Source organism: Mugil cephalus, chromosome 1, assembly GCF_022458985.1.
Source record: "Mugil cephalus isolate CIBA_MC_2020 chromosome 1, CIBA_Mcephalus_1.1, whole genome shotgun sequence".
NCBI classification, from domain to species: Eukaryota; Metazoa; Chordata; class Actinopteri; order Mugiliformes; family Mugilidae; genus Mugil; species Mugil cephalus.
Genome location: NC_061770.1, coordinates 39986043 through 40047651, shown reverse-complemented (window position 1 = coordinate 40047651; position 61609 = coordinate 39986043). Strand labels below are relative to the sequence as shown.

The 61609-nt window shown below is 44.0% G+C and overlaps 1 protein-coding gene across 1 annotated transcript; it reads left to right on the top strand.

Annotated features, from left to right (window-relative positions):
* Nucleotides 1-3954: 3954 nt before the first annotated feature.
* Nucleotides 3955-58730, top strand: plcb3 (phospholipase C, beta 3 (phosphatidylinositol-specific)). The gene is made up of 33 exons (XM_047585024.1): nucleotides 3955-4680; nucleotides 20026-20112; nucleotides 37199-37267; nucleotides 39121-39255; nucleotides 39500-39579; nucleotides 39681-39734; nucleotides 40033-40105; nucleotides 42199-42299; nucleotides 42391-42557; nucleotides 43343-43489; nucleotides 43576-43733; nucleotides 45131-45213; nucleotides 45354-45438; nucleotides 46318-46468; nucleotides 47163-47261; nucleotides 47346-47419; nucleotides 47505-47601; nucleotides 47800-47884; nucleotides 48515-48639; nucleotides 48796-48950; nucleotides 49041-49202; nucleotides 49305-49404; nucleotides 49540-49644; nucleotides 50308-50544; nucleotides 50860-50901; nucleotides 51072-51181; nucleotides 51361-51470; nucleotides 51730-51889; nucleotides 51998-52074; nucleotides 52202-52291; nucleotides 52382-52439; nucleotides 52546-52632; nucleotides 54070-58730. Exons 1-33 carry the CDS (start codon nucleotides 4582-4584, stop codon nucleotides 54379-54381), a joined length of 3774 nt encoding a protein of 1257 aa, XP_047440980.1. The 5' UTR covers nucleotides 3955-4581; the 3' UTR covers nucleotides 54382-58730.
* Nucleotides 58731-61609: the final 2879 nt, after the last annotated feature.

Below are 61609 nucleotides of genomic sequence, written 5' to 3'. Positions count from 1 at the left end.
GGGACATAGTTGGAGCACTCTGAGGCATTAGGAGGAAATGACTGGTAGCTCATCTGGACAGGCCGAGCAGCTATAAAGAAAGTAAATCATAGTTCGTGGCTGTCTGCATTGTGTGAAAATGCCTTTTTTTTCTGGGGAAAACTGTAATCAGCGCTTTGCCTACACGCCCACACGGCAGCCTTTCTCCAAAACACACTGACAATAGCCCTGCGGCGTTATGGAGACAGATGTCTCCTAGTGAACTGTCTGCAACCGTAGGCCAAGATCTCAGGCCGCGGCCTGAGAGTAATCTGATCGAGGTTTTCGGCTGCCGCTGTCGGGCCGAGTCGGGCCTTTCCCATTAAAAATAGTGCGCGCGCTTGTACACATGCGGGGAGAAGGCAGCGTGCTGGGGTAGGCTGTGAATGTGTCCGTGTGTCTTCGCACAATGTGTCTTTGTGGAGCGCTTGGCGTTGCGTCGGAGAGAAAGATCGGACTGTTACTGGACAGAGGGAGAGAAGGGATGAGTGGTCGGGGGTCTTCCCTTTCTCCCCAACATCTTTTCCATGTGTCACTCGCTTTGTTCCATTTTTAACCTCTGCCGTCCCTCTCTTTGTCTCTTTTCTTAACCCTCCGTCTTTCACGGCCTTCCTCTTTTCCTCGACTTACACTCCCACGTGCCAGTCTGATCCCCCCCCCCCCACACACACACACACTTCTTCGTACGTCACCGACCTCTTTATCTTTCTTTTTCCTTTTTGCAACACTGAGGTTTCACTGAATGCGAGGTAGAGATCCGAAACAGCTCTCGGTTCCTGGCTCTGAATCTGAAGACCCGATCGGATCTTTCTCTCGCTGCAGTTGCAGCCATTCTTTGTTTCTCTGCTACACGGCTCCTTCAAAGTAAAATCAGCGGCAAGCAGCATGTGCCGCGACTTCTAATCCAAAGCAGTAATCTAACAAACAGAAAACGTGTGATCAAAAAGGAGTTTCTGGCGGGACTCAATCACCCCCGACCGGACCTGGGCCATTTCCCATTCGATCGTGTGAAACCATGTCAAGAAGAAGAAGAAGTTTACTATCTGGTGGAGCTCTTAGCGACTTTAAACATCTAGAGATGGCTTTATTTATTAAGTTGTGTTCTTGTACAGCATTATCCACTGCGGTCGGACACAAGTAGTGCATTAAAATGGTGTGCGGTGCTGGGGGAAAATGCATTTTCCACCACTGCCTGAACATGAATCGGAGCAGGACACTTACTGGAAAAAAAGAGATGAGATCCTGAGGAGGAGAAGACAGAGAGACCTAAAGAGAGGATGCATTTATTAGGAGAGAGAAAGGGAGGGAGAGAGAGAGAGAGGGGGCAGGAAGCCTATTGTCGCCACAGGTGCCTGCACTTCAAACGCAGTTTTCATTGTTCGGCAAAAAAAAAAAAAAAGAAGAAGAGCGGAGTGCATATGTATGGGACGTGTGTGCGCATCTTATTATACGCCAGAGAAACACAATATCCCTACTTATGCGCGCGCTGAAAGAATGCATATGCATGCAGCCATCTTGTTTCTGTTTGCTGTCACCCGAGAGGCCCTGCAGAGATTGTATCCGCAACTGTGCCGAGATCAGATTAATCGTTCTACCTGGACTCGGTTACCGTCTGGATTCAGACGGTAACCGAGCTCAAATTCACCAGGAGACACACAAACTCCGAATGCCAGTCCGTCTGTCTAGCTGCTGAATTGTTTAACGACGTGTCTCCCCTGCTGGATGTGTGCACATACTCCGGGGTCATGTAACACTGATGGTAGCGTTTTTTATTTTATATATATTTCACTATAGTTTGGTCGAAGAAACACACGCTGAGAGTCCTTCTCTCTGTCAGTCAGTCAGCAGGCTGCAGCATAGCAGACATTCCTGCAGGGTGTAGTTGGGGAGCAAGGAGAAAGGCAACGGTTGCCAAAAAATCTGTTGCTGCGAAGCGTTTTTTTTTTTTTTTTTTTACAAGTTGTAATGTTGCTTGGCAGCGGGATTTGGACGGGACTGGGCCAAAGCTGCGCGGCCTCCTTTTCGCTCTCACGCTTCTCAAAACACGACACGCAGATGCCGATCTAGAGGAAGCGTTACCTGACGACTCTCTGCGGCTTTCGGTTACCTCGCCTCCAGATCTCCTCGCTTATTTCCTGTTTTTGTCGTGCAGATTTACAGTATCATTTTTCTAAAAAAAAAAAAAAAAAATCTGACCTCGTGATCTCGCTGCCTTTAGCGAGGCTTCAAAACCACCTCCGAGCTGATTGCCGTGTGTTCCCACCACCTGTGCTAAATGCTACCGCGCTTTAATAACGTTAGCGACCGCGCGAGCAGTCTGTCACTGTCAGCGCCGAGGAAAACATTCAACGCAATTAAGGGCAGCGGTAATTTAAAGTAATAAAAGGGTCCTGTGATTACCTTTTGCACCCTGCAGTGAGCTGCATACTTTCGTCGCCCCTTTGAAATAAACAAAGAAGGCTCTTGCACCGTTTCTGTTTGTGCTTTGTCCAAACTCTTTTTAGATCCTAAAAAAGGTCATAATTTTTTTCCCCCTTCTCTCTTTGGCTACAGTTTATTCCAACAGGTTTGTTGTAACTACAAACACTTCCCCTCCGCACACATGCTGACAGGTGACGAGCACATTAAAGGGAGAAGTAATGCAAACAGAATGAACCCATCTGCAAGAGGAACAGCTTCTCAATGAGTCCCGTGTGAGCTAGAATCTGCTCGAGGTTTGTTATAAGTCAGACAACTTCATTCATCACACCAGGGGGCAATTGTTTTGGGAAGGCTTGCACACTATTACACAGTATACATACCATAGGAACAGATAAAAGTAGAATAAAACAGCAGAATGGAGCAAGAAAATGCCAAGGAACACAGTGGAATCAGTGGTCAGTAGACAGAATAAATAGATAAAACTAAACTAACTAAAAACAAGGGCCCAGATTAAAAAATAAATAAATAAATAAATAAATAAATAAATAGAATTTAAGAGACGGATGGCATAAAAGATTTAAAAAAAAAAAAAAAAAAAAAAAAGACGTGGTATCTTTACAGACAGGCACCGAGAAAAATTCACCGGCAAGCACGTGACCAGGAGAAGACACTATGTTAGTCGCCCTCCTAAGAGCGTGTCGGTCCCAAAACCTGGTCCAGTCCCGATCCGATCTCAAATGCGTCCTCGGCCGCGTTCACACCTGCGATCAACACTCGAATCTGAATCTAAATAACCAAGTGTTAAAAGGTCACCGTCGCGTGCTTTGGGAGTTCCCCGAGCCTTGCGCGAGACACCTGCGATTGTTATTGCCGCTGAATGGAAGAAAAAAAAAATTATTGAACTTCAAAGAGATTTTTTTATTTTTTACGAAAGACCTGTTGGATTGTGGGAAGCGCAGGCGACACCGAAGCATGTTTATGTCAGCGGGAGGTTGAGGGGTTTCAACCGTCGCATCTCTCCCGCAGCTGTTTGTGACATTTGCGATATTGTGCTGAATGTCACATGTCGTGTTTATTGTTTTTTTTTTTTTTTATGTGCTTAAATGTTTATATGTTCGTGTATGACCGTGAAGCAGATTTCTCTCCCGAGGTCTTTTTTAACCTCTTCTGCTCCTAATTATGACTGTCGGTGTTTCACATTATAGAAGTTCAACACTAAGAGACTGGAGCGTCCAGTGTGACCGGAACTGTGTGTGAAAGTTTAGCGGCAGTCACCGTAAACTGACAGCAGAGGGACCGCGCGTAAAGAGCATGTGCAGTGTCACGCTCGGTGTTTTTTTTTTAACATATGCATGCTGTGCAGTTGAGAGGAGAAGCAGGAGGACAGGAGAGGAACTAAATTAAAACACACCCATTTTACACAGATTCCCCCCCTCCTCCTCCTTCTTCTTCTTCCATTTCTCATTCACTCCACGCTATCTGACGCCCTCTCTCTCCCTCTCTCTCTCAAAATCTTTTTTTTCTTCCCCTGCTGAAAACATGCAGGGAGGAGAGGAAGAGGAGGAGAAAAGAAGGAGCGAGGCGACAAGAGAGGGAGGACGCAGAGAAAGTTGGTAGAGGAGAGAGTGAGAGGTCGACCAGATGGGAGGAAGGAAGGAAAGGATTTGTCCGTGGGCTCAAGTGCGCGATTAGGGGATTCTGCATAAATAAACAAATATATGAATCAAAGCTCCTAATAAAAAAAAAAAAAAGAAAAGAAAAAAAGGAGGAATTATAGGCGCGCCGCCGCGCAAGCGTGGACGCGGACCAGACAAGACAGCGGCGGTGCGCGCTGAAACAGACAAGTTCTGCCTTTCACTGTCTGGATTTTTTTTTTTTTTTTGTTACCTCTCATGTTCTTCAAACTCTCCGTCGGGCTCACCAACTTTTGAGGACAGTGCCTTGAGCGGCGTTCCGTCCGTTCGCCTCTCTCTCCCCGGAAAAAGAGAAGAGAGAGGAGGAGAAGAAAGAAAGAAGAGAAAAAAAAGAAGTTGCGAGGTGGAAGTGGAGGAAGGAAGAGCGTTTTTTTTGTTTCCTTCCGAGGAGTCCTGCTCGCCGTAGCCGGGGTTTAGGCGTTGGCACCCGGGCAGGGAGTCCCTCGTCATGGCCGGGGCCAAGCCGGGAGTCCACGCACTGCAGCTCAAACCCGTGTCCGTCCACGAAGCTCTGAAAAAGGGAGGCAAGTTTATCAAATGGGACGAGGTGAGAGCGCAGTGTTTTGAAAGTTTCTTTCTTCCTTTCTTTCTTTCAGGAGCACTTTGTGTATATGTGTGTGTGTGTGAGGGGGGAAGAAAAAACAAACAAACAAAACGCGAGTCGTTTCTTGATCAAGAGGCGCCACTGATGTGATCAACTGTGTCAGCCTGTTTTTGACGGAGGGCCCACTGTTGTGAAGTGTATGTGTGTGTTTGTGTGTGTGTCTGATCGAGACAATGCGTGTGGGATGTCGCGTGCAGGTGTGCGCACGGACACGCAATCCCGCACTGAACACAGGAGCCCACTATTATTTGAGTGTTAATCAGATACTCCACACAAAAAAAAAAAAAAAAAAAAACCTCCTCCAGTCGCCAGCAGGCTAGCGGTGCTTCAATGTGTGTGTTGTGCTCGATTCCTGTCAAGCCGGTTTTTCCTCGGGCTCGGACGCCCTCTTACACCCTCTTTTTCTCCCTCTCCTTCTCTACTCCCCCCCTCTCCTCTCCCTTTCCCCGGCGGATTAGAGCAGAAAGCACCTGTCCCTGCTGGAGTCCCCAGGAACTTGGGAAGTGCACGCTTGCAAACCTTCCCTCAGCCCAGGTGTTTAGATGTGAATCTGCATCGTGTGAACGCGGATTCTCTCAATTAGCTTTCGCTGTCGCCTTTTTCTTTCCCGCTTCCGCGTGTTTCCGTAGAAGCGGGCTAGAAGCAGGTCTGGCAACCCAAACATGCTGCTGCCAGTGTCATTGACCTTTAATGATTTGTGTGTGTGTTGGGGTTTTCTGAGAGCACAGTGCAGGGAGTGAGTGTGTGTCTGTGAGCGCCCGTCAATGATTAACCCGTTGGCTGACTGACTGACTGACCGACCGACCGAAGGGCTCCAAACCATAGGCCTCCGTCTTGGATTTGCAGTTGCACGGTGTGTGGATCATCTCGCAAGGACCCTGCAGATCCAATAAAACCCTTATCGCACGAGCTGAAACTTTTCCCAACTCGGAAACAGCAGAGCTCAGCGTATTGTAACGCGGCGTGTGTCCTCCAAAGAAGAGTCTTGTCACGCGAACATTGAATGCCATGTCCTTTTGATTTCCTCTTCTCCCTCTCACACACAAACACACACACACACACTTTTCTCTCTATGTTTCTTTCTCTTTCTCTCAAAGGGATTTCCCAGGAAATGGTTATGCTGGTGATTAAGTGTGCGAACACTCAGAAACATGCACATGCTTTCCCTTCTTGTCTATCTTTCAGCTGCTCTTCCCGTCTATTTGCTATTTCCCCCCAGAGTCAACAAATGAATTATGGTGAATATGTGCAAAGGGGGCGTTCAGGAAGCGTTTCAAGGAACGGGGGCCGGTGAGCAGAAGTCGAAGAATCTCCACCGTTAAAAAAAAAAAAAAATCTGTGTCGTAAAAAGTTAGACGGCCTTGTTTTCTTTCCAGCGTCCAGCTCCCAAATCCGAAACCTTGAAGTAGTGTCCGAAAGGAAAACAGGATCCAGTGAATCGACTGAGCCGGCGGATCTCAGCCGTCCACGCAACGTCACGCTTCTGCCCGCTCGGCCGGAAGAATTTGCGTACACAATTCCATCCCCAGTGTGTTTTAAAAAGCGACTCAACCTCTTACAGAGCGCCGTTTGATTCAGCGAATAAGCGGGGAATGTGTGATCTAGGCTAAAAGCAATGCTGAAATGGTCGGTTATTTCTTAAATGTTGACCAGATGTTATTGTCGGTTGATCGTTTTTACCGTAGAAGACGTTCAGATACGGTCCAGCGTGATCGTGGATCTGTTACTAAAACAAGAGAAGAAGAAGAGATTTCCAGTTTTAATGCGATGTGAAGCCACAAACACATGTTTTGTAATATGCGACAGTCAGAAGGTATTTCAAAGAGTGGGCTGGTGAGTCAAAGAATCTCTATTATCACAAACCTCAGATGTGAGGAGTTCAACAAGCAGCGTGTTTTCTTGGTTCGTCCAGAAAGTCCCTTGAGGTGCGCTCGCTTCGTCAACCTTTTAACACGGATCCAACGTTCACTTTGAAAGGAAAGAGCTGCACGGGCCAATTAAGGATTTTAAACTGAGCATAACTCCCTCGGGCTGAAAACGAGAGTTAACAGCAACAGGAGCGACCGCTTTTGTTCTCATGCTGACATCTATTGACATTTTTTCTTTTTCACTTGAGATGATGTGATAAAGGCCACTGTCATAAAAACTCCTAGTGTGTTCCTTTAAGGAGTTGGCAAAGTGAGATAAGAATTAGGGCACTCGCACACAGATGCAGAAAGTGCCCGAGGGCGGTGCAGTTTGTTTACATGGCAGCCCCTCTTTTGACCCCATCCCTCTCTTTTCCCCATCATTATGTTGTCCCCCCCCGCTCGCCACCACCTCTTTAGCCGTCAACAATTCAGCCTCTTGTCTTCATTCATTCACCTCACATGTCACTCAGATCCACTCCTGCTGCTTTTGACAATCCTCAGCTCCGACAATAGTCACGTCTCGTTTCTCGGCGGCCCTCAGGAAGTGTGTAACAGTCTCATCTGATCTCACGCACACACACGCAGACACACACCCACAAACCCACACCAACAACTGACTCATGCACGGCGGAGGAGGAATGCATTCCGAGCTGACCCTCTTTCTTCTGGCCTGTGTACACATGTGTGCTCATATGAGCGCGCGCTTGTTTTGTTCTGGGTGTGCGATTCAAGCTGAATGACTTCCTGTTCGAGCCAGTTGTGAGACCTCCGCAGCCAAACCATTTTCCTCCGTTGTCCCACTGCCGCCGCTGCCGCCGCCGTCGCCGCTGCTCCTGTGCTGCTCCTCCGCCCTCTGCAGCCCCGGCCGCAATTCAATTTAGATAAATTCCAACTGGAATTTGGTTAAAATTCCTCCTAAACAACCAATTAAGCAAACAGAGACAGACAGTTTGTCTACAGAGCTGCTTGGCTTCCCGTCGTCCCTGCTCTGGAGTCTCTTGATGTGCATATAAAGTCGAATGTATCTTATATGTATCTTAACACCTAACAGTTGCATCTTCTGCAAAGTGTTTGCAGGTTTTGCTCAGATGGATTATATTTGTGCTTGGCAATGAGCTACAGTGAAATACACTCTATGTGACAGCCTCAAGGAGACTTTATATTGGGGTACAAACACTCCAACGTTGGTCACAACCAGATGGGAAAGGAGCACTTTTTTTTCTTTTTTTTTCTCCCTCCAAATGTGTGGGTTGGATTTGTTTATATTCCTGTTGCACAATTACAAGCAGACCCGGGCTTGTAAACAAAGTCACATGGAATCACAAGTTGCTCATTAATTGGACAGTTCTGAGAACTTGACATCCCACTAAGATTAGAGGTTTTGGCTCTGTGCGTTGAGAGAAGCATGATGGACCGCGAAACGTTGAATTTGGTTGGGATTATTTGGTCAGACCTTGCAGACCGCACTGCAGTTCACTCAGAGGAGAGCAGAACTACAGTCTTGGCAGCAGCTGAGGACAGTGAAGACACCTAATTCTGCCGCTGTCCTCCGTGATTAACAGTGCCGTGTTTTCAAACCAAACAGCCTGCCAGCATTTGCTCCCTTGACGCGGATATTCTGGCTCGGTATCATTGGAGCCATTGTTGTCATTACCTCCCTCCAGTTTGAAACGTAAATGTATTTTTTTGTGTGTGTTGGCTGTCTGTGTCAATGCATGAAAGTTTACATCATGTGTGGTTTGAAATGAACGTTCAAATTTGTGGTTTGGAGGATATTACGTTCTGTTTTAGGTCAGTTTAGATGTAAGATGCTGTGTGGGGTATTCAGCTGTGGTGCTGTTTCTAATGCAGGCAGTTAAAGCAACTGTTTGGAGAAATACTGAGATACTGACGATCTGTTCCGACTGACAACTTGCATCTGTTCATTGTCATATTCAGATGGTATACAGATGGATTGTAGAAGTTCTGGACTGCAAAAAAATGGGATCCAACACCTCAGATGGTTGTTTTGAAATGAGATTGTCTCGCTTCTGATGCTCCGTCTGTGACTCCCAAGACAAATGTCAACATAAGTGTTTGGATTCGATGTTGCCCTAGCCCTACCTCTAGCTCTAGCTCTAGTCGTAGTGGAGTGGTATGAACGACAACATGGAGAACAACAGTTCTTGTTCATGTTCTGTACACGTAGATTTGTTCTCATCCCTTGCAAATAACCGTGTGGACAGTCTGATTTTTAGAAGCTTTACGCGCTCTCCTGCATATGGCTAGTCAGTGCCTCTTCCATGTCTGGAAATCAGTAGCTTCTGCTATACCCCTTTCACATCTAAAATCCCGGGTCGACACCAAAAGGCTACAGATATTCGTACAAATCACTTTGTCCTGCACACAGCCCGATATCTGCCGCCAAATCTCCTCTTCTCCTAGGGTGCAGAGCAGCTCACGGATCTCAACGTCTTGCCAGTGCGCTGCCATGATTGATCGATTAAAATAAAACAAAAGAGTGGGATATCGGGGATATAAAGGGTGGGATATCAATATAAGCATACATACATAACCATACAAGCTTTATATAAGCTTTATATAAACACAGTCGCACATGCATTCCCCGATTCGTGCAATTTCCTGAACATGGCGTATAGGGCTAACTATGTGCATCTATGTGCTTCCATTAATGATCGCATCACAACACATTTAATTTGTTTGTTTGAAATTTATAGGAGCTGGAGCTTCTACAATGATACAGTCTGACAGGCCGAAAAGGGTCAAAATCAGAATGTGTCAGGCAGATACATCGAGTGAAAAACCCGGGTCGATGTAGCTCACTTTTGAGTTTTTGACTTTTAGTAGTGCTATATACAGTATATATACAGGTGGCTCCCTGTTTGGTCACCATACGTACGATTCAGTACACACCAATGCACTGATGCACAGGTGGTTGCGGTAACGTGCTGAGATGTGTTGTAATACATCAGCATAGGCAAGGAAGACAGATGTTAGCCAGAAAACATGGATGTAAACAGTGTATGTGTGGATGTTAAATACTTAAAACGGACTCCACAAAGGTTTGACAAGGATCTAAATTTATTTGGCACATCTGCTAGACCTCCATGATTTATGCAGTGCGCTTTAGTGGGGAATGTGTTACACTGTGTATGTGTCAGAAAAGCATAAGTTTAGTTTGTTTATAAGAAAACTGATCTGGGCCCATTTAAAACAGGGCCTGTGTCTATGTGATTTACCAAGTTCTTCAGGAAAATTTGGAATTGTTTTCTCTGTCGCCAAAGGTGCAACAGGAAGAAGCTAGTTCCAGTAACTGGCAAACTCGACTGAGCATGAAGAATTTGAGCACAGATGTGGTACTCTCTGGAAAAAAAATAGCTAAAATGTGTGTCCCTGAAATCATTTTAACCTCCGTACCAGTTTAATGCATCTGGAGGCCAGTTCAACACTGACCTATTTTAAACATAAAAGTGTCTAAATACCATTTGATCTTTTTTTTTCTTTCTCAGCTGCTCATTACTCATAATCTTTGAACGAAATCAGCCGCAACAGATAAAAGATAAAAAAAAAAAAAAAAACAGTAGTGGCCTCAAATACAATTTTAAAAGATGGTCCGATTTTCTCAGGACATGCATAAGTAGTTTTAACATGAACCCCATGCTGTATACGTGTCACCGTTGGCACGATGTGACGTGGGGGGAGAAAAATCGGCGCCGTTTTCTAAAGGTGTGAATACATTTCACGCATGAAGTGCGCGACAGCCCCTGTTTGAGACGAATCCGTTTTCTGTCCTTAGAAAGGGGCTCGCTTTTTGTGAGGCCGAGGTGCTGTGTCATCCTCTCCTTCATAATAAGGGAGCAAAACACAACAGGCTTTTCTGTTGCCAATTGTTTCGCTATTTTCACAGAGTGCATGTTCGCATTAGATTGATGCGCGGAAGCAGCAAGCCACAAATTCCCATTATCAGAGATAGTTTGAAAGATTAGAGCGAAGGGACAGAAAGAGGAGGAGGGGGGAGGGGAGGAAGGAGAAGAAACACAACGGGACGGTGTGAAGGTCTGACGCCATGTCGAGAAGCGCTGCTGACATCCTGGCGGAGTGGTGAGAAGCAAGGGCCGTATGGAGGGAAGGAGGGAGGTGGAAGGTCAACTACAGCCACATGTGAAGTGTGGGACATGGCATCTGGGCTGCTCCATCTCCACATAATGTCACCCCCATCCACCCATCCATCCATCCATTCATTCATTAGACGCGTAGACTGGCCGTCTCTCTCTCCCTCTACCCCATTACCTCCCTGTCATCTCTCCATCTCTCTTCCTCATTCTTATTCTGCTCGTCCGTCTGCCCCTTGTCTCTTTTGTGTTTCCTCCTTTTTGTTCTGTTTCCTCCTGACTGTCTCCTTCTCAGTTGGGATTTCTTCGAAACCCTGCAGTTAACGGAAGTATTTTTGTCGCACTATCAGCTTTCTGATCCAAGAATCGTCTCGTTTTACTTGCGTTTTCCCCTCCGTTCTCTGGCGACGCTAGATTAAGAGATGTCACCGCCATAGCACCGCACAACAGGGCTTCTTTGCCGTCTGCACTGAGCAACAGGTTGAATGTAGAGCGCTTTGTTTTTCCGCCGTTGAAGTTTCCAGATAGTTCAAGCCTGTGAAGTCTGACCAATTAAGTGCTTGGCAGGATTCGGACGAAGTGTTTTCCATGTTATCTGACAGCAGTCGGGCAATAAAAATGCTCCGTGTAAACACAGCGATCGAATTAAATAGCCGCGAGCGGCCGAAAGTGCAATCAGTTGTGAAGTGTTGGTTTTAGAGAAACCAATCAAAGTTTTAATTTGAACCATGGTAATGATTTATCCCGGATACGTTTCTGGCTGCGTGCCGTTTATTTATTTATTTGTTTTTGCTTTTCTGCGCGCACTCTCCATCTTTTAGTGCGGGGAGACGTACGCAAACAAAGTGAACTGTCCCGCTGAGTTTGTTTTTATCACACGCACTCAGGACTAATGGATGATTAGATATACAAATAACAAGAACATGGGCCGGAGAGATAGCCACTGCAGCCGCAGAGGAAGACTAATGTGACTTAAATGACCAACTGTATAAAGCGGCAAAGCTGATCTTTTTAGATATATTAAAAAAAAAAATATCATGAGAACCTCGCTAATATTGCGTAGGCCTCCCTTGAGCCTCCAAAACAGACTCATCAGAGAATGGACATGGGTCTTGTGAGGGAGTCCTGGTGTCTGGCAATTTGATGTTGTCACAGCGTTTCTGCAGAGTCTTAAAAAGTCTAAAAATTGATAATCCCAATTTAGGGCCTTGAAAATTCTTAAAAACGAGCAAGTCCTTACATCCATTTATCGCCACTGCATTTGCAGTGTGACGATTGGTGGTTTTAATGTTGAGGCTGATCGGTGAATCGTCAATCCAGAGACATCAATAACTTAAATGTGCACAGGCAGTCATGGCTATCACCGGTTCATATGTATAAATGCGTGCATGTAACCACTGCTGTGGCCGGATTTTTACTTTTCCCTGCATTCGACTGCAGCAAACCTCGTCTGCTAGTCTTATACGGACGTGAGGCAGGTAAAAAAGAGAGAACTACAGTGATTTGCTGGTCCACAGCGCGATTAGCCGTGACACGAGCCGGTGCAGGGGAACTTGACCTTTCTGGTAAGCGGAAAAAAAAAAAAAATCAGAAAAATGGATCTCGCTGCTGTATTTATCTTAATGAAACCCGTATTCACGGGGGTGTTGTTGAGCGTGTAGAACGCGGCCGGGTTGGTGGTTCATTTGCTGCGTACACAGCCTGATCAGATGAAAGTTAAATGAACCTGGTGGAAAAATGAAATGGTGCAGCACCTGCCAACAGGATAAGAAGAGGACACTTAGAAAGTACTTAAGGGCTAATACGAGCCCGTCGCACTAACCAAGACATTAATAAGGCTCCAGAGAAGCCTCATGGGCCGGTGGTGGACGTAAAGTGCGTTATGCTGTTTGGATAAATACCAACATATCAGAGTCCATTTGTAACTAAACCGTATGATCCTCACAGGCCTGTCGATTTGTTGCTTTCTCTTCCATAGCATATGGCTTATTTTCTCTTATCCGGCCCCTGCTCCCGTCTTCCCTCTCGTCGCGGCGGAGTCCAAAGGTTACCCACTGTCATCAACTTTTGCCATGTTGCCAAAGCAGCAGCTGAAACACACTCGCGCTGACTGCTGCACACTGGCCCTCTTTGCCACACCACTCCCATAAGCTGTAACTGAAAACACACAAACAATACGCTTGACCAAAGGTGCACTCGGAACAGCCACTTTTATCAGCTCCACCGCTAATGGCTCTCTCCCAACTGGCATCACACACACATTGGTTTATGACATACAAGGAGGGAAGGACAATAACCACTTGTTTGCTGCTTTACATGTGTTCCCTTATCGCTGCTCCGCGGAAGACTTCGGCTTCCCTCTGCATCTGGAGAAAAATCCTTCAATTGATTAAAGAAGAAGGAAAATTAAGTATTGAAAAGAGCAACCTGAAGCAGTGATTGATAGGATGACTGAAAAAGGCAGACATCAAAGAATGACAAGAAAGGAAACGGAGCACGAGGAGACTTCAGAAGGTTTCCGCATATGGCGGTTAATTAGTGACGGGGTGAAGTCCAATTATAGACCTGCCACGCACGCTCACACAGAAACACACCATAGGGTGCGTGTTTACAGTAAACAGGGTGTGTGTGTGTGTGTGAGGAGGGGGGGCATGCATTAATGATTTCCTGGTTGGGTTTCTTACCACTACCCTTTATTTCAGCCGGAAACTGAACAAAAGTGACCTTTATGTATTGTGAAACGCCCTCTTAGAGAGTTACGACCTTCCCAAGAAACAGCAGACAAAGGAGATTTATAGATCCAAGTGAGTTCCAAAGTAACTCAAATATATACTGCAGAACAGTGAGGTTCAAAATTCTTGTTTCGTTTTGTTAACTTAGAGGGAATTTCAGATATATCTTTTTATAACTCCATAAATCACAAAATACTGTCAACAGTCCAAGACAATCCAATTTTCGCCATGTTTTTAGGAGCAAAATGTTATTTCAATCAGGCTCTGAATGATATATGAAAAATCCCCTCTGTAAATACCCGCAGAATGTAGTTAGGAATAAATCTGGAAAGTTTAGTATGTGTGAGTGCTACTGAAGAGGAGATTTCTGGCTCAGAGCATGCAGAAAAACTCGTTTTGAGAAATCGGCCTTTAAAGTTTCATCAATAAGTTCGATTCAAGCTTGGAACATAAACGATGAGCCATTGTGGTGCACCCTAGCTGTGTGTCAGAATGCACATGAATAGAAAGGAGATATTGTGGTGGTGAGAAACCGCACCAGAAAGCAACTGACAGGTATGTAAAACTCTGCAGGCAAAACATGCAAATGTGGCCCTCGAGCGAGTGCGCGCTACGCAGACGACACTGTTATGTTATGTGACACACGGGCCTGTAGCTCACGCTCGCGCTGCATGAATGGGAGCGTGTGTCGGCCGTCTCTTCTCGTCTACAGCGAACTGTGTTTTGATATGCTGTGCATCCAGTCAATTGAGGCTCAAAAGAGCCAGAAGTGAAACGCGGACCAGCTGTCGACGCTCGTTCGACTTATCTTTTTCTCATGCGTTACATCACTTTAGCAATCTGTGTGTTGGCATTTTGGTCAAAGTCTCCAGCAGAGTTTGCATGTGCAACATATGGGAACAATGTGCAAGGGCTGCAAAACTGTTGATTCTAAATAATGACGGCAGTTACATCTGCATGATTGCCACTGCTATTTGACTATTAAATGAAGGCTTCTATCTTCTGCGGCTGTTAACGATGGCTCATCAAGCTCAAGCTGACTGTCAGGGAGTATTTGCCCATGGTGTGGTAGGACTGAGACAAACTTTAGGTGCTTTCCAACAGTTCTGGAGACATAGTGGTGATGACGACCCAAGAGCTGCATGTCGTGCATGGTAGTTTCCTCTGTCCGTTCAGAGCTGGTGTTTGAACGGGTAACCGTTTATCAGCTCAAATCCTGACCCTCTTGCGCTGGGAAAGTGCCGACCATGAAATTGGAGCTAAAATGAGTTCTAGGAACTATGATCATCATCAGTTCCTGCAGTACTGTCCCCTAAGAATCAGATTAGATTAATCAGTAATAGTTGCAGTATATTAACGATTAAAAGAAAAAATAAACGCTCCACTTACTCTAAACCCTGCTCCTCTATTTCTAATGTTTCCTCTGAATTATTTTGCATTTAATTTACATCGAGTCATGGTTAAATGGATTCTACTTTCTAACACGTCAGAAGTCTTTGCTGTGAAATGGTGCCACCGTATTGACTTCAAGTCTGTTAATTCAGGGCTCTTCAACGTTTTTTAGAGATTAAGTAGGGACCCCCTACCTACTATATCTGCATTAAACAAGTGTTATTTATAAATATACATTATTATTGTCATTTTGCATTCAATATTAAGCTATTCAAATAATGCACTGGTTCAAATATTCATTTTTTTTTGTTTAATTTCAAATGTGCAACAATAGGGTGACAGGTAAAGTAAATGACAGACAGATTCAAGTTATAACTTTAAACATAGCTACATATAGTAGCTGTTTTGGCCTCAGTAGTTGGTTCACTGTTAGCTTCTCTCTGCTAATGTTGCATTTGGGATTTCACCTGGGGACTGAATAGTCTCTCTGCCAATTGGGGGGAACCTGACAGAGTCGGCGTGTAATATGTGGACTGTGATGGCTCAGAAAGTTAACGTCTTCTGCCTTTTTTTTTAAATATAGAATATATAGAAAAATGTCTAATCAACCAAAGATTTTGCGACCCCCCTGCAGTACCTCCACAGACTAGACGGACCCCCTGTTGTAGACCCATTAGCAAAAACGCTAATATTGGTTTGCATGTGCAGTGGAGCCAATGTAAGTCAGCAAAGTTGATCAGAAACGGGTCATGTTATTGGAGTGTGCACAACATGGATATTTTTTAGTTGATGGAGATGGTAGCTGGTTATGTGTTCAGCTCTGTTGGAAAATCTTGACTTTTCAGACTAACGTTTTGCTTTGTACAGCATTAAAAAAACACAGAACAAAAAAAACAACACAAGCTATATGACTTCCGCTTTGCCAGCGCATGCCTCACTGTGAGTTATTTGCGACCTCCGAAAACCAGCTGATTGAGCGCCTGTCATCGGGCCATAGCCTTGAGATGGTAATCACAGTCGGCAGTTGTGATTGTAAACTTTTCCTGTCGTACCACTGAGCAAACACGGGTCAAAAGTTCAGTAAAATAAATTCAGTCGGCTTCGCATTTGAAGTCAGACTCGAACATCTTGTGTGAAAAGACCATGGGTTGTGTCACTGGGTGTTTGCGTTTGAAGCACAACAGTGGCTCTTTGTGTCTTCACTGATGGTCGGTTGTTACGGCTGAAATGTGTTGCTGTATCAAAGCTGGCGCCAACTCCAAGCTAAGCATTCGTTCTTCAAAAAGACCACATTTACTGTTGCCTCTGAAAGCCTTGTGATGATTCCGAAATCGGCCCCGTTCACTCCGACGTATGTGATGGACCCAGTAGTTTGGGTAAAGGTGAACACTGAAGCTTTAATTGGACAATGACACTAAATGATGGACCATAAATAGGGCCTCACACTGATAAGTTTCTTCTTCTGATGTTTTCTACTTCCTGCCTCGGACCCTTTGGTATTCAACCTTTCTCTTTCTCTTTTTCTACTTCCATCCTTCACCCAAACATTTTCTGCTAACCTTTTCTCCGTTAGCCGACTTTGGAGCCTAAACTCAAGGTAAGTCCGTGTTCAAATGCAGCAGCAGTGCTGGTTTCACACGGTGTTAGGGAAATATGCTCATTTCCTTTTTTTGGTTAGCGGTAGCACGATTTGGAGTGGGAACAATATATCACGCTTTGCCGTTGGACAGCTTTTTAGGAGTCCTACTACGTTTGCTTGTACTTGCTTCAGTATCTGTTTGTTGTGCAGAATGTCGGTCGTGGATGACTGAGTCCTCAACCTTGAGCTTCTGCCTCATCGACGCCATGTTTGTGTTCAACATGAAACGCCGGCAATTAAAGTTCCATCTTTGTTAAAATCACACGTGAGCCGTTGGGTTTGTTCTGCCTCCCATTGCGAAATGCCTTCTGCATGTGGTCAGTGGGCTGCGTGTTTGTGTGCGTTCTTGTAAACTCCTCTCCTCTGATTGTATAGTTTATGTGGGATATTTTCCATCATGGGGATGATGTGGCCCGTGACGCCTGGTGTCCATGAATCATCTATCACTTTAATAACAATCTGGATCGTCGTCATTGTTTCCCAGGATGTCTGGACACTTTGTTTGTATGCTGTTGGAGTGTGACTGTAATTAGAGAGCCAGAAGCTGCGTGCGTGCCCGTGTTTGTGTGTGTATGTGTGTGTTTGTGTATGCGGTCATCGCATTTTGAATATGACCCCGTAATGATGATGCTAATGACACGGCTGGATTCAGGCCCATGTGCCGTCATCGTGCTGCACATGAATGAGATCCTCGCGCTGGCTGAAGTGTGTGGTTTTGCAGCGTAACGGCAGCTGTTGCGCAACATGTCTTACAAATGCGCGGTTTCCCTGTTTGTCTTTATGTCCGTCTACAATACCATAATAAAAATAAGGCATGAGGCGGCAGACGCTTTCATCGCTGCTATAAATGGCATGCTTGGCATTTCATGGTCTGCCTTTATGTATATATAGATATATATATATATGACACTAAGGTAACGTCATGTCAGGTCATGTGTTACACAAAAGTCCAATATAAATAAATCTAAATATATTTATATCTAGACTCTTAATTACATTGAGTTCTCTTCTAAACTGTTCAATTATGGTGCCTGCCTCGTTGAGTGACAGGTTATTTTTCACAGGGTTGTGTTGAACTTAGTACACAACAGTATTTATTTATTATTCAGAACAAAACCAGGTATACAACGGGGAAGGTGGGCATTTGTCACCTCCTTGTAGACTGCTCTGCTGTTCTCTAATTGTATGTGACTCAGGTGTAGCAGACCGGAAAAGCTGTAATTTTAGGTCGTATTGTACCCGCTGTTGTGTCACACACTAAGGCAGGTGTTGAGTGTAGTAGGCGCGTAGACCAAGATCAATGGTTGCATTGGACATGTTGCCATTTCTAATCAAGATTGTCGAGTTTTTTTTTTTGTTTACTTCCACAATAGCGTGGAGATGATTCAGTCCTCAAAAGTTATGGCCTCCTCAAAGCTCATCAGAAGACAGTGGGCTTTTAGGGTGGAGTCTTACACAGACGGGAGCTACTACTGTTGCTCGTTTTTGGGTAAATGTTGAGCAGTGTGAGGTAAAGGACTATGTTTTCCCCCCAGAATTAAAATAAAGGGGTTGTGAAGACCCGTTATTCAGTTTCAGAAAACGTTTAAGTAGCATAAGAAAGAAAACTTAATTGCTATTCATTTTTAATTTCTCCATTTTTCTTTCTCCTTCTCCTTATTTGCGATTGGCAGGATCTAAACACTATAAAAATGAAGCATCATCTTTGAACAGGAAGTAGTTTTTGGAAAAAATTATGTCCTCATGTGTGGACATGGAGATTATTCACTCAATATTATAATAAAGTAACAAAATATGTTAATTTTCTTGTCTGAACATGGCCTTGCAGAAGCAGAATAGAAAATAATCCCAATAAGTCCCAATATCCTCATTTAAGTTCTTACTAATTAGCAAAGTCAGAACTCGTTACCATTGATAGAATTTGCCTGTAATAATTAAACTAGAAGAAGTTAAAAAGGGTAAATAACGAAGTTTAAATTGTAAGTGTTTGCATTTTTGTTAGGTGATCTGCTGTAGAATGTATCCACTGAATCATCCGCTATCATGTTTATACACCAACTAGTATCTAGTTAAGAGGATGTTTAAATTTAAATGACGCAGAATACGGTGCCACAAACCCAAAACTTAATGTCCCTATATATGAGGACGCAGGGTCTCAGGAGGTTAAAGAAACAAAAAAATGAACAAAACACCATATATAGAAAAACTATAAATATATGAAACATTTCAAACTTAATAAGAGGATGTAAACATGTGTCCTAAGAGGCCTGATCGCAAGTGGCCTCCTGTACGAACCATTGTTGTACACATTTGCGATGGGGTTACCCAGACCACATCTGGAGGTGGTCTGGGCCACTTGTGACCACATTCCTTTGTTAGTGTGAACTCGCATTCGTCCCGGACACATGATGGACCGCCTACTCGACTGACATTCTCTTGCATAAACAGCAGTTTTGCCTCAGTCACTCAGACCAAAACACACAACTACTTGTATGTTTCTGTTGCTATAGATCAGGAGCCTTCAACGTTTTCCAGGCGAAGGACCCCCAAGCTGATAGACAGATAAAGTAGGGACCCCCTACCAAATATATGTGTCCTATATTAAACTAGTGCTATTTATAAATATACATTATTATTGTCATTTTGCATTCAGTATTAAGCTATCCCTTGTCCCTTTACTAAAATATGTTGGATTCATGTTAATGTGTATTGAAAGAAAGTTAAATTTGTGCGGGAAAATTAAAAAATAATATATATAAAAAATGTCTAATCAACCAAAGATTTTCTGACACCCCCCCTTGCAGTGCCTCTGTGGACCCTCTAGGGGTCACGGACCCCCTGTTGAAGACCTATGCTATAGATACCTAGCTTCCTAGGCGCGAGTGAGTCTTTACATCTTGTTCCAAAATTTGTATCATGTCCTCACAACAACAAACCGCACTCTTGGCGGTTCTGAAAACATTAGCAGCGATTTAATGAGAGACTACAACTATAAAAAAATAAAATAAAATAAAATATTCTCCTGTTCCCCAAATGCAGATTTAATGCCAGATGTGAACACATGTACTCCAAGCTCAGGACGCATGTTAATGCCCGATCTGATAATGAGAAACAAAAGGTCCCATTTAGATGGTCGCAATATGGAAACAGTGAGACGTTCCAACAAGGTTAGCCAAACCTAATTTAGAAATTAGAAATAATTTAGACATTTTTATCCCGAATGATCGTTCCTCACAGTTCTGACTGGTTCCCAGTTAGGTTTTGAGCCAATGTGCATTGCAGTGGTGTGTGCAACTGGGGGATTACAGTGACAATTGCCTCTATATAACTCTAAATTAATTTGCACCAAAGTGCATTTGCACCAAAATATCAGCAGTGACAAACTGGACGCCCAGTAGTATCATGAGTGCCTAGTGGTTATGGAGTCTGAACTGTGGATGAGTGTGATGGATGTTACTGTAAGTGTTGGTCTCTCTAACTTCTCCGTTTCTGTTGTTGGTTAGGACCCCAATGGCGGCCCCCCCACGCTGGTAACGCTGAAAGTTGACCCAGATGGATTCTTCCTCTACTGGACTGGCGGCTCCAATCTGGTAAGAAACACACAATAACACACACACACACACACACTGGTTTGTCTCAAAGACGTCCCAAATGGACTTGCCGCCCATCAAACAAAGTACTCCCAAAAACACACATGATCAAATACAAATGGCTAAAGCAAATGAAGATGGGTTTTTAATGTACCGGCATACATTAAGTGCTAACAGAAACTGTTATTTGTTTGCCTCTACTAGAAAGCCACGCTCCCTCTTTTTCCCAGGGTATTTCAGCCGTCTTCCTAAAGTGCTGTTTCTTCCTCCTCTCTCTTTGCGGTTTCATCCAGTCCATTAGTCCGGCCAAAATGTTTTTCATCAATTTGCCCCGCTCTTGTTTTTCCCCTCCCCTCCCCGTCCTCTGTTGTGGTCCTCGTCCGCCCCGTCCGTCTCTCTCGCTCCGTCCGTCTATCTGCGTCTGTCTTCGCTCGGCTGTGCTTAAGCCATTAGTTTGGTAATATTGGATTTTGCATTGTAGCCATTTAGCCGACGTAATTAGCCAGATGCAATAAGCAGCGCTTCAACAGGATGTGGGGCTTTTGAGATTGTGATTGCGGCCGTGTAGCGCAGTCGTATTAAAGATGCTTGATATTAATATTTGTTTTAATATCTGTTTAGCCATTCTATTATTGTAATTTTCGTCCTCCGTCTTCACATTCTTCATCTCCTCCTTCGCATTTACCTGTAGCTCTTCATTCATCCGTCCATATGAATATACTGTATAACTCGTCATGAAATATCAGTGTGATGCTGACCTGGTTCAAACATTTTCTGAGGCCTCTTGGAGGGAATCACATTTCAGGGCAGCTAAATTAACAACCCCCCCCCCCCCCTTTTCACAACAACAACACACACATCTCCCCCTTCCTACTCATTCCATGTTTTCCCCCTCACGCCTCCTACATGCACCTTCTCTCTATATATTTCTGGATGCCTGTTCATCCTAAAGGCATGCGTGGAATGACCTGTTAATAGCTGTTATTATCACTGCTTTGTCTCTGCATGTGTGTTCATATCTGGGCCGGAGCACACGTCACCCCCCCGTCTGCACGTGCGTCAACATGTGTCCAATCGTTCACGCAGCCGTCAGAAGGTTTAAGTGCTCACTTTATCCTGACGTCCCGCTTCCGCATGTGCCTCGTACGCGCACGTGTGTGCCTGCCTGCACGCACGTACGCACGCATGCATGTGTGCTATTGAGATAATAGGCCATTTGTCGCCTGAGGTGCGAGTGTGACACTGTTTAGCGGAGTCACTCATCGAATGTCTTTGACAAGACGGGGGAATCTGCTCTCCTCCTCGGCCGCGGATAGTTTTACGGAGAAGGGCTTGAAACTGAGAGGCGGCGCGTCGTTCGGTGACAATAGAGAGATGTTTGTGAAGAAAAACAAAACGATCGGAGTCAATGCGGCCGAGCTCGAGATGCTATTTAAATGTCACACCTACCTTTTTCTTCCGTGTCTCCACCCGATTTACCACAATGCAGCATGAATACAAGTAGGGATGGGTAACGAACACCACATTAATTCAATAATATAAATACTACTAATAATAAATAATAAATAAATAACCAATATAAAATGACAAATTCATGATTATCTTTATTTTTTAAATGCTATACTAGATGTTTAATAAAATTCAAGGTAGTTACCTACCTTGCACAATATCGTTTTTGAGCACTTTTTGAAAGTTGCCGAGTTTGCGTCTTTTGAGGTGAAGTTTGGTTTTACCCTGGATTTCCACCAGACGTGTATGACGTGACGTCAATAGAGCTAAGGGGCCGGTAATTAAAAATTCAGTTTCACCGAAATCTGCATTGCTTTTCAGTCTGGCTACGACCGTTGTGCGTCAGCACCGGTACCTTTGTGGTACAGAGTATCGGTACTCATCCCTAACCATGGAAAGTCCCTAAAAATACTTTGAGACATTTACTGAAACTTAATCACTCGCTGTTTTCCCTAGAGTTGGATAACTGAGAAAAAAACGATTTCAAATCAGTCCAGGCATTGTCCTAATCAGGCAGCACAGCTGTTAGCTTTAACTTAGCATAGGCGTTGCAATGTAGTGTTGCCAATTAGCCAGTCATTCGCAAAAGTGATAAACTCAAGAATCTTGGTAATTACTTCTTGTGAGCTGTAAATTCACATCGAGTCACGCAGCACCTGAAAACCTCCAGCTTCAGTCAACACACCGGTGTGACTGGTTTTCAGGTGCCGCGCGACGTCTTTGTGCCTGGAAGAGGTTCTTTGGCGGCAAATAGTCCCAAGTCTGTATCTGCCCTTGGCAATCCCTTTGTGTTAATTGCACTGACATTTGTACTTGTTGTGAACATACAGGTCGCAAGCAGTAATTAGGAAAATTCTTGAGTTTTTTTTGACTGACTAACTGGCAACACCACATTACAGCAGCGCCTATGCTAAGCTAAAGCTGTCGGATTGGGACAATGCCTGGACTCTGGGGAATACGATGAGTGACTAAATTTCACATAACCTGGTTCCTTGGTAATCCTCTTGTAGATTTCAAAGTGGAACAAGCAGAAGATAAAAATACTTACTAGTTTATGGACATAGCTGGCTCTTCTTCTATGTTCGTCGAAGAAAATAGAGAAGAAAACAACATCGCTGGTCGGTCTAGGTTCACCCAACGCCGAAGCCCATCGATCCAAAATCACAATCGCTGCAACTCTGCGGTTGCTAAGTATGTCAGTCAACCATGTCAGTCGCTTTCACTGAGTGTTGCCTTAAGTTAAGATTAAGTTAAGATTCAACTCGGCAGCCGAGGCCAGAATCATTGATCTATCATCTATCATCGCAACAACACGTGGAAGTCACGCCATCCCCTCTGGACCTACAAAAAAAGATCCCTAGAGATAATTTATCATGTAAAATGAACGTTCTTCCCTTTGAGCTGCCATTCATTGGTTTATATATGCGCACATTGATAGTGGGGAAAAAAAAAAAACTGCTCAATTTCGCAAAAGAATATTTTATACCAACAGATGGTTTCTGCCTTTCAATGCACTTTATGGGAGATGGAAACATATTTTCTCAGTAAGCTCAGATGGAGCAAACAGCTGTGTTATCTTCCAGCCTCACACTTAATGCCAGCCCCCCTTCACATTATTTCACATGAAACATGACCAGCACTCGCTGACAAAAATCCCGAAGCTCTTTTGTGCACATTTTGAATAATTACAGGGGCTGTTTTTGTTGTTTTTTTTGTTGTTGTTGTTCCCCTTCAAGGATTTGCCTCATTTACTCTAGTTATTACAGCCACACACACACACACACAAAAACACATCCGATGCTTCAACTTTGCTTAAAAGTTGTCTGTGAACATGCAGTATTAGTGATCAGTATTATATTAATGTAATTTGAACAGGAGGACGGGAGGAGACGTAAAACATTGCGAGCGTATGTGACATATATCGAGTGATCAGGATTTATTTTGACACCTCGTTTCTAAGGCCGTTTCTAAGATTTTTATCTTCAAACTGCAAAAACTTTCAAGCCGGCATCCGGCAAACATCCCCCCCCCCCGCGCCCCCCCCCCTTGGAAACGCCGGCAAGAAGCGGCTCTGGTCACATTTCATTTGCCTTACCCACCGCAATGTTTGCATTTTCTTTCGTTACTGCTTTTTATCTGTGTTGATGTTGGCGTGACTCAGCTGGATCGTGGCCACTATTCTTATTCCAGTAGCGGGAATGCAGCTCGCTGACGGTAACGGCCACAAAAAGTAAAAAATGGCTCAAAACATCCAGTCCTCCGAGGCTAATTACAGGGACATGTAGGTCTTTAGGCTGGCAGTGACTAATAACGGCAGTTATTTTTTGTTTTAAAAGCTGCTTCGTTTTCCTGAGTTGTTGTTTTTAGTAATTTTCTGTGGTGAATTTTCCACGGATCCCCTTGTCAGCGAGCGTGTGGCCACCGCTGTGCCGTCCCGAACTTTTCTTTGGATTAAGTTTCTGCCGTGATGCAGGCTTAGAAAGTCTGCGCAAAACCTCCTTTTAGTTTTTACGATGCTCCTCTAAGTTGAAAATAGGCACCTTTTTTCAAAAGTAACTCTGCAGTCATTTCTGTCCGGCCCCAGAATGAAGCTTCAATTCAGCGTTGTGGCTCCCCAGGAGATTTCCAAGGCGAGCTGAAAAGAAAGAGGACACGGCAACACAGATATCCAGCCATTATTAATGAGAACAGTTCATATGCTTTTTTACGCAGATGACAAGGGTATTCTGAGTTGGAACTCATTTCTCTGAATAGAGGCACCCAAAATATTGCGTCTCCAGTGCGGTTGTGTGCTGCTCCTCTTATAACTTTGGTGATAGTGGAGGTTGAAGCTGCTCGGGGGATTCTTTCCAGTTGGACGTGATCGAGGTTGTGTTGTGTCTGGTTTGTGTAATTCCTGGAGCACCGGGTCGTACAGGATCGCACTATACAAAGTCATTTTTAGAATCTTGGCAAAGACGCGCAAGGACGTCCAATGGTCCTGCAGCCCCGAAATGTCAAAGACGCTTTTCTAACACTGCTCAAGTTGAGAAAAACGAGGCTGTCTTATACCTTAAAGGTGACACTGCGTTTTATTTAGAACAGCCATACGTAGATAAAGCTTCTTTTTGACTTTAGGCAGACTCTGCTCCCCTCCAACACCCGCACGGCTCTGCAACAATGTCAGAAATTGTACTGCCACAAAATAAGATTCTTGTTCACTTGTGTATTGCTGCTGCAAACTTAGGAAGCGACAATGAAAACTTTTCTTTGAGCTGCCACAAATGACTATTGACCTTTTTGATCAACTTGCTTTCAAAAGCGTCTTTTAATTTATGAGTAATGAAGCCACTTCACCCTTTAACTTTCCTGCAATGATGCCGTTCGTCACAGAAGTTGTGATGTATTTAATGTAGTAAAGGTGTCGTCTGCCACTGAGGGTGTGACGTCTAGGTCTATATTCACGGGTGGGGCGGACAATAGCTTACAACGTACCGGAAAGCATTGCTGACATGTTAGCTATTAGCATTATTCAATAGGATTAGCTAGAGAGTCTGAAAAACCAAAGATACCAAAGATAAAAGGACACGCTGAGTAAAAATCAGGCTGATATCAGCCATCCGATACCGATACTTACACCTTGCTTCAAATACTAAAAAAGAAATAAGTAAAGTGATTGTTTAACTATTAATAACTACTATAAAATGAAAACTTGTACCTTAATTCTTACTCTGTTTTCTCCTCTTCTGTCCTCATCATTATAAATGCCTCATATTCTGTGTTGTGGTTTAACCTCAGGCGTTTCACAAGGTTTGTTGTGTTTGTGTTGTGTTGCCACAACACAATAGTTTAGTTAATCTCCACTGTGTTCCTGCATTACCTTGAATGACTGAAGCATCGAAAGTATCGATATTTAGATTTTAGAATCGATTTGGTATCGATTTGGTATCGGAAGTATCGATCCATAGATCACTGTCCGATGCACTGAGCACCAACCAAGAAACTCACGCTGACAGTCCAGACGCTGACGCTCTGTTCAGGTGTTGAGGTAGAAGCCGGCGGGTCTTCTCTGTTCAGGTGCCCTCATGTCAGCGGTTGTGTTGTGCCGCTGCGGTTCTTGTTGCATCTTGTCGAGTCTCTGCTTAAAGAATTCAACAGTTTTTGAAGATCCTGTTTGTGCCGCGTTTGTGCTGTCAGCGATTTATTTATTTTTTTTGGAACGCCCGGCAGCTTTTGGAGATGAACGGGACACATTGCGACACGTTGCTGAACCAATACTTTGTTCAGTTTTTTTTTGTTTTGTTTAAATTTTGTTGGTACTTCTGAACTGAAGCAGAAACCTTTTGGGAATTTACCACTTACTGAGCTGCATTTACTGTTCTCCAGACACTCATGAAAATATCTCTGCATGTCACGGTCACAGAGGAGCCCAAATGTCAACTCATCAGCTGATTGGTCAATCCACCACTTGTTGAAATGCAGTGTGACAATCAATAAGAAAACACGTGCGAACGCCTTCCTAAAAATCTCTTAAACGTTGGCCCACGGAGGCATGTTCCAGCCTTTCCTCCTTCTCCGTCCATCCATCATCCATCTATTGGGCTCTTTTCATCCTTTTTTTTTTTCTCGACATTATTTGGATCGCTCGCTTCCGTCTTCTCACCATTACTCTTAAGTCGTAACCTTTCCTCTCGCGGCCTGGCTTGTCTCAACCTCTTTTTCCACCCTCATGTATATTCATCATAATATATGAGCTTTCAAATTTCCCCCCAGGTATTCCTCCTCATCCCGTCCCGTCTCCATCTGCTTCATGTCACCCCTCATCCCGAGCCCGGCTCTGTTTATCATTCGCTTTTAAACGCCTCTACGCTTTTCCCCGTTTTTTTTTTTTTTTTTTCCAGCGTTTTTCATTCGTCTCCGTCTCGGCGCTGACACCTCCTTTTGAGCCTCCTTCCTGCTGATATTTACTTCCTCCGTGCTTCTGCAGTCATCTTTCACGTCCTCCCGTCCTTTCGTCCCCCCCCCCGTCCTGTCCTGTCAGTTTGTCTCCCACTCTTCATCTTTGTGTAATGTTTGGAGGCTCAGCTTACAGGACCTCTCGACGGGTGCGCGTGCACGTGAACGCGCTCGAAGCCCAGGGTTTTCCCACAACGCTCCAGCCTGTGGCGATAACGGCTGACTGCCGCTGACAGACGCATGCATGTTTTCGTGCAGTGGCTGTGGGGGGAGACACGCCCCACAATTGCGTTGTTTTTCTTTCTTTTCGTCTTGACGCTTTAAATCTGTCCAATCTTTGAGATCACTTTTACTTGAAAGAGCTCGCCTGATCTCACCGAGGAACGACTGCACCCCTGGGATTCGCGTTAGTTATTTTTCCTGGGTGTTCCTCAGGCATAAATCGAGCAGAGTGCAAAAGGGGGAGAGTTAAAAAATATATATATATATATATATATGTATATTTGAAAGCTGCGACAGCGGGAGTCGGTAACATAACATGCAGGCCACACTGAGTGTTAGTGTAACGCGGTTGATACTGCGTGATGAAGCACCTTGGCAGACACTGTTAATTTATGCCGTCCGAGGAGAGGCATGTTCCAAGCGGCAGCTTTAATTAAACAGTTCATATTTCACGAGGCAGCCCGCGTCCAGGAGGAGCCCGCTGCAGTTTTTTCCATGACAGAAGCGAGGCGTTTGCAGCAGGATTCCCCCCCTGCGTAAGAAATTAGTTCGCATTCAAATGTAAAACTAAATATTTGGGCCTTTCTGTTAACTGCTGCCTCCGGTTCGGTAAGCAGTGCGTTCTCCGGCGAGTCAAGCTGAGGGTAAATACTGAACGCAAAGCGCATGCCAGTGGCTGCATGCGGGCTTACACAAGGTCCACATGCGCATTCCAGATCCGCACATCTGTTGCAACATATGCTTGTAGCTTCCTGCTAATCCCGCTGCGCGTCCTTTACGCTGTCCTGTGGCCGAGGCTTGAAAAGGTCGTTAACTGTGTTCGGGTTCTACGATGAGGTGACCGTCCTCTGGAGGAGTCAGTGATAAATATTCGTCTCTGGAGGCAGGTGGTGACAGAATAGAGGTAAATCCTATTTCCTTTCTGTTTCTACCCGAATATGATGCTCAGCATCCGGGAATGATGATGCTAACTGCACCTCAACAGGGGGCGCGAGGGTTCTCCATAATTGGCTTAGATTCTATTCAGTCTCCAGGTAATATCGCAGACCGACGCTTTATGTTTTTATCAGGTAGGTTTATGGCAGTTGCACGCTGCCACTTTACTGTTGCACAAATATGTGCAAATGAATATTTGCATTATTTGAATAGCTTAATATTGAATGCAAAATGTTGCTAATAATGTTTATTTATAAGTAGCACTAGGTTCAGTTTAATATAGGACACATATAGCAGGTAGGGGGTCCCTACTTAATCACTTCCACTTTATTTTGTAGCGGCTAATATAGTGCTAATGTTTGCCCATCCTTTCACCGGATCAGGGTTTTCTCATTGCTTCTTGCCATTTAAACTTTGTCCAAACATTTGCTGGCCTACACAGGACAGATAACAGGAAGCGAGCATTTGCCGGGATCTGATGATTCACGCGGCCCCCAAAGACCGGCGTCGGGCAGAGCCCGGCCTCCGGGACACCACTCGCCTCGACGCCTCGACGTCTTGTCGTCTCAGACCATTTCTGCCGTTACTCTCCGCACTTTCCCATTTGTCTCGTTAAAATGCTGTTTTCCAACAACGGAGCCGGGGGGGTTTTTGATACGGCGCCGTGGAGCTGATCCTGCCACAGCGGGATGAGCCAGGATTCGCCCGGCACAGCTGCTAATCCTCTGTTTTACTCTGGCTTCACACTCTCACTGTTGGCCGTTTCTCCACTGCTAATCCACCTCCAATCTGTCTTTCCCTCCCCTGGTTCTCGTCCCTGTATCTCTCTCTCTCCCCCTGTCTCGGGGGCAGATGGTAGCCATCAGAGAAATGAGGCAAAAAGTTGTCTAATATAAACTGAAGAATGACATTTCCTCCCGCTCTAGTGTCCCATTTTTTTTTCTCCCTTTTACTTTTTTCACCCTCACCGTTTTTTTTTTTTCTCCTCTTCTGTCCCCATCGTCTTCATTTCCATCGATGCATCAGTTTTTTCTCACGTGGCCCCTCCGCTGCACAGTTATTGCTCCCTGATTTCTTCCAATAACACGTCTAATCTCTCCCATTCTCTCCTCTGGGCGTGGGAAAGCGGGCAGGAAGTTGCTCAGACGGGGACACGGGGGTTCTGGGGAATTTCGTTGCCCCCTCTTTTCCTCCTCCTCCTCCTCCTACTCTAAAATCCTCCTTAAACTCCCCAAATCCCCCCCCTTTCCTTCGATCCTCACATGGATTCTTCCGTTCCTCCCCCCACCCCCCCATCTCCCTTAGGGCACACGGGTCACACCAGTAGCACCTGTGTTTAGATATCCGGCCCCGAGGGGATGCAACCGAGTCGCCACAGAGCTCCAGGTTTAGCCTCTAATGGCGTGGAATAGATTTCACGTACCTTAACCTGAATGAGCACACACACACACACACACACACACACAAAACCGCAGAGGGAAACCCACTCTGGTGTGTCAGGTGTGAGGCGTGACGTGATCCTAACAAACACAAACACTCCGGAGGATGAGAGGGGGTTTAAAAAGTGTAATGTGCCGAGTTAAGGTTTTAAATAAATCATTTAATTCTCAACTTTAATTCTTGTGCTGATCTGGTGGAATCAGCCAAAACATTAAAACCAGAAGAGGTGAATAACATTAATCGTTTTGTTTGTTTTGTTTTGTCTTCGCTTCACAATACTCACTTATGCCGGTCTGAGATCCAAAATCTGAAATCCGACCTGAGTTTGTAGCGCAGTAGCAGTAGCAGCCTCTCACAGCGGTTACGTTGCCCTCAGCAAATGCATGTGTGCGTTTGTGTGTGAATCAGGCTGCTGAATTATTAGCAGAATGAGTGTTGGCAGGTCTAAGTGGAGATCTAATAGAGATTATCTCCCCGCTCAAGTCAAACATCCACTAAGAATTAACTCGGAACAAGGTTTTTTTTTTTTTTTACGTAACACGCTCTCGGTCAGAGGAAGTTGAAAGTTGAGTGTGTCAGTTGATAACGTGACAGCTTCCTCCCTCCTTCTCATCTCATTTGTTTTGTTTTTTTTACCCAGCCACATGTTTTTGTTTTTTTTTTTCTTTATTTTCTGTTGACATTATCTCTCGGCGCACATGGCAGGGCAGGCTTCGTTTTGACGCCCACGCGGACGGGCGGCCATGACGCGCGGACACACCTACGCAAACAAGAAATTTAGTTTTAGCAAAAGAGAAAACATTTCTTCATTTTGCGCAATTTAATAATGAATAAACAGAAAGCAAAGATAGCGATGCCATCCGCGGTGCAGGGAGAGGTTTGACTGTATTGCAGAGGACACGAGATGAACAAAAACAATAACACAACACCGAGTAGAGCAACGTGAGCGTCTTGACACGAGGGCCGACTCTTGAGGAAACTTAATAAAGTGCGTCGCTGTGAATGAGCCAAATTAAAAGTGAATTAAAGTGAGCTGCTGAATGATTTTCTTTAAGTGTCTGCATGAAGAGCTGAGACGTTGCATGATATCGAATCCGCTGTCTAACAGATGCTTCCTGCACAATGTGTGTTTTTGTGAGTCTGTGTGCGTGCACGCTACGTAGCTTCACTCCGTCGTTTACGACTTTAAATGTAATTTTAAGCCTTTATTCAGTTCATTTACAGGTCTGACCTTTTTTTTAAAATAATTTTTAGCAAGTAAAAATGCTGAATTGGCAAAATGTAACAGCTAAGATCTGGAAACTCTATTGTGGAGGCAAAAAAAGGGAAGTGTGAGGTGTTATAGGATTGTAAACAAGCCCGTCTTTCGCTCTGCAGTTGTTCATGCAAAGCTGAAGAATTACGGAAGATTTATTTTTGGCTGGTTTACTTACATTGCATAAACACACTACTTTATTTTCATGGTAATTTAGCTAAACTAGCCGTTAGCTTGTTTACAGTCTGTTAGAGCATCTTCCTCTGTCTGGCATAGCAATGCTAGCATGTTGCTAACATTACTGAGTACAGTCCTAACTGAAGTAAACTTTAATTAGGACTAAAGTTGTACTAAACAGGAAATGTTGTAGAATTTATTTTGTCTTCTTTGGCGACACCCGTGGCAATAAGCAGCAATTGTAGTTGTGTTTTTGGATCACACACTCCCATGAGGTCCAAACTGCTTCACCCGTTTACCATCATCTGTCAAGCGAACATAAGCTCTGCCAGTGGGAATTATAAACGCGCTGTGAAGCGCCGTGTGTCACTGTCTGCGCACGGCCTGTGATTTTGCCCGTTGCCTGTGGTTTGTTTGAGATCATTTAATTGACTAAATTTCAACATTTAGGAGAATCGGCTTGTTTGCCTCCTTTTCTGAGCGAGGCGTCTGATACCGCAGTGTATCGGTGTATCAGATACCATATCAGTGTGTATGAAATTAGCTTAGCTTAGCATAGAGAGATTTTTGCCTAGCGTCCTAGCACCAGTCAGTAAAAGTCTGTACATACAGAGCCTGAAGTGGATGGAAGCTAGCTACTGTGTGGTGGTGTTTTTGTGTGTGTGTGTGTGTGTGTGTGTGTGTGTGTGTGTGTGTGTGTTTTGGCATACCATTGTGTGTTTGAATTGCAGCCCAGTAGAACTTTTTTTTTTATGAGTTCATTTTCACGTGATGTTTGTTTAATGGCCGATGTGTAAAGGTTCTACCTATTGCAATATAGCTTCATAGCTTTTAGCATGTTTGGCTGTATCTCCTCATCCATCTCTGGACGAGGAAGTGAAGAGACTCAAACAAACACAAAAACAACTGTCACAAAACTATTATGTCCTCCTCACTCGTCTCTCCGCCCCATGTTGTGATTGTGTGTGTGCGCGCGCGCGCATGCATGCGCGTGTTGGGGGGTTGTGGGCGGCTGCACATGCGGGTTAGTGTCGTAAGATCTGCTCCCACTGACCCATGTGTGTTTGTGTTTCATGAAAGATTTATGGTCACTGCGACTATTTTTGTTTTATGTGAGTTTTTTTTTTTTATTTCACGCGCACACGTGTGCGTTGAAGCCTGTATTTATTTGCGCTTTGGGACAGTTGGTATGACCGTGTTTATGTTTACACGTGTGTTGACTTTATTGATGTTCCTCTTGTTTGTGCTTTCCTTCTCCGTAAAGGATGATGTTTTTCCGTCCTCATGCATTCAGACGGACTTCATTTCTCTTTCATGTCCTACCGTCCTCCTCCCTCTGACTTTCTTCAATCCGTTCGCCGTCTCTCCACCTTCTCCGTAGATGCCGCGCGCGTTTTAAACCGCTCCGGATACGGCTGAGTGGTTAAAATGTGAACGTACTCTCTCTAATGTTCGCCCTCTCTTTGTTTTCGCCATCTCCGGACCACAGAAATATGAAGCAGCTCAGAAAGATAACGCAGTGCGAGGGATACAGATAAAGGAGGAGGGCACAGACAGAGAGGCTGCGATCCACTTGATATACACAAAGGAAGCATAATGAGCGACAGAGTTATAGCGCTGGCCCGTGCTTCACAGGGGTATTAAGTGTCCCCCTCCTTCTCTTTCTCTAAACACCTTGCCAGCTCTCCCATCGCGGCCATAAAACAGCCCCTTCGCTCTGCTTTTCTTTGCTGTCTCCGTGTCCCCTTTTTAAAGTCCTCTTTCCCTCCGGCGGTCACTTACAAGCGGGCCCGAGGGTGGAGGCTCGCCGCGCTGTCCTGGCACCGTCCCCCCCGTTTCGTTACTGTGCACATGCACGAGTGGCCCGGGAGGATCGGTTTCCCATATGCCGTCACCGCGCGCCATTTGATAGGCGCCGTGATTGGTCATTTGAGACGCATTTAGCAGCGGTGATCTTTCAAAAAGCCCGCACACACACACACACACACAGGAAAGGAGTGGCGCTCTCTTGATTGTTTCGCTGCCCTTTCATATTTTTCTAATCTCCTGAAAATGAATTGAGGATGGTGCCAAGGGGGGAGGCGGGGGAGGTGGGGGTGGAGGAAGGAAAGCAGTAAGTGAACAAGGCCCTAATCACGGCACGTTATTATTATTAACGTTTATTGTACTTGTTTTAGGGCCTAAATATAGGGCGGCCTTTTAAGTACCGCTGGGTCGAGATCACCAAGTGGATCGGTGAAGGTTTGGGCCGTAGCTAGCTTGTCTTTGTGCAACGTTAATACGTTTTCTTGTGTAGAACTGATGTGTTTATTTGGAAGTTGTGTGTAGGGCTGTTTCTCTTCTTGAAGGAAGGAAACGTCAACATGTCATTTTAGGTTTTTGTGCTCATTAAACAAACAGGACGCTGTTATTTAGTTAGCTCTAGGTTAGCGGATGGCATATTTTCTTACTGTTAAACAGAGCTAGGCTGTTAGCCCTTCTTCTTGTGTTTGTTAGCACTGAGCTAATCAGCTGATGGGACCAGCTTCACCTAGCAGGTAAATTTGATAATCTCAATTTAAGGCCTTAAAACGTGTTAAATACAAGCATATTGTGCATTGTAGGTCTGAAATTAGATACTAGTTAAGTCTTAAATCCTTAGGTCCATTTGCTGTGTCACTCATACACAAGTTCTGTGTAGTTCTTTATGAGATATAACCATTAACGACACGTAGAAATAAAACTACAAATGAGACAAGGAAGTGGATACATAACGAGGTTTGGACTGGACGAGCTAATAAAAGAAACCTCATCTCATGTTTAATGAATCAAACATTCAAGAAGAAACAACTGGATCTTGAAGGGGAGTGGTGGAGGCGTACAGGTGAACGACAAGATGATTTTCCTGATTCCTAATTTAACCCATAATGGTCTTTTTTTCGTTCAAACGTAGAAAACGTGTACACATGTTAGACTAGTACACGTCCTTTAAGACGAACTGAAGCCAGCGAGGAGACAGCTATTATTCTCCTCCTTCTTTTTCTTCTTCTCCTTCTCCTTCTTTGTCCTCATTGCCAAGTTTCCTCTGCGTTGCTGCTATATGATCGATCATCGGCATTAAGGCAGCTCAGGAATGTCTCCAGAATCTTGATGTGGGTGATCAAACGTGGAGTCGTCCTCCTCGCCTGGCGTCTTCTGCCAGTTCACCTGTAGCGCTCCAGAAGACGTGGAAAGAGAGCTGGAGTCTTGGTGAAACTCAACGACCCGTCTGTTGGACTAGCCCTCATTCCTTCAGAGGATCTGCTCTCCTTCAGATTGTTCCCCTTCGGCGTTTCCACTAATGCCAGAGAGGAGACAACTCTTAGCCTAGCTCTCCTGAATGCTAGGACGCTAATAAACAAGACTTTTACCTTGAATGACTTTTCCACCTCACGTGAAAAGGATTTTATGTTTTAGAGACGTGGATCCAAGCCTTTAACGTCTGTTTTTAAATTTCAGTGTCGCCCGTCTCCGTCGCTCTCCTTCTCGAGTTTTGAACTGCAGACATTTATACTTAATGTGATTCATCGTCCGCCTCAATTCAATAAGGATTTTATTAAAGATTTCACAGACTTTGTAGCAGGACTGGCAGTGATGGGGACTTTAATAATCACATTTACTGTGAATCCTGCCCCTTGACCTCTTCTTCTCCTCCTCCTTCTTCTTTTTCTCCTTCTTTCTCTCCTTCACATCCTTTGACACAAGCAAACAGCCATTAAAGCAGAAGGCGAAGAAGACTTCTCAACACTACAGGGACACGGTGTCGGCTTAAGGCCTGTAATTAAATAACTACTAAAGATCAGGCGTGGCTAAAGCTTCATACCGGTCCGATCGTTTGAAAAACAAAGACATGAATCGGCCCCGATCAACCCATCCCTGCACTGAATCTTCTTTATTGAAGAGTTGCACAACAACAAAAGTCATATTTTGAGTTTTTAGATTCTGATATCACATGTTACATGACCTCCCGTGCTTTGACGTACCACTCTTTGGAAGGTCTATCTGCTCGTGTCATCCGCAGCTCAGCGCAACAAGTTCTCGTCAAGTTCTCCGGAGCTCGCGGGGGAGTGAATCCTGGGAAACGTAGGGAAAAATCGCGCAACCGGGACAGAACGGCACAAAGTGAGCCGGCTAGGGAGGGATGGGAAGGCGATAACCTTGTCTTGTCTGGCTAAAACTGCAAATTAAAGTGAATCACGGCGCTTTATCACAACACGACTCCTGCAAAAAAAACTCTCGCCCGGACTCATTTGGCGGCGGTAATGAGCCCGCAGCCCGAGTCTGAAGTGACGGAATAGAGCGAGCTGTGTTCGGGCTCAGCGCAGGGAGATGAATGGAGCGCTGCAGCTGCCATTACTAGCTAAATATTACACACCGAACCACACACACACACACAGACACACACACACGCTAACTGAGCAGAAGGCCGGGATATGTCAGGAATGTGCTCTTGGAGTTGACCGACCTTCACACGGACATACGCACCACGTCATGCGCTCGGACACACAGCTATGTGGCGACTCACGCGCGCGCGCTTTTCTCACGCTGCCACATGCTGCTGAACTCATCTCGAGTGGAGATTTCTGAAGAATCGCTTCTGTGTCTCACACACACACGCGGCGTAATGCGCTCTGACTTGTAAATAGTTTACAGTGCTCGCATGTGTGCACCTACACACACACACACACACACACACACACACCCCGTCTTGCTCAATAAGCCAGGATGTTTCACAAGTTGGGACCTGCACATCGAGGATATGTCTGTGAGCGTATCGCTACTATCTCGAGTGTGTGCTTGTCTCTTAACATCCCGTCCCAGTAAAAAAAAAAAAAAAAAAATGGCACCCACTCACGCTGCAGACGACGTTGTAGTCTCATTACTGTGGTCTCCAAGGAGTCGCCATGGCAATGGCAGAATGAAACCATGGCCTGTGGGAGTGGAGGTGTGCGCATGAGTGTGCGAGTGTGTCCTACAGACCCAGAAGTGGTTTATTCCCCCAGGAAGTGAGTTATTCTCCACAGGCCAATCAGAGGACAAAGTTTGAGACAGAGTTTAATTCGATTGGTGCAACATTTCTGACCTTTTTTACCCGGGGCCGATCCCACGGGTGCAGTCGGATTTCAGGGCAGTGACATCGCACTTACAGTAAAATAATTTCGGAGGAATGGGGAAGGCGCTAGTTCCAGTACTGGAGATAATGATCGTGGCTTCACCTTTGTTGTGGATGCCTCGAAAAACAAAGTTTAAAAAAACTGTTTCAGGCTCAGAGAAGTAGTAACAGGAATTAATGTGTTAAGGGGAGAAAAAAGTGGAAATTGTGCATGAAATAGATAAACCTCTCAGCAAAGCCAGAGAAAACGCGTCTTCCTTCATCTATGGATGACTCATAGACGTAAGGCAACGAGTGTGGGACTAAAAGAAATATTTACAGAAGAGGATGCATGCATCTGAGAGGGCGTCCTCAGTGTTTATGGCTGGTTTATGACCTCACTCTTCCCCCTCTCCACAACCTAGACCGGTGTCTTTACTTAGAGCTTCCTCCTGCTAACATGTGCATGTTTGTGCACATTTTTTTGGTGCAGCACGAAGGATGTAAACATGCTCCAACGTTATGTTCCTGCAACTCTTCTCCTGCGTCTATCGAAACAGCAGACGGACGTTTCTTCCGCCGCTTCTCACGCCCGCATCAGAGGGCAAAGTAAACAGTGTTTAGAAAACCGGACCGGATCGTTTCCTAATCGACCTGAGATCGCCTCAAATATGTGCATTCGGATCCAGCGACATGCTGGTGGCGGTTTCACCCACGTTTCACCTGCCTCTCTCGCCGCCGTCTCGTGAAGCGCGGACACATTTCTCTGTCGTCGGTCCATCTGTCTGCGCAGACGGTGTTAACAGCCCGTGTTGTCCCCTCGCAGCTAGAACATAACTACCGTGTGAATTTGTGACCGCAGTGGAAATTATGTTTTAAAAAGTTCCAACAGCTCCAAAATCATTCACAAATAGGACATATAGGAGGTCTAAGATTTACCTTGGGTAATGTAGTTCTTATAGAGACTGTTTTCATTTTCTTTTGGTGTGTTTTATAGCTTTTGTACATGTGGGAATTAAAAAAACAGTTCAATAGAACTGTTCCAAATGATCATAAATCTCCTATTTCTTTAAACGCCGCCAGCAGTAAAAGCAACAGGCTCCAACCTGTTACCTGCCACTTACAGCCGCATGTCAGCGTTGAACTCGCTACAGTTACTTTTCCAGCGCTCCGGTGACGCGTTGATGCAGCCACCAGCCGTATGTGGTTCTTTCATCAGTTCATTTTAGAGGGGATGACAACATCCCGTAACGCCGACAAGAATCTCGCCTTCGCTGTAGCCATTTTGTAACGTTAGTGGTATGAGAGAGACGGTGGCCGGCTGACCAGTCAGAAAAAGGGGCTTTAACTGAACACAATAAGGCCTCTTTAGCAGCTGAGGCTCCAGTTCATACCAAAGCAGGCAGAACGAGGTGTCCTAGGAAGGAAGAGAGCGCTTTCCGTACATCTATATATTGTAAATTAATGTGCACACCTAACATTAATATGTCTCTGTCTTTCAGGAGGTTGAGATCCTGGATATCAGCAACATCAGGGACACCAGAACGGGAAAGTACGCCAAGCATCCCAAGGTTGGTGAAACGTGTGCATGTGTTTCGCGTGAGTGGGCGAAAGGAGCGGAGGAGAGGGAGAAACTGACACCTTTGTCCTCCGAGCGCATGATATGATGCTCAAGTGTCACCAGAAAGATGCGTGTCCGTCTCCTCTCCCAGCTGATGGCGCAGAGATGATGAGTGTTAATGAGCGTGCCGACAGATGGGCTGTCAGACAGGAAGTGATATAACCGGTGACTGTTGGCCAGGAAGTCATTGTGTAAGAGTGTACGAGATCTGGCCAAAGACGGTAATATTAAACCGCCAGTTTGTGGTGAAGAATTCAAACACAGTCACAGGTGTGTAAATCAGTTTTAAAAAAAAAATTAATAGTTTCCGTCATAACTCTGGATCCCACGTAAAGTGGCCGGAGCAGCTAAGGACACTGGCGCCATGTTTTCTTGACATTCAGGTTTGAATAGACAAAGGTCACATGCGCGCTCCATTGTAGAATCAAAAAAAATAAATAAATCTCGTTTTTGATGCTAATGCAATATTACACCATCACTTCTTCTATTGTGAGTTTCTCTTATTGCAGTTTCAAGGGTTGATGCACTTTCCTGCCAGCGTTCCTGCTATAATCAGTGAGCTTATGTCGAGAACAGATCAAATTATTACGTCTAATATGGAGGAAAACGGTCACTCCTGAACCCTGATTGAGTTATCAAGAGACTGCGGTCGCCCTCAGCCCCACGGGGCATTTTAGTAGGACTGGGCAGTATGATCAAAAATATATAATCACAGTGTTATTTTTCAGAATTGTGACACTATCACAGTATATAACGGTATTTGATTGTAATCACGTGTTTACAACATTTTCTACTGGTTGATAGAGGAATTAATGCAGCAGATTGACTAAGGATGGACTATTTCACTGTGATGATGAGTAAATATTATAAAATAATCCTACACTAGTAGTAAAACGGGTTTGCATGGCCCCGTGTTAGCGCTGCATTCGCATGAGAAAAAAACGAAAGAATTAAATGTTATCGAGATGAAATGGAGAAATTTATTTAAGAAACTCATTTTTTCATTCATATTTAAACTATGTCTGTAACGTCAATAGCAGCGCGACCGGCTACCGTAATGATTGTAGTCTGCGTACACCTTTTTTTTTTTCTCATTCATAAAAAGCTTAAATCAGGGCCATTTTCGGGGACAGCTTTAGCCGGGGGACAGGTCATCCAAAACGGGGACTGTCCCAAGAAATCAGAGACGTCCTCTCGCGTTCTGCTTCTTCTTCATTTTTCGGACCTTTCCGTCTTCACCACACCTCACAGTGAACCAGTCGCACCATGTGTGTTTAGAAGCACTAGGTTAAAAAAAAATTCACATCATAACAAAAAAATACCGTACAGTATTGGATATGAACCAGTAAACCACCCAACTAGACTAGAGCCAAAACAAGAGCGAATATTAAATATTTACGTTCAGCTGAATCCATTTCTTCTGGATTTCCTCCGAGCTCTCGCTGCTTAATGGCACCGTGCAAGACCGTGCGCTGTTTCGGCCTCATATTTCTGTGTAATCAGTCACTCCGGCTAATTTAATTGAAATGAAAGCGAGGTATGACGGAGTAGGAGTGATGTACAACTGAGAAGAAGGCACGGCGAGAGGGGGGGGACTAAAAAGGAGGAAAGAGTCGATTGGTTAATTAGATCAGAGCGCTGCACCACATGCATCACATTTACTGTTCTCGGGGAAAACGGAGACAACGTGCGAGAGATTGCGCGCTGGACCCGGGTCCGCTCTGTTGTTTCTGTGTGTGTGTGTGTCGGTGTGTGTCAAAGACACGCTAATAAAATGTGTGTGAATGTGTGTGTGTGCGCCAGGACGCGAAGGTGCGGGAAGTGCTGGGATTCGGAAAGGAAAACGTAGAAGGGAAGCTGATAACCGTCGTCTATGGCAACGACCTGGTCAACATCTCCTTCGTCAACTTCCAGGCCATGCAGGAAGATACGGCGAAGGTAACCGCGGCAACCGAGATCCTATGATTCAGCTACACATACATTCGTATGATGCGTCTTCTTGTGTGTCTTTCCTCAGCCTCCTTCCTTTTGGGTTAATCTAGTTTTTTCCTCGGGCCATATGCTGCTCGCTCCCTTTACGATGTTGACAGGGACAGAGATGTGTGTATGTTTAGGAGCCGTAAAGAGTCGTTGTGTGTTTTACGCTGCGTAACCTCATTCTTGCCCGTGTGTGCGTTTCCAGATTTGGACGGACGAGCTGTTCACTTTGGCCACGAACATACTTTCCCAGAATGCATCGCGGAACACCTTCCTCCTCAAAGCGTAAGAGTGTGTGTGTGTGTGTGTGCACGTGTGTGCATGTGTCGTCTTGACGTTAGACAGATTTTTTAGACGGTCTCTTTTAAACACGCTCTCTCTTTCAGGTACACTAAACTAAAGCTTCAAGTGAATCAGGACGGGAGGATTCCAGTGAAGAAGTGAGTAACACCAACACTCAACCACTTTTTAAACTCTATACAGAATTTAAAACTGCCTAGTTCTTCTTTCTTTTCCTCTTGTCTCTCCCTCTTCCACTTTCTCGACTCCTCCACCCGTAGACGCTTGACTCTTTTTTTTTTTTTTTTTTGTTCTCGTCACTCACGTAAATCTCAGCCTTTCTGGTCTGGCCTGAATTTCACGTGGACACGTGGCTTGATGAATGGTTTCGATTGATAAAAAAAAAAAAGGTCTTTGAACACCGTGTGTGATCTGTCCAAACCGTTTTTTCTGTTTCAGTATCCTCAAGATGTTTTCTGATAAGAAGAGAGTGGAGACGGCTCTGGAGCAGTGCGGCCTCGTCAATAACAGGGTAAACGTCAAACGCAGTCTCCCACCAAAGTGGCCGCTCAAGATGCATGTGACTGTAGTGTACTCTTTTTATGCCGAGCAACAGGTTGAAATAGTCTGGACATGGTTTCTCACCCCAGGGAGCTGCACACTGTTGCATTCTTGGCATGCCTCTGCAATGTAAAGGAGGCAGCTAAATGTTGGACAGAGTAGCCTTAAAATATGATGAAATACTGCCTTTTATTGAACTTTTACAGGCTTTAGGTTTTGGTATTTGACTGGATTAAAGGCAAACGATAAATTACATCAGCTAGATTGTTTTTCAAGATATTATGGGTAAATCTTGAGAGATGCTATCAGTTTCCCGTCTTAATGCTAAACTATGCTAACTGGCTGCTGGTAGTTTATTTATTTACTACACAAGCATCAGAGGAATGTTTAGATTATGGTGCCATGGTCTCATAACTTTTAGCAACACAATGAATAAGTGCATTTATGAAAAAAAAAACAATTTCTTTAGCTCGTGTTTAGCCTGCTAACTAGTTAGCGTGCTAGCAGAGACATTAAAATAGTTTATTACACTTTATGTAATGGCTTCAAATAGTTATCCAAATATAATGGATAAAATGTTTTTATTAGAAGTTTGGAGATGTAATGCATTGGTTTCAACAGGGGGTCTGTGACCCCAAGGGGGTCCACGGAGGTACAGCAGGGGGGTCGCAAAATCTTTGGTTGAATACACATTTTATATATAATCTCTCCATCAGTTTGTGGGTCTTTGGCCTGAAAAAGGTTGAAGACCCCTGATGTAATGGAAAAGACTAGAACCATTAGCTCGGCTGTATGGGCGAACATGTGCTATACTTAGCAATGTAGCTATCTTAAACAATGGCTAAACATTTAATCTGGCTAAAAGCAACGTATAAACCAGAAACGGGGCTAAATGCAGTGAATAAACTGTTGACATTAAGGGGTAACGTAGCTAAATATAATGCATAAACGGTGGAAATAGTTAGCTTAACGTAATGGACAAACTGTAAACAAAGCTAAATGCAATGGATAAACAGCTGACATCAGATAATTTAAATAACGCAGTTGAAAACAAAACATATGGCGAGACGGCAGACGCGGTTATCTGAAATGAATGCATAAACCGTAAACATGGCTAAATAAAATGAATACACAGTGGGACGGCAGCGTGACGGCATCAGATACACAGATAAGATCATTGCGCAGCAACTCAATGTTGAATTAATGCTGAATTATTAATTGAGGTTGTGTTCCCTGAAATAGTGTTTAAAAAAAAAAGCAAAACAAGAAAGACGTCGATTCAACTTAAATTCAGTCGCTGGCTCGACACTGAAGCATCGTTAATTCCCACGCAGCAGTTTAATAACACCTTAACAGACTTTTTAAAAATGTAAGCTCTTATGGGGAATGTAAATATATTTATCTCTCAATCTAAATCTCTTTCCTGTTGAAGAGGTTTTTTTTTCTCTCTCTCTCTGCAATGTTGTAACAATCAGCGCCTGTATCTGCTTCGTAAAAGTACCTCAGGCTTGAGGTGTTTAGGTAAAACAAGGTTTCTTGTCTGTGCAATCTCTCCTGAAAATCAGTTTGCAGTCACAAGACGTTTCTTTTTGAAAGAGAAACCAAAAATTTGCAAACTGTGCAGTCAGCATTCCTCTCTGAGCCTCTGTCCTCTGGCTCCTCCTGCTGGTCACACAGGGGAAGACACGTTGCTATGGGAAAGATTTGAAATGTTAGTTGGAGCTGCGTTATTGATGATTTATGATAGTTAAGTAACTTTGGTCTACAACTGGCGCCACGCAGCAGTGTGGCGTGAGCATTTATTTGTTTATTTTAGTTGATTTAAAAGGCATAATTGGCATTGTTGTCGGAGATCGGCGCGTCGTTGCTGGAGGCTCAAACTGTCTTTGCAACAATCAGGCTGTAGTGTCACGATGTCTTGACGTCTCCGCGCCCAAGCAGAGCAACTAAATCTGTAAAGCTTTCAACCATTTATTCCACTTTATTAAAAAAAAAAAGTAGAATAAGCAGGAGTTGAATGTCTTGATTAGTAGCTGAGAGGAGAATTCTCTTATCTTTGTGCAGCCGGAGGGAATAAAGCCGGACGATTTCACGTGGGAGGCGTTCCAGAAGTTTCTCGACAGCTTGTGTCTCCGGCCCGAGATCCAAAGCATCTTTGAGGAGAGGTATTTTGCGCACAAACTACTGAACATATTAACCATTTCTCCTAAGTCTTTCCGCACACACCTGCTTACTACACCTTCTTCTTCGCTCCAGCGGCTCCAAGAGGAAGCCATTCATCTCCCTGGACCAGCTAATGGACTTCATCAACCGCAGGCAGCGAGACTCCAGGCTCAACGAGGTGCTGTACCCCCCACTGAAGCGGGAGCAGGTCCGACAGATCATGGAGAAATATGAGACCAACGCCAGCCAGCTGGAGAGAGGTCAGTAACTCCGTTTGGATGTCGGGCATCCTTCATGTTTACATCCAGAGCTCTTTAATGCTGAGACCTGTCACCGGTGAACCATTACGGCAGAAACGAATGAGCGCTGCTCGTCGTCATTTTCCAGAAAGTGACCGGGGGAGACGCAGACTTGAGGGACTCAAAACTTAATAATAAAAGGATCAAATTTTTACTAGATAATAAGAATCAAATGCACATGCTGCGACTGTATCTGTTTGTCCTGGAGCAAGTTTATTAGCAGCAGCGGTACTGTGGGATAATTATAGGTTTATAGGCGTAATAGATTTCCTTGACTTTTATTACCAGTAAACTGGAGCACAAGTCGTCCTCTCCTAAGATTCTTGGCCGCGGTTTCAGAAGGACAGAGGAGGAATGAATGTGGCCTCCTCTTCTCGTGTAAAACGGGGGAATCGTTCGCAGATCTGATTTAACGTCCCTCTGCATATTTTGCAACGGTTCATCCGCGGATAAAATGTGCAAAATTTAAGAATAAGTGGGACCCCGAACGGCTCTGCCAGGAATCTGTTAAGCTGCTAAACCGTAAGATGATCCGCCCACTGTGTTCAGATCTGACCTCCGTCTGAAAGACAGGAGCCACTTGTCCTTTTGGGGCAGTTTTTCTGATGGAGCAGATGACGGAAATTAGATTTATTAACCTCCACTCATCGGCCTTCAAGCCAATTATTTTGATTGCTATAGACAGATGCAGAGTAAATCAGCTCAGGAATAAACGTCTCCTGTCCTGCTCTCGGCTTCTCCCGCAGACCAGATCAGCTTGCAGGCTTTCAGCCGGTACCTGGGAGGGGAGGAAAACAGCGTCGTCCCTCCGGAGAGGCTGGACATCATCGACGACATGAACCAACCGCTGTCTCACTACTTCATCAACTCCTCGCACAACACGTACCTCACAGGTACGAAAGCACGAGAGGCGCCATTTTTGAGCGTTTCGCACGCGGCCCCTTCAGATCTGAAGCTTTCTCCCTGCTTCCGTCTTTAGTGGGTCAGCTGACCGGTCTGTCTTCGGTGGAGATGTACAGGCAGGTGCTGCTGACCGGCTGCCGCTGCGTGGAGCTGGACTGCTGGAAGGGCCGACCGCAAGACGAGGAGCCCTACATCACCCACGGGTTCACCATGACCACTGAAATCCCTTTTAAGGTCACACAGCTCTCTTGTGTTATGTCTTTATTATTACGTAATGACAGTTTGATTAGGTTAAGCTAATGGAAGTTATTGCCCTCGTATATCGTCTCTTGCTGCACGGCGGCTTCGCAAATATCCGTAAATCAAAAAACGGTTTTACAGCTGCAAACAACACGTGTGCTCACATTATAAATTTACCCAGACCACGTTAATCCCTCCATGGTCTCGTCCTTCTCAGCCCTTACACCACCACCAGACCTCAGATCCTCAGACTGGGTGTACCACGTTCAGGGGAAAAAATAAAAAATAAAAAATGGTGGGGGACCGGGCCTTTTCTGTTGCATCCCCTCGGCTCTGAAACATCCTGCCAGAAGATATGAGGAGCTCTGACTCTGCACCCTAAGATCTTTATTCCTTGGCTTCCAATAGCGTTTGATCTGTTTTTATTTTTTCATCAGTTCACTCTGGGTTGTTAAAGCTTTTCATTTGTTGATACATTGATGTTGCACGTAAAACATGTTAGAAAGATCTGACAAGCTGAGAGTCTGGGTCTCCATTAGCGGGTGATAACGTTCACTAGGACCCAGAAAATTGACTGAATTTGAACATTTGATGGTTAAATGTTCTGGGCACAGCGCCTCCACAAAACTAAATAAAATAAACTTAACTCACCGTGTAATGTCATGTGATTGGCCGGGTCTTGAAAAGTATTAAAAGTTGATCATTCAGGTTTGGGGAAATTAAGACCCTTAAAAGATATTTAAGTCTCATCACAACTCTATTAGGTCTTAAAATTTGAGTCCGAAAGCATTGAAAAAAGGCGGGAATTTATTTGTTTATTAAAAAACAAAGATGAACCGGTAATATCAAAACTGAACTACTGTGTGTGCTTTCGTAAATTGTCTCTGAGAGCGCTAGAAGTCACGAAAATTCAGATGCACAAATGACGTTTCGAAAGACCACAGAGTGCATGTTACATACGCACAAACCTTATGTCGTGGCTCGAGCGACAATGCCACTGTAAGCCAGCACGAGCGGCAACTCTCCATAGCTAGCTTCTGTGCCAGTAGCCGCACATGAAGCTAGCTAGCTAAGACCTCGGCTACTAGAACAGCCACCTGCCCAGCCTGTTTGAATTCTGTTGTATGATAGTCTTTACCATAAACTAAAAGTGTTAAGTTAAAGGTGTCACTGATGTGCGGCGATGAGGTCGAAAACGTTTTAAAAAGGTATTGAAATTAACTTAACAAAATTCCTGTATTTACCCTGAATATGCTCCCTCTAATTAGAATTCTTCTAGTATTTAATCTTGTCAATGCAGTTTTATGCAAGAGGCGTAAAAGTCATTAGTCATTTTATTCTGTTTTTTTGTTTGTTTTTTTTCAAATTTCTTATCACTTCCCCGACTGCAGGAGGTGATCGAGGCGATAGCAGAAAGCGCCTTCAAGACGTCGCCATACCCCGTCATCCTGTCCTTCGAAAACCACGTAGACTCGTAAGTTGTGGTGACACGTTCTCAAATCGAAGCCCGTCGCTGGCTGGCTTAGGTGTTTAAATCTGCTGTACTTATTCAGCTATTCATCACAAGAGAAGAGTGTTTGGAGTAAGGCAGGCTTGTTTCCCGTGTCCTTTCAGAGCCAAGCAGCAGGCCAAGATGGCAGAGTACTGCAGGACCATCTTCGGAGACGCCCTGCTCATCGATCCACTGGAAAAATATCCGGTAACATTCATATCTCACCACATCTGACACGCACCTCCCTCATGTGTTCTCTTCAAAGTTGAGTGAAACTCTTTGGTGAAGTTTAAAAATAAAATCCCTTGAGTGACGTCTCTGTTCCTCCAGGCAAAATATCTTTTGACTCCACGGTCATGGTGTTAATCAACTTGAAAACCATCATACGTACGATCAAACACGCTGCGACTCATGATCGTGGTGATTTGGTGCCCGGAGATAACTCATGCATTCACAAGACAGAACGTGATTCAAAGCAAAGCTCAGCCCGGGCTCGCTGATCCAGTCCAGGGGTCATGGCGCTGTTAGGAAACCTGACACCGATGCTGTGCATCTACAGTGAGACAATTTATGACAAGTCAAAGAGGAACACGACAGATTTAAGTGGTTTGATGTGACGTTTGAGAGCTGCGTTCATGTTTTCTTCTTTCACGTGTTGTGCGGCGTCCACGCGAACCAAGACCGCGCGATGCGACTGATATAATGAACAGACCCTTAATCAATTCGAGAGCGCGGCCACGTTTGAACTGAACAGTTGTCCCTTGTTTGGGAAACGGCAAAAATGTTCTTGATTTAGGCTGATTTCAGGGACGCTGAACTCCGGTTACAAAACAAACGATATATGAATCCTGTGACACTGTAGCATTAAATCTGGATTAAATCTGGACGGTGTGTTGTGGCTGCGGGACCACACGGCAGTTGTGAACTCGCTCACAGTGCCTCATGATTGCTCTGGTCCAGACTAGTCGTTAATTGCAGATTTTCTTTTAAGGGGAGTGAGGTTTTTCTTGTAACATGAGATTATGACTTGTGTTGTATGTGCCGCATTATTTAAAATCCACCTTTGTGTCATTCATGTGGCTTTAGCTGATCCCAGGTCAGCTGCTCCCCTCCCCTCAGGAGATGCTGGGGAAGATCCTCATTAAGAACAAGAAGAAGCATCACCACCACCGACCCTCCGAGAGCGGCGGCAGCATACGGCGCAAAGAGCCGGGGGGGCCGTCGTCGCCCAGCAGCGGTGAGTTTTACAGGGACTGGACTTTATTTGAACGGCCAGGCTAATATAGACCACAGGTCTTCAACAGGGGGTCTGCGACTCCTAGAGGGTCCGCGGAGGTGCTGCAAGTTGGTCACAAAATCTTTGGTTGATTAGCCATTTTTTTTAGAGTGTCCCCCACAAATATAAATTTCTTTAAATGCATATTTACAAGAATTCAACATATTTTAGTAAAAGGATAAATGGAGGCAGAAGACGTCACCTTTCAGTCAACACTTCACTCATTCAGTGATACAGGAGCTGTCGCACTAGACCCGTCACCCTGAGCTTACACAGTAGGCCACGCCCCCTGTCACTGCTCAGCCAATCACGAGGCCGCATATTACTACCCCTGTCAGGTTCCCCACGATTGGCCGAGATCCTATTCAGCCCCCATGTGAAATATAGAAGTACGCTGCAATATTAGCAGAAGAGAAGCTAACAGTACAGCTAGCTTCCATCAGACAGCTAAAATGAATCACTTTGTTTTATTTATTTATTTTTTTTAATATCCACCTCTCTCTCTCTCTATGTCGAGTAAACACATATAGTAGGTAGGGGGTCCCTACTTAATCTCTCCATCAGTTCCTTGGTCTGAAAAACGCCGAAGACTGACCCCTGATATAAACTTCTAAAAGAAGAAAAGTAAAGCTAATGATTTGCTTTGTCTTCGTAGACTGCCCTCTGACAGACAACGAGGGCCAGCTCATGACCAACGGCGAGGAAAAGATGGCCGAGAGACTGGTCAAAGACTGTGAACCTCGCAAGTCCATCGGTGAGTTGAGCAGAAAAGAATAGAAAGGCCGTTGTCTGTACATTTTATGTTTATCTTACGTTTTCGCTTACCACACCCAACCAGGAGGTGAAGGGGAAAGCGAGGAGGACGAAGAGGACGAGTCTGTGGCAGACCCGAAAAAGCCCAACTCTGATGAGGTAAGAGCCGTCAGGACGGACCGCTGGACGGTTTTGAGTGTCTTGACAGGCTGACTGATGCATCTGCGTTATCTGCCTCCCTAAGGGCACCGCCAGCAGTGAGGTGAACGCCACCGAGGAGATGTCGACTCTCGTCAACTACATCGAGCCTGTCAAATTCAAGAGCTTCGAGGTGGCAAGTAGTAAGTGTGTGCGTCGCGCTTGACGAAGAGGGAGGCGGAGGCGGGAAATATGCGAGACGAGAATAGAGCAGACGAGCCTCGTTAGCTCTAAGCACCTTTACTGTACACCTCATTAGGCCGCGGTCGTGTACTCACTTACGGGTAATGATCGCTCCTGTCGCACGTCTTCATACAGTTGTCTCTGTCTTTCTGCATCAGAGAGGAGGAAGTTTTTTGAGATGTCGTCATTCGTGGAAACCAAAGGCATGGACACCTTGAAGAGCTCCCCCACGGAGTTTGTTGAGTATCCTTTGAAGCTTTGCCGCAATGATGTCACAGCGGCCTGGGGCCATGCCCCCCTGAGTGGCAAAAACATGGTGAAATGCATCTGTAAATACTGAAAAAAACGGGAAAAATGTGGATTATAGGATCAAATTACAGACAATCGGACTCGACAATGATCCATACAAACTAGTATGGAGTTTGGAAAAGTGGATTAGCCTCAGTCTCAGTTAGTTTAAGTTAGTTTTAGGTAGTTTCAGTTATGATAAATGCAGCTAAATAAAAGATGCTAACGCTAACTAAAAAGCAATGTTAGCCATACAATACTGTAGAGTTAAAAGGATGTCAAGGAGCGATTGCAAATATTTCGTTTGTTTTATTTATTGCAGACTTCCGCTAGCTGTGACGTCACGTTCACACCCTCGATATTCCACCACGAAAAAAATTATTTTCTGTTTTATAGGAAGCTGCCATACAACTTCTCTTGAACTGCGGGCTGCTGACAACCCTACATGAAAACTTGACAGCAAATCACTGGTGTTGCCTTTGTTTCTAGTCTTTATGCTAAGCTAAGCTAAGCTAACTAGCCATCTGTAGCTTTGTTCAATCTGCTTCTTGTACGTGACGTTAATCCTCAGCGGCACACCTCCAGGTACAATAAGAACCAGCTGAGTCGAATCTATCCTAAAGGCACGAGGGTGGACAGCTCCAACTACATGCCGCAGCTTTTCTGGAACGTCGGTTGTCAGATGGTGGCGCTAAACTTCCAGACACTTGGTGAGTTTAATTATTTAGTTCCCCCCCAGGCACCAAGGGATGAGACCGGCTTAGATGTCAGGTGCATCTATGATACGGTATTTATATTAACATTATATTAACCCTCAGTCTTAATCCTTCTAAATCCTGCTTCTCTTCTTTGTTCTGCTCTCTCAGACCTCCCTATGCAGCTGAACATGGGGGTATTCGAGTACAACGGGCACAGCGGCTATTTACTGAAGCCCGAGTTCATGAGAAGGACAGATAAACACTTTGACCCCTTTACAGAAGACATAGTGGACGGGATAGTCGCCAACACGGTCAAAGTCAGGGTGAGCACAACCTGAATCCCTGCGTCCGTGTAACTGTGCGCTGTCGTAAAGAGTCGTTAATATAAATATCTGTCATTTACCCCACATCAGGTCATCTCAGGCCAGTTCCTAACAGATAAGAAGGTCGGCGTCTACGTGGAAGTGGACATTTTCGGGCTGCCCGCCGACACGAAGAGAAAGTACCGAACCAAAACGTCAAACGGGAACTCGCTCGACCCCGTGTGGGAAGATGAAACGTTCGTCTTCAACAAGGTAACTCGCACATCAGGATTTCTGTCAGGTCTTTCTCTCGACTCTCTCCTCCTGTCTGTACGTGCCGTCTAAACTTTACTCCGTGGCGTCGACGCTCCCCAGGTGGTCCTGCCCACGCTGGCCTCTCTGAGGATAGCCGTGTTTGAGGAGAACGGAAAGTTCATCGGTCACCGGATTCTCCCCGTGTCGGCCATCAGACCCGGCAAGTACTCACACACATAAACACACACTGTGACTTGAAGGAAAACCAAACTTCCACCAGTCTTCTAATCTTTTTTTTTTGTGTCAACACCATGGGTTTTGATTTATTTATTTACTTTTTCTTCCTTCCTTCTAGGATACCACTACATCAACCTTAAGAATGAGCTCAACCAACCACTCCTGCTGTCGTCTCTACTGGTTTACACAGAAGCTCAGGACTACATCCCTAATGAACACCAGGGTACGAACGCCAACGCAACAGCTTCCAAGTGACACGCATTTCTGGGAACTCTCTGAAAAACATTTGATTTTGCATTTTAGAAGTAAAGAATCCCAAAGTTTAGAATATATTTTGGGTTATACGTTGCTTCCATGATTTTTTATTTTTATTTTTTTAAATTCAGTTGTTTGTTTGCTCTGTGCTTTTGTTTCAGAGTAAAATGAGACAAAGACACTGAATTCATTTCAATAAAAAAAAAAAGAAAGAAAAAGAAATATCCGAGTGACCTAAAACTTATGACCGGTACTGTATATATTTGTGTTTTTATCATCATCTAGTCTATTCAGCAATTTAGTTTCACGGAGATATGATGCTGAGCATCGAAAGCAAAGTGCTTTCATGAGTATCTTAAGATATTCAGTCTTAACTTTGATCCAGAATACTGGAAAATATTTATTATGTCAAGCATATATTTCAACCAATGATCAAGCTTCAGGAGTCGACCTCCTTCCCACACTGATCTAGAGGATCCACGGCTGCTGGATCCATTCTTTTTGGGTCATCTAGAGTTGGAAAGTTACAGTCGAATTGTTTATTATACAGAGGTTTTTGACAAGTCGCATCATCTCCCATAACGGTTCTACAGCCGTTCTACAAGGCACTTTTTGTTCTGTGTGTCCTCAGAGTATGCGGAGGCTTTGACCAACCCCATAAAGCACCTTAGCCAGCTAGATAAGAGAGAGACGCAGCTGGCCGTCCTGCTGGAAGAAAACGGCCAGCACGTCCCCACGCAGCCCAAAGAGAAAAAGGTCAAGTGTGACGAGAGCGAAGTCATTCCAAAAGCCCGACTCTCCCTTGACCCCATCCCCAACATAGATGACGTCACTGACCTCAACAAGATACAGCCCCCAGACATCAAAGGTACAGACACCGACATTATTATAATTATGTCCAGAATACATCTCATAGAACAGGCTGTTTTACACAAATTAAATTAAACTTGGTAACAAAGTGTCCATGTGTAATCTACTCCCACTCTATGACTCTATTTCATTCAGTAAAACATTGTATTATTTTACTTTAATTTCACGCTTTTATGACCAATATGATCAGTTTCAGATTGGCGTGTTACATTAACGTCTTTGTGTCAACATGTTTTTGTGCCTTTGTGTTTTTGTGTTTCTTTGTGTGCTGTGGTCATCCATTTGTGCGTGTGTTTATGTGTGTCTTCTGTAGCGCCACCTCAGAAGGAGGACCTCATAACCTCTGTTCTGGCAAGTAAGGTCATCCCGGCACGTTCATTCACTTCCACATTCACACATGACTAAAATCATTTTTTTTAAAACCCCATAGAAAATTTGTCTTGTGTCATTTTTTTGTTTGTGTGTCATCTGGATGAGCTGACATGTTTTCAGCCGGACTCACAAAGCTCTGTGTCTGTGTCTCAGACGTCCCGATTCTTTCTGTGGAGGAGCTGAAGCAGCAGAAGAGTTACGTGAAGCTGCTCAAGAAGCAGAGCAAAGAACTCAAGGAGCTGCGTAAGAAACATCTTAAGAAGGTACACACAGGATGGAAACACACAAATCCACGCTGATATGTTCTCAAATCTTTCTCCTTGTGTTGGAAATTTTCAAATTTCTGATTTGATTATTGAATGTTCCAACATAAAGCAGATGCATTAAAGTTTGTTCTGTTTTTTTGTTTTGTTTTTGTTGTTTTTTTTTCTGGTGTGCGTAGCTGTTGAATAAGAGCAAGGAGCTGAAGAGCCGGAGTAGCCAGCTGCAGTCTGACCACCAGAGGAAACGCAGTATAATAGAGAAAAACCTCAAGCGTAGCATCAAGAAGAAGTAAGAATGGAGAAATGGATGGAAATTATAAATTGTATCAAATTATACCAAAACTCTGCATGGATGTTTATTATACTCTGGGATTCACAAATGTGTAAAATGATGATCCCTGCAAAGGTTAGCATCAGTTAGCCAAATTATTTCCTATACACACCTGTGCTGATCTGGTGTAAAAGAAAAAAAAAGGTTAATGGTGCACACTATTTAGGGGACTTTGAAAGCCAGCACTCACTGAACCTAGTTTCATTGTGTTCTCCAGTGAGTCGCAGGAACCGGCGCAGCACGAGCTGACCAAACTGGAGCAGGAGCTGGAGAAGGAGGCGGCTCAGCAGCAGGACGGGCAGATGAAAGAACTGCTGAAGCTTCGGCAAGCGCTTCACTCGCTGGAAAAAGAGAAGCAGCACGAGCACCTGCAAGAGGTAACAGCTAACCGACGGATAAAAGTCATCAGAGCGCATCCAGCGAGTCTTTTACATGATGAATAAACACTCACGCTTCTGCACACGGTCTGCTTTGGTGTGTTTTAGGCCTTCGAGAAGTTAAAGGAGACGACTGCTGAATGCCAAGCGACTGAGCTGAAGAAGCTCAGGGAGACGTCTGAGAAGTAAGTGCAGCCTCGACTTTCTTCCATAACTTATTGTTAAAATAGATTTTAGCCTCAGTTGTCTCTCCAGAGGTTGCTATTTGTGGCCTTTTGCATGTAATGCAATGGTGCGTGCCTGTCTGTGCAGGGAGAAGAAAGAACTCCAGAAGATCCTGGACAGGAAGCGGCAGAACAACATCATCGAAGCTAAGACACGAGATAAAGACAAGGCAGAAACGTAATAATAACCTGTGCCTCTGAGCAGAGTTTGTTTGATTTTTTTTCCCACCTCCTCACTCTCTCTTCATTCATGTGTTTTATCCTGTAGGGAACTGAATGAAATCAACAGGAAACATATAAATGACTCTGTCACCTTAATCCGCGGGGTAAGTACGCGCAGAGTGTCTATTTGTCTAGTTTATAGCACACTTTTATGCTACTGTCTCCAGCTTTACTCCAATAATTTCACACATTATCTTCTTCTTTCCGTAGCTGGAGGAGGCGCAGAGCAGGAGGCAGGAAAAGATGATGATGAAGCAGCGGGAGGTGCTGCAGTACATAAACGAGGAGTTTCCACTGGTGAGTAGAAACTCATGATGACCGCTTAACAGACACAAGTCTCAGTGTTGGCTACAGCTAAAATGAAATTTGCTTAACGACAAGTTAAATACAATGTCTATAGTGCAACACTGTTACATAGATAGAGCACATAACTCCTCTGTAAAACCGCCCCTTCATGGCCTACGTGACTGTGACGTCATGACGTTAGCTGGAGGCAAAAACAGAGGGAAGCTTGAGACAAACACGGTCACTTTCAACCATGAAAATGTCGTCTTGCTATATTTTTTGGTGCCAAAACCGAAAAATCAAAAACACTAAGCTGAAGTTTTGTCACATACCAGCCGCTGCCAGTCATAGACAACTTTGGTTTGACTTTGGCTTTTAAAAGACAGGATTGGAGTGAGACAGTCAACAACAACATGCACACTTCATATCAGATAAGATTAATATGTAATGAATCATCAGTTTCAGCCTGGAAAACCTTATGGGTTCGAAAAAATTGTGACTGAAATTATGTTAAGTTAATTATTATAAGGGGGATTCTTGTTACATGTGAATGCTAATGCTAACCGCTAGCTAACACGTCATTAGTTGCGTGTTTCAGCAGAAGTTGCATTTACTACATTACCCTCCACAGTGGTTCCACTTACTACTTGTAATATCTTTGTTGGAGAGTCTTCACTTGATAAAGACAGACCAGACTTCGTCCCCTCTGTGTCCTCCTTTGGTCAAATCATCCATCCAGTGAGTGAAAGTGTAGGGGACGGTGAATATAGAAATATATAGAAAATAACACTCCCGGTCTCGGGGAGTGAGTGTATCAGTATATTCTCTAAAATCCTCGTCCATTCTCACCAAAGCACAAAACAGTCTGTTGACATATGCTGTAAAAAAACGCCGTTTACAAGCTACAGCGTTTGAGATGTTTTGCCTCCAGTTAAGCCCCGCCCCTCAAAATACATCACACTGTTTACAAACTGTGAAGGGGTCTATTGGAAACTTTTAAAATGCTGGGTATAGGGCCCTGCTTGCAGTCCCTATGCTAATCTAATTGGCAGTTTAGGCTTCTGCTTCAATTTGACACAGTAGCACACTGTAGCTGACGTGCACCTCCCCAGAAATGTAACTACATGATTGGTCCACTTGGTAGCAGTGTGTTTCAGCTTTAGTGTGTCCGTCTGCTTCTCCACCTCCACAATTTTCACATTAATTGTTTTGGATCAGTGAAGACATTGAGGAAAGGTTAAATGAGGAGGTTCAGAGGCACAAACATAAGTATGACTCATCTTAAATAAAATCTCGAAGAGAGTTTCAGGCGCCATTGCTGAAAGCGAAACAGGAAGTAGAACCAAAAATCTGAAATGAATCTGGCTCTAAAGGAGCCCTGATACACACAGACAATCACACCTAAGCCCTAAAGGACACTCTCATATTTTCCTGTTGTTTCTCGTGCAGCTTCAGTCTCAGCTGGAGAAGGACCTACAGGAGGAGTTTCATCAGCTACCGGACGAAATCAGGCAGCACCTTCAGCTGGAGCTCCAACACAGAGGCTCCCGAAAGGACGGCATGTTCTCGGCCTTGTCCAACCACAGCAGCCCCAGCACGGGCTCCGGACCGCCCTCCAACTGCTCCACGCCATCCTACTCGTCAACGCCCAACCGCAGCACCTGGAAAAGGAGCATGGACAGGAGCAATGTCTCCCTGGCAGATTCTACGTCCTCATCGACCACTCCCGTCCTGTCGGAGGCAGAGATGTCGTTCATTTAAACTTGTACAATGGAAAATACTTAACATTCAACAGGGGTATATAATGATTATAAAGTGGGATAGTAATGATATAGATTATTTACTAATTTTATTCCCTTTTTTTTTTTTTTTTATTACAGACTGTTTTGTTCTTGTCTACAGAGCTATATTATTTTTTATTTTGCTGTTGTTGTCAGATGACACATCACTTTTGTTGGACTATTTCGTAAGAATCATAACCGTGGTTTTAGTTTTTTACATTTTCTTGTCTTCGTCTCGTTTTTAATGTCCTTATTGCTTTTCTCATTTTAGTTGGGTCAGTTAATGCTGACCCAAGATCAGAACGTTGGCGACGTTTTTACAGAAGCTTTGTGTCTCTCTCTTTTCAGTCACTTTTTGGAAAGCTGTGCGGATGAATTTTAATGCTCACTACAACAATTTGATGTTTTATTTGTGGCGACATTTGACCATCGCCTTTTGCTCTGTGTGTGTGGCCCTTAAAGTCCTGCAAATAGATGTCAACATCTTTACCACTGTTTTTAGCCGAAGTCAGAGAAGCATGTTCCAGAAATGACTATTAGAAAAGTGGATTTGTATCCATGAGTTGAAAAGATTTTTTTAATTTTTATCTGCAATGGCAGCAGCGGACCAGCAGGTGGAGCTGCAGCCTAAACTTTTTATTTTCTCCTTCTTTTTAAATATAATTGGCAGTTTGAGCCGGTTGTTCATCTAATCCTGTTTTACTGAACTGCAACCAACACACACACACACACACACACACACACACACACACACACAGACACAGACACACACACACACACACACACACACACATTTGGCTGCTCACCAGGATTTCCAGCCTCATTGTTGGGATGGAGTCTCCGACCTTTAACCTCCAATTAAATTCCCGCCAAGGTTGCACAGGGGGCGGTCAGCAGACATCCGTCTGGCTAGAAACCGGTTTTGAGCGTAAGCAGGGCTTTGAGCGAGGCGACGCTCACACTTTTTGTAAATTGTGTGCGAGCAGACGTCTCTCCCCGAGCGCTCGCACTCAGTCGACTCAGTTTATTGGTTCAGAGATGCAAAGTCGCTAAAGTCCTCGTCCCATCCAATCTACTCCTGATTTAGAAAGCATAGCACACACACACACACACACACACTCACATAGACTACAGGGACGACATATTTTTTACTAATATCACAGATTACCAAACTCCACAGAGCTGTTTGTGTGTATGTGCGGCTAAAAGTTAATCCCTTGATGAGGCATCTGCTTTTGGAGACAGTAATACGTCCGACTAAGTGGAAAGAGTCTGGCCAGTGTGTGTGTGTGTGTGTGTTGGTTTGCAGCTGGGATGCACTACTATACAAGACACTTTTTTTTTTCTTTTTTTAAATGATAATGATCTGAAGCTGCACTATGACATATAAATGTAAAAATGTACTCGCCTTTACAGTCGGAAATCACCAAACTCTCACGCGCGTTCTAATTTTTCCTGCTTTGACATCACTGAAAAAGCCTCAAAAATGCCATTAATTCATTGGTTTTTATTTCTCTAAGGTGTATGTAAATTGTATTTTAGGTTGAACAGGCCCCTTTTTTTTTTTTTTTTAAAACGTCCCACCCGAGCCAAACGTTGACGGTGGGATCGTGGTGCACAAGCCGAATGGTACATTAATTTAAATATCTGTCTTCTTCGCTGTTTCGCTGTATTTATTTTGCTACTTTTCTCCCTGTCCCTCCCCAACGTCTAGTCCACTGTGAGGGGTAAAACGATGGTACCGTGTATGTGTATTCTGTGTTGATGTTTATCTGTATGTGAATTTTACTACTGACCACCAGTGCCGGTGATGGACGGAGGTCGGAGAAGGTTGAGACGAGGGTCTAAAATGTATTCTCCCAGACCTCCGTCCTGTCTCCGGGGTCTGGCTGCCTGTCTGTCTGATTACCCCCCCTCCCCCTCACACACACACACACACTCGTGGAAACTATCTTGTATTTAAATGGAATTTTAACAACTTTTTTCTTGTGGTTATTTAAGTTTTTAATGACAAATGAAAGTGTCCATGTAGGCTGCTGGAAAGTGAGTCCCCATTACTATGTGGTCAGCATGTACATATCGTCAAACATTTAAAAACGCTGGAGACCTGCCATGTCCGGTAACTGCTTTGAATGTGTTGCTTTAACTTCTAAAGTTATTCTCAACAGAAACAGAAGCCACCTGAGTTTGACACAGATGTAAAACACTGACCTCTGGAGCTCTGATAATTTAACAGGTCTGTTCACGCCAGGCTACATCCAGTGTGCAAACGCTTTTCAGATGTCTCAGTTTGGACACTAACGTAGACAGCGTCTGCTTTTATGGTCAGCCTGGTCCACATTCTAAGTCGAGCATTAACTCATATAATGTGTATGTGACTTTTACTACATTTTTTTTTTTTTTTTTTTTTTTTTTTTTGCTCAATACAACCCATTTCCAATGATATCCACATGTGTAAAGTATCAATTGTCATTTATCTCAACGACAACTAGAGATATTTGACGGGGCACAAAATAATTGTTTTTCTCTTTGCACGTGAATTTATTTGGTACAATTTAAAAAAAAAAAAAAAAAAAAAATCGAATGCGTTCATAAATTTAGCAATCTCAAGTTAGATATCAATTGACAAACTTCACTTTAAAAAAAAAAACAAAAAATACTGACATTTTGTATAAAGGTGCTTAGTCTCGTGTGGAGTTAATATGTGAGAGGATTAAAAAAAGACAAAAAAATATCCACGCATACACATCTCAAACAATATACACTATACATATCTTGCATGTGTATCTACAGTACAAAGTAGTCTACAGGTTTAAGTCATGGATCAATGTTCCTTTATTGTACCTGGGTTAGGTACTGTGTGCATGCTTTGTTAACCTTTGGGATAAAGACGATGTTCGAATCATTCCTACCTGGTTTAATGTAGAATGGTTATAATGGCATTGTGGTAGTTTCATCTGTTGAGTACAAGGAAAACTTTCAGAAGATAAATCACGTCTAAGGTAAATTGAGATTCTTGATTAAGAATCTTGTGAGAGTGTGACAGATTTCTGTTGTTGACTCTGTTTGACGCTAGTGGTGTTAAATTGTCCACTACGCTGGTCTACGCTTTAATGAATCAACAAACATTGGATACATTTAAAATATAGGTGGAAGACACACAATCACGTCACAAACATCACAAAACATGGTGGAGAACGTGAGATTTTTCCAAAAGTTACTTCCTGTGTGCGACTACACAGATAAAGACATTTTGAATCAGGTGAACTTTGATGCTTATTAGCAAGTATTAGCTTGTGTACATGCTAAACTAAGTAAAGACCAACCATTAGCGTGTTAGCATCAGTATGCGTGCTAGTATTTAGCGCAAAGCCTTTAAGCATTCCCTTTTTATTTTCAGCTCACAATAAATTCTGATTTATTTATTTATTTATTTGGCTCTCAACATCCTGTATGCTAAAGTGTTAGCATTAGCCCTCAATCACTATCGTCCAGTCCGATTCTGTTGTCAGAGTTTCTGCAAAAATGGTCCAACTATTAAGAGGTCAGTCCTTTAATCATAGAAAATAAATAAATTTAATAAAGCACATTATTTTCTGAATCCGGATGTTCAATAACTAATCTTAAGTTTCATGTCTTCATGTTCAGACTTGGCCTGTGCTGCTTTGGCACACGGAGAGAGGAGAGTCTGTGTGCTAACGCTGCTAGCTAGTTTCCTTCCCACCAGAATGCAGCCTGGGGGCTGTTTCTTGTCAGCCGTGAGCTTTAACCTCTGTTATTTCTGTCCCCATTGCTTTGAAAACTCTCATTTAAACAGACACGCACAATATCATACTCCGGCGCTAACACTGCAGCGTACCATTAGCCAGTGCGCTGGCCTCGGCATTGCACACACAAACACTCTCGACTTTATTCTTATTAGACATTCGGTGTGGCTCGCCTCCCTCAGGCCCGCCCCGAGGCCTCTGGCTGTCATGTCTTCGCTCCCTCTCTTCTTCCTCCCTCAGCCTCTCTGTCCCAGTTCCTCGCCTCCAGTTTCACCCAGTAATGAGACCATCTTTTACTTTTGGACTAGTTAAATTAATTAAAAGCAGCGGCCGTGTTTGTACACTTCAGATGTCGGCGAATGACGACGTGCCACACACTTTAGGAGAGGCGTGTGGACAGGACACTGTTGTTGACACTGTGTATATGATTGTCGGTTATAAAGGGAACAGTATACAGTGATCCGGATGTAATATTTTGTTGTTTTTCTTCCTAATTAATGTAAAGTATATGGCTGAACATTCAGTAATAAACTTCTAACTTCCTCTTCTGGAGCTTAACTTCTACTGTTTTGTTTTTTTATTTGTGATGAAGATGGTGTTTGTTCACCAGCACCAGTCATTCAGTGACATTTATTTGTGTCATGATGTTTTTCTTTTCATGGCTTTTGGTCTCTTACCTTCCATTGATTAACTTTGACTAAGTGCTGATATATACATATATATATGTTCAAGAGTGCTATATATACATATATAGAGAGAGAGCACTCTTGAATATATCTCATTATCAATCTCATTATCTACTACCGTTTATCCTCACTAGGGTCGCGGGGGTACAGGTCACCAGCCCATCGTAGGGCTAACACAGAGACAAACAACCATTCACAGTCACACTCACACCTAGGGTCAATTTAGATTCTCCAATTAACGTAACAAGCATATCTTTAGAGGTGGGAGATAAAAAACCTGAACCTGAACCTGGACCTTCTCATTGGGAGGCATCAGCGCTGAGTACAGAGCCACTGTGGCTACGTGAGTTACTTTTCCTTACTTTTAGTTACATTTCCTTACATTCGTTACCTTTCATTACTTTTCGGTACTTAAGTTACTTTCATTACTTTTCATAACTTTTGTAACTTTTCATAACTTTTCGTAACTTTGGAGACTTTCATTACTTTCTTTATGCTCGGTTACTTTTGTTACTTTTCATTACTTTTGGTTACTTTCATTAGTTTTCACGACTCGTTACTCTTCATTACATTTGTTTCTTTCGTAACTTTTTGTAACTTTTCATGACTATGGCGACTTTCGTTAGTTTCTTTATTCTTACTGTCGTTATTTTTGTTACTTTTGTCACTTAGTTAGTTTCATTACTTTTCGTATCTCATTACTTTTTGTTCGTTTTTGTTGCTCTCGATACTTTACGTTACTTTTTGTTACTTTCTTAACTCGTTACTCTATGTTACATTTGTTACTTTCCATTACTTTGGTTTCTCTTTGTTACGTGAATCAGCCTATGTTTATGTGTGTGTGTGTGTGTGTGTGTGTGTGTGTGTGTGCATATATATTCTAAAAAAAAAACATAACCCATCAAATGTTTTAGACACAGCTCCAGACTAGCGTGTGTGTGTGTGTGTGTGTCATTACTCTCGGTGGAAGGGCTTTTATTATTATTATTGTTGTTGCTTTGATGTATTATCATGAGAGAGCAGCCTGAGCCAGGAGTCGTTTTATGTACGAAGGAACAGACAGCCGCGTTCTTACAGAGAGTCGCAGTGTGTGCATCCGTCTTTGTATTTTTACTTTAAGTAATATGAACTAAAGACACGACCTCCTCACACCAAGGAGACGTAAAGAAAGGAAGTGTCACCATCTCCAGTTAATAGCTTTATTCCCATATTCTCATCCCCTCCTCTCTTGGAGGACAGGGTTGGGAAGGTTGGTTTTCAAAATATAATCCAGTGCTGATTACCTGCTGAAAATCCGCAGTAATCAGCCACACAATAGAGCCCCAGAGGCAGTTGGTTTTGAGGGATTATGCACATTATATCCAGAGTCTGTAATGCCTTCTGATTTATCTTTTTTTTAAAAAAAACGTCCATCACCTCATAAACAACTCATGTCGTCTCTGGGATCTGTCTCTTCTCTTTTTCACAGCGGTCACTCTCTCGACTAATTCCCTTCTTCTCGATTGTTTCCACTCCGGCTCCTTTCAGTTTAAGCCAAATTCTCCCTCTTGTCCCCCTCTCACTAACTCTTCCTCTTACTGTTTCTCTTCTGTCATCCCTCCATTTCACCCTGTCACTCTGATTTCCTCCCCAACTCCTTTATCCCTTCTGCTTGTGCAGTCCTCCCCATCCTCTCTCAGTTGCAGTCGCCGGTCTTTTCTCTTCCTTTGATGGCATCTGTTTCTTTTTATCCCCCTCAGCCTGTGCTTCCTCTATAGCGCTATACCCCCTTACTCTGGTTGTTTTTAGCCTTTCTAAATTCTCTGCGCCGCACTCTCTCATCCGCTATCCAGAAATACTACCTCTCTGTGAATCTATTTTTTATCCCCTTCATCTTCTTAGTCTCCTTCTTTTATTGAAAAAGTGTGAGTACATGACAACAATTTAAAATATTCAGACATTTTGCTATCCTTAATAAACGTATCTGAATTAATTCTGCAGAAAATATATGAATAAATATGTGTGCAACAGAAAATACATTATCACTCCTCTCTCTCTAAGCGAAGGCTTAGACATGAGGAGACTCTTCCTCTTGAGTATGATGTTAATATCCACAATAAGGGCTCAGTATTCAAAGCACTTCACTTTGGAGCATCAGAGGAGAATATATTGATTAAGATCTATCAGAATCTGAATGGTTCAGCTCAAAACTCAAACAGCTGATTAAAGACTAGAGAAGATTTGCGAACGAGAGAGTGTGAAGGTTCTCGGTAATGGACGTAATGTTAGATCCAAAACAGAAGCTGCAAGAAGAAAGAAACTGGACCCACTAATGTCCAGAGGACAAATCAGGGTGAAACTTTTTTGGAGACAGAAGTTTCTCCATAATCTGACCATAATATATCATGTTTTGTTTTCAGCTACAGTAGAAGTTGGTGACCATTTGCTGGCTTCTTTTGGCATTTTTTTTAATGAACCCAGAACCTTTGTATTTTTTTTCCCTCATAAATAAAGCCCGTATTGTGTCTACATCTCAGACAAGATTAATTAATGATAGAAAGGCAACAGTAACTCAAATAACCACTGGTTACAACCAAGGAATGTAGAATACCATCTCTGAACGCACAACACGTCCAACCTTGAAGAAGATGGGCTACAGCAGCAGAAGACCACACTGGTGTCACTCCTGTCAGCTAAGAACAGGAAACTGAGACTACAGTTCACACGGACTCCCCAACACTGGACAATAGAAGATTGGAAAAACGTTGCCTGGTCT

Bases quoted from the DNA above. Each gene is read 5' to 3' on its own strand.
- plcb3 (XM_047585024.1), top strand. From the start codon at position 4,582: ATGGCCGGGGCCAAGCCGGGAGTCCACGCACTGCAGCTCAAACCCGTG. The intron at 37,268-39,120 runs GTTGGTGAAACG...TGTGTGCGCCAG, and splicing joins AGTACGCCAAGCATCCCAAG to GACGCGAAGGTGCGGGAAGT. The intron at 39,580-39,680 runs GTAAGAGTGTGT...TCTCTCTTTCAG, and splicing joins AACACCTTCCTCCTCAAAGC to GTACACTAAACTAAAGCTTC.